This window comes from Pleurodeles waltl, chromosome 5 (assembly GCF_031143425.1).
Source record: "Pleurodeles waltl isolate 20211129_DDA chromosome 5, aPleWal1.hap1.20221129, whole genome shotgun sequence".
Lineage (NCBI taxonomy): Eukaryota > Metazoa > Chordata > Amphibia > Caudata > Salamandridae > Pleurodeles > Pleurodeles waltl.
In genome coordinates, this window is record NC_090444.1 from 6,207,507 (window position 1) to 6,279,595 (window position 72,089).

The 72,089-nt window shown below is 47.1% G+C and overlaps 1 protein-coding gene across 1 annotated transcript; it reads right to left on the bottom strand.

Annotated features, from left to right (window-relative positions):
* Positions 1-368: 368 nt before the first annotated feature.
* LOC138297188 (WAP four-disulfide core domain protein 18-like) lies at positions 369-23,668 on the bottom strand. The gene is made up of 3 exons (XM_069236680.1): positions 23,495-23,668; positions 11,264-11,401; positions 369-522 (listed from the first exon to the last, which is right to left on the bottom strand). The coding sequence occupies exons 1-3, from the start codon at positions 23,580-23,582 to the stop codon at positions 446-448; spliced, it is 303 nt and encodes a 100-aa protein (XP_069092781.1). The 5' UTR covers positions 23,583-23,668; the 3' UTR covers positions 369-445.
* Between the last annotated feature and the right edge of the window lie 48,421 nt (positions 23,669-72,089).

Here is a 72,089-nt window from a genome sequence, read left to right on the forward strand (position 1 = left end):
CTGTGCTGAGGGGGCCCATTAGAGCTCAGAGCCCCGGCCACACCAGAGGGTTTGCGGGGCCTTTATTACGCCACTGGAAGAGGCTCTTAGAGAGTGATATGCAGCACACCTCAATGTTATGCCCTGGAATGGAACGTATATTCAAAGGTGTTATGTAATGTAAGCATTCTTTAAAAAAACTTCAGTAGGTGATATTTCTGTAAACAATATTCAGGCTCTAATATTTTTGATATATCATATTTAAGCCATGATATTCTGGTATCATGCTGTCCTTCTTTTACCAATCATGACAGAGTGCAGGATCACAGAAGAGTTTCTCTTCCTTGCCTAATACTTTCCATTGAGAAAAAGTAGAACTTTGTAAAAAAACAAACAGTATATGAAGATGCTGCTTCATCTCAACTCTGTGGCGGCCATGATGTCTGCAGAGGGTGTCTTCTCCAGGTCACTTTCCATGACCACCACCTTCCTCTTCCAAGCTGATGATTTTAGCAGCCAGTGGGTCCTTTAGGTTAGGAATTTCTGCAAACAAAAAACATAGGTAGAGCTGTTTTACTTCACACTAACATGTGGCTTTATGAGTGTGCCTCACTGATTACTATTCTAAGTGATTTCAAAACAAATCAGGAAAAACTGTGGTGACTACCATGCGGATCAGAAACATATATTTGGTAATCTAATGCCGATCACTGTGTTAAGAAAATGGTGTATTCTTAAAATGAAAACCAACAAACATAAATTAGAAAAAAATACCAGAAAAAAATAAAGTGGATGAAAAATGCATATAAAAAAGAGAATTAGATTATTTAGTTACACTCCATACACAATAAGTGATCGAAAAATCAAACTTAAAAAGGCCTAAAAGATAATGTGGTTCAAATTGTGGTGTACTAGTATTTTAACAGGAATTAGAGGGAACAATATGAACTCAACCTGTTAGAGATATGTGGAAAGAGGCAACTGAGCAGGGAGGCAGTAGCTGAAAGAGAACAAGGGTTGGGTTGAGGAACGTGAAGAAGAGGTGAGTTGTAATTATGTTGTGGGCAGCGGTATGTCTGAGCAGTGGAGGAGAAGGGAGTGACATAGGAAGGATAGCTAGAGGAAATGAAGTAGACAAAGATGGTGGACAGGTGTGCTGTGAGGGAGGTAAGAAAGGTTTCTCAGGTTTGGTGGGACTGAGATGGAGAAAGTGGGACAACATCCAGGTTTAAACCGATGCCAGTAAGTGATCAGTAATGTCACTGAGAGATGAATCATGGGAAGAGGATTTTCTGAGAATCAACAGCAGAGGAGCGGCAGGCAGTCAAAAGAAAGATACAATAGAAACAAGGAGAGTATTTTCAGATGGAGGAAAGAAGAGGAGAATACTGAAGGAAAGAGTTATGGGCCTGAGTATTGCCCTTCCCAAGATAAAGGAGAAAAGTGTCCATGAAAGGTTTGCTGGGAAAGTTGCTGAAAAGAAACACAAAGCAGTGTTTCGTGCTGCTTTGCATGACCGTGCACCAGGGCAGCATCTCGTGGGTGGTACTTGCGTGTTCCCATACAACTTCTCATTAGTTTTGAGGCAAAGCCCTATCTACAGAGATATAGACAGGGATTGGTGGTAACTTGAAGCAATGCTTTTATCTCTCCCAACATTTACAACTTTGCTTGTGTGCTTCACTGTACAGCACACATCCAAAGTGGGACAAGTTTCAAAGCTTGTCTAGGCGTACTATTTGATTCTACGTGGGTAGCCTTTCAGTACGAAACATATGCTAGCTGTGATGTAGGCACCTTGGCACTATAGTGTGGTGCTCAGCAGCCTGGTTGTGCACCGGCGCTAGGGAGAGAGCAGGGCAGTGGGTATCTTACTAGATATAGCACTCTCTTGTTCTCTGCCTCTCGTGTTGGTCGCTGAGTTGCCTTGTGTTGCATTGCATGGGTTTTTGGTAAATAGACCCTTTGAGTTGGAGCCTGGCAGGCGCAGGAAAAGAAAAGAGTAAACACCTACCCATGTGCACTACTTACAGTCGCGACTGATGGGGCGAGCGACTTACTCCTGAGTCGTTCTCGGTCATTACAAACAATAACTCATTCAACCCGGTATCACATGGAGGGAAGTGAGCAAGAACTTGAGAGAAGTTATGTCAGTGCGGCTGCTGAAAATGAGGCAGCTTTCTCTTTTATGGGCCATTGGATCAAACTTGAGGTGTACAGGCAGAGAGCAGAGGAAGATCTGTGGGGCAAAAGACAGACTGCAGTCTTGGAGTGGAGGCAACACCACAATCTGAAATGGCACTGGAGATCAGTTTAGATTGCTACCAGACTGCAGCCCCTTGGCAAGCTTCATTGCCATGAAGTCAGTGTGTCCTTAGCCAGCTTCTGCTGTACCGTCAGTTTCTCGAAAGGTGAGGGCTACACTCTTTGAGGAGTAGGAGGACATTTTGTTCTATGAGTTTGGAGTCTGCATTGAAGGAAGTCAGGGCTGGTGCTCGAAAGAGAGACAGGCAGGTTCTTACTGAGGGAAACCGAATATTGACTAAGAGTGATCTTGCTGGAGGGAGTAAGGACTCGTAGAATTGTACTTGTATAAAAATACTTAAATGTAGGTTTGCTTTAGTTAAGATGACTAGGCTGCAGAAGGCGGCATTGTCAAGTAGTGCGTGTTTATTTTGGTGTAGAGGCCACACACCTTCAAGCTTTCCCTCTCGTCTAGAAGATCCTCGAGCTTGAAATGCAGGTTATGCTCATATGTGGAAGTAGCCACTGTGCCCTGCTTCATCCCATGTTTATTTACTCACTGTGGCTAAATCTTGTAGCTATTTCATTTACCCACTCATCATCACGTGGAAGCAGGGATGTCTGGGTCTTTTGCAAACTAACAGTTTGATTGGTTGCTCTACAAAAATAACATTTAAGTACAACCCATTTAGTAGTCCAATGCTTTTGAATTTGTATGCTTCTGTTGTTCAAGAGTATTATGAGAGACAGACTTTTCTAGAATTTCCTAGCAGAGAAAATCCTCTGCTTCACTTTGCTATGTACCTTATGGCGGTTCGACAAAATATGATGTCAACATTATCGAGGACAAGAATATTGTGACGTTTCCAAGGATCTGTAAAGGTATACTTAGTTCCACATATAAGGAACTTCACAATATATATATATATATAAAATAAGGGTGTAAAATAAGGGCATTGATTTGGTGATGATAGATGCACACATTGTGAAGACTACATATCCCAGAATGCCACATAAGGGCATGGCTTAGAGGATTAGTATAAATAGGGCACGTAATGGATTATGTAATTACCGTGATCAAGACCGTGAAGGTCGAAACGCGTTGGTGTTAGTTTGTTTGGGGTCATTTCATGCATTAAAAGAAGATTGATGCAATCTTGTGAGTGCCGCGTCCTTGACATAATTGTCAAACTGGTGTGAAGATTATTGATGGGAATAGGTCCTTCCCTGGCGTAGGCACCGACATAAAGTGAGCGCGCCTTTTCTGGACCTTTTGGATTTGATATATATATATATATATGTATTTTACCTATGTGCACTTCTCAATATTTTGACCCTTGATATTTGAGACACGATATCCTGTTCCCACAATATGTTTTTCTTCACATTCCGTCAGTGGTCCGTTCCTTTTGACTTTCCATTATGGTAAATCCACTAATAACCTACACTTACTTCCTGTATGGATTACTTTGTCTACTGAACACATCTTGTTGAGGCTAACGTCTCAAGCATTTCTTTATTGTTAATGGTTAATTGCAAATTACATTTATGTGAGAATCAACCACCCAGGATTAATTACGTGTATACCACACTCAAACCTAGATAACAAGAGAGCACTGAACAGCGTGAGAGAGCTAAGTGGGAGGTACATGTATACCACACTCCTAGCAGGAGAACAACAGAGCACTGAACAGCGACAGAGAGCTCAGTGAGAGGTACGTGTATACCACACTCCTAGCTAGAGAACAACAGAGCGCTGAACAGCAGGAGAGAGCTCAGTTAGAGGTACATGTATGCCACACTCCTAGCTAGAGAACAACAGAGCACTGAGCAGCAGGAGATAGCTCAGTGAGAGGTACGTGTATACCACACTCCTAGCTAGAGAACAAGAGAGCACTGAACAGTATGAGAGGTCAGTGAGAGGCACGTGTATACCACACTCCTAGCTAGAGAACAAGAGAGCGCTGAACAGCGGGAGAGAGCTCAGTGAGAGGTACGTGTATACCACACTCCTAGCTAGAGAACAAGAGAGCGCTGAACAGCGGGAGAGAGCTCGGTGAGAGATATGTGTATACCACACTCCTAGCTAGAGAACTAGAGAACACTGAACAGCAGGAGAGAGCTCTGCGAGAGGTACGTGTAAACCACACTCCTAGCTAGGGAACAAGAGAGCGCTGAACTGCAGGACAGAGCTCAGTGAGAGGTACATGTATACCACACTCCTAGCTAGAGAACAAGAGAGCACTGAACAGCAGGAGAGAGCGTGGTGAGAGGTACGTGTATACCACACTCCTAGCAGGAGAACAACAGAGCACTGAACAGCGACAGAGAGCTCAGTGAGAGGTATGTGTATACCACACTCCTAGCTAGAGAACAAAAGAGCGCTGAATAGAGGGAGAGAGCGTGGTGAGAGGTACGTGTATACCACACTCCTAGCTAGAGAACAACAGAGCGCTGAACAGCAGGAGAGAGCTCAGTGAGAGGTACGTGTATACCACACTCCTAGCTAGAGAACAACAGAGTGCTGAACAGCAGGAGAGAGCTCAGTGAGAGGTACATGTATGCCACACTCCTAGCTAGAGAACAACAGAGCACTGAGCAGCAGGAGATAGCTCAGTGAGAGGTACGTGTATACCACACTCCTAGCTAGAGAACAAGAGAGCACTGAACAGCAGGAGAGAGGTCAGTGGGAGGTATGTGTATACCACACTCCTAACTAGAGAAAAACAGAGCACTGAACAGCTGGTGAGAGCTCAGTGAGAGGTACGTGTGTAGCACACTCCTAGCTAGGGAACAACAGAGCACTGAACTGCAGGAGAGAGCTCAATGAGAGGTACATGTATACTACACTGCTAGCTAGAGAACTAGAGAGCACTGAACAGCGGGAGAGAGCTCAGTGAGAGGTACTTGTATACCACACTCCTAGCTAGAGAACAACAGAGCACTGAACAGCAGGAGAGAACTCAGTGAGAGGTACGTGTATACCACACTCCTAGCTAGAGAACAAGAGAGCACTGAACAGCAGGAGAGAGGTCAGTGGGAGGTATGTGTATACCACACTCCTAGCTAGAGAACTAGAGAGCACTAAACAGCAGGATAGAGGTCAGTGGGAGGTATGTGTATACCACACTCCTAGCTAGAGAACAAGAGAGCACTGAACAGCAGGAGAGACCTCAGTGAGAGGTATGTGTAAACCACACTCCTAGCTAGAGAACAAGACAGCTCCAAAGAGCAGGAGACAGCTTGGTGACAGGTGTGTGTATATCACACTCCTAGCTAGAGAACAAGAGAGCGCTGTACAGCAGGAGAGAGCTCGGTGAGGAGTATGTCTATACCACACTCCTAGCTAGATAACAACAGAGCACTGAACAGTTGGAGAGAGCTTGGTGAGAGGTAGGTGTATACCACACTCTTAGCTAGATAACAAGAGAGCGCTGAACAGTTGGAGAGAGCTTGGTGAGAGGTACGTGTATACCTCACTCCTAGCTAGAGAGCAAAAGATCGCTGAACAGTTGGAGAGAGCTCGGTGATAGGTACATGTATACCACACTCCTAGCTAGAGAACAACAGAGCATGGAACAGCGAGAGAGAGCTCATCGAGAGGTACGTGTAAACCACACCCCTAGCTAGAGAACAAGAGACCGCTCAACAGAGGGAGGGAGCTCGGTGAGAGGTATGTGTAAACCACACCCCTAGCTAGAGAACAAGAGAGCGCTGAACAGTTGGAGAGAGCATGGTGAGAGGAATGTGTATGCCACACTCCTAGCTTGAGAACAAGAGAGCACTGAACACCAGGAGAGAGCTCAGGGAGAGGTACGTGTATACCACACTCCTATCTAGAGAACAACAGAGCACTGTACAGCGTGAGAGAGCTCAGTGACAGGTATGTGTAAACCACACTCCTAGCTAGATAACCACAGAGCACTGAACAGTTGGAGAGAGCTTAGTGAGAGGTATGTGTAAACCACACTCCTAGCTGGAGAACATCAGAGCACTGAACAGCAGATGAGAGCTCAGTGAGAGGTATTTGTCAACTACACTCCTAGCTAGAGAACAACAGAGTACTGAACAGCGGGAGATAGCTCAATGAGAGGTAAATGTATACCACACTCCTAGCTAGAGAACAAGGGAGCACTGAGCAGCAGGAGAGAACTTGGTGAGAGGTACGTGTATACCACACTCCTAGCCAGAGAACAACAGAGCACTGAACAGCAGGAGAGAGCTCAGTGAGAGGTACATGTATACCACACTCCTAGCTAGAGAACAAGAGAGCACTGAGCAGCACGGGAGAGCTCTGCGAGAGGTACAGATGTACCACACTCCTAGCTAGAGAACAACAGAGCACTGAACAGCAGGAGAGAGCTCACAGAGAGGTACATGTATAACACACTCCTAGCTAGAGAACAACAGAGTGCTGAACAGCAGGAGAGAGCTCAGTGAGAGGTACGTGTATACCACACTCCTAGCTAGAGAACAAGAGAGCACTGAACAGCAGGAGAGAGCTCGGTGAGAGGTATGTGTAAACCACACTCCTAGCTAGATAACAACAGAGTGCTGAAAAGCAGGAGAGAGCTCAGTGAGAGGTACATGTATGCCACACTCCTAGCTAGAGAACAAGAGAGCACTGAACAGCAGGAGAGAGCTTGCTGAGAGGTACATGTGTGCCACACTCCTAGCGAGAGAACAAGAAAGCACTGAACAGCAGGAGAGACCTCAGTGAGAGGTATGTGTAAACCACACTCCTAGCTAGAGAACAAGAGAGCTCCAAAGAGCAGGAGACAGCTTGGTGACAGGTGTGTGTATACCACACTCCTAGCTAGAGAAGAAGAGAGCGCTGTACAGCAAGAGAGAGCTCGGTGAGGGGTATGTGTATACCACACTCTTAGCTAGAGAGCATGAGAGCACTGAACAGCTCGCCAGAGCTTGTGAGAGGTACATGTATACCACACTCCTAGCTAGATAACAACAGAGTGCTGAACAGCAGGAGAGATCTCAGTGAGAGGTACATGTATGCCACACTCCTAGCTAGAGAACAACAGAACACTGAACAGCGGGAGAGAGCTCAGTGAGGCGTACGTGTAAACCACACCCCTAGCTAGAGAACAAGAGACCGCTGAACAGAGGGAGAGAGCTCGGTGAGAGATACATGTATACCGCACTCCTAGCTAGAGAACAACAGAGCACTGAACAGCAGAAGAGAGCTCAGTGAGAGGTACGTGTATACCACACTCCTAGCTAGAGAACAAGAGAGCACTGAGCAGCACGGGAGAGCTCTGCGAGAGGTACAGATGTACCACACTCCTAGCTAGAGAACAACAGAGCACTGAACAGCAGGAGAGAGCTCACAGAGAGGTACATGTATATCACACTCCTAGCTAGAAAACAAGAGAGCGCTGAGGAGAGGGAGAGAGCTCTGCGAGAGGTACAGATGTGCCACACTCCTAGCTACAGAACAACAGAGCACTGAACAGCAGGAGAGAGCTCAGTGAGAGGTATGTGTATACCACAATCCTAGCCAGAGAACAACAGAGCAATGAACAGTTGGAGAGACCTTGGTGAGAGGTACTCGTACAACACTCTTCTAACTAGAGAACAAGAGAGCGCTGAACAGCAGGAGAGAGCTCAGTGAGAGGTACATGTATACCACAATCCTACCTAGAGAACAAGAGATTGCTGAGCAGCAGGAGAAAGCTTGGTGAGAGGTACGTCTATACCACTCTCCTAGCTAGAGAACAAGAGAGAGCTGGATAGTTGGAGAGAGCTCAGTGAGAGGTATGTGTATACCACACTCCTAGCCAGAGAACAAGAGAGCGCTGAATAGTTGGAGAGACCTTGGTGAGAGGTACGTGTATACCACACTCCTAGCCAGAGAACAAGAGAGCGCTGAATAGTTGGAGAGAGTTTGGTGAGAAGTACTCGTACAACACTCTTCTAACTAGATAACAAGAGAGCACTGAACAGCAGGAGAGAACTCAGTGGGAGGTATGTGTATACCACACTCCTAGCTAGAGAACAAGAGAGTGCTGAGCAGAGGGAGATAGCTCTGCGAGAGGTACGTGTATACCACAATCCTAGCTAGAGAACAACAGAGCAGTGAACAGTTGGAGAGACCTTGTACTCGTACAACACTCTTCTAGCTAGATAACTACAGAGCGCTGAACAGCAGGAGAGAGCTCAGTGAGAGGTACGTGTATACCACACTCCTGGCTAGATAACAAGAGAGCACTGAACAGCAGGAGAGAGCTTTGAGGCTGCTCTTCAGGCATCGCGTTTGTGGAAGGTAATGATTCTCACAGCACGTAGCAGTGGGGCGGCCCCAAGCAGCAGTGCCCAAAGTAAGAGCACAGTGTGGTGTGGGAGCTCCTCACCTGGCTGTCACCAGCCTCCCTAAAGCAGAAATCAAGGACAGACCAAATGACCTGCCCATCTACAAACGTCTTCACCTTGGACCATAGAAACTGCAGCCTCACTCTTTATCCCTAACATCGGCCAAAAACTAGTGCTCGGGAAGAACTAATCGAAAGCTTTTTGCCATTAAGGACCTCATTGGATTTTTAAGAGGGCTGTCTCCATCCTCCTCACTTCAGTGTCTTGGTCTCCACCATTCTGACACAGGAATGCAGGCAATACACTTCCACTGTCTGGGTAAGCTATTATCATCCTCCATCGTGTGCAATGCGGAACAAAGGACATCCCACTGATCAGACTCATATCACACAAACCCACTACCATACTTGTGCCACAAACTCACTGCACATACATGCATTTGACATCCACATGGATTGTTAGCAAAACAGTGCTGGTGGGTTTCACATAACAGTGGAGCTTTACATGAGAGGGGCCAATAGGCTCTCCTTTCCCTGGGCATAGAGAAGAAGGTCGTGTCACACTACTGATTCACAAAACACTGTGGTGCTGCCACCACCGCTATAGAAGATACACTAAGGGCATGGACTGTAGTTCACTGACCACTATGAGGGCATGCTTGGTGCACTCCTTTGGGTCACCAAACACGTTCTGGATCTTGCATTTCAAGGGGCAGGCCTAGTCCTCTGTGCACACACTAGATTGGTGTGACACAAGGGTCACAATAAGTCAGGATATCAGTTTCAAGGGCAGCCAGGAACATGACTGTTTACCATGCACGAACATTCCTGTCCCAACAATAGGCATTACTGAAGACAGGTGTCCAGGGAAAAAGTGAGGCATTCGAGCATGATCAACAGTGGATGGTGGATACCTTGTTTAAGAAGGGGTAGAACTGTGAAGGGTACGGGAGTGGGAGTAGGAATGAATGGGTCAACTAACCTGGTATCATCAACTTACTTCATGTTGGTGGATATTTTGTTGTGGCACGATGGCAATATCAGCATCCACCATGAGGTGGTGGATGGAATGCTTGAATGAATCCACTGGTAAAACTCTCAGGGCCACATTCCAGGCCCTTGTTTTTCAACCACCATGCCACTCTAGACAAAGGCCCGCCTCACGCAAATCAGTACTGACCATGCACCTCATGGGAACAGTCCATCCTAACCTGCCAGGCGAGACCCCCGTCAGTAGAGACCACGAGTATCCCCAGACCAGATACGACCTCCGAAGGTCTCATCAGTGAGAACAGCTTGAGTCTTGTGGCACGGTGAGCACAGGACCTATTTTTGGGCTTACCCGTCACACTTAGAGCTTAAACAACAACAAGGTGAAGAATGGATTGTTTGAGTTAATGGCAGCCACCGGTAGTGAGACGGGTATGTCCAGTCGTGGGTCTTGTGCTCACTGTGCCAAAGGACTCAAGCTAGACCTCACTGATGAAACCTAAGTGTGTGTGGGGTTGCTTGTGGTACCTTCTGGAGGGGGCCTCACCTGGCAGTTTGTGACACACTGCTTCCATGAGGAGCTAGGTCAGTACTGATTTGCATAACGCAGGCCTTTGTCTAGTGGCTGAGATAAATTCAGGCCTTCTATCCATCACCTTGTTGTTCTTGCAGTTGACACCCAGCTATATGGCCATTTCATTTTGCGAGTCTCTAATTGCAATTCATTGCGAATCGCAAATAGAGACTCGCAAAATTAAATGTACAAATGTGTCTCAGACACATTTAGCGATTCCCAATGGGGTGGCAAATTACCTACCTCATTAATATTCATAAGGTAGATCAAAATTTGCGACCCCATTGGGAGTGGCCATGCTCACAGGGATGGTGTGCTCCTGGGGACAGCAGGCCATCATGTCTGTGGCTGCTTTTCAATAAAACAGTTTTTTTTTAATGCAGCCCATTTTCCTTCAAGAAAAACGGGCTGCATTTGAAAAACAAAAATGAAAAGTTTTCTTTTCATTTTATCAGAGTAGGCAGTGGTCCGTGGGACCACTTTCTGCTCTGAAAAAATATTTCCCATGGAGACCGCTTCCCGTTTGCGAATGGGTTAGCACCAATTTGAAATTGGTGCTAACAGCGATTGTTTTGTGACAGCATTGACGGTCACAAAACAATCATACATCCCACTGCAGCTCGCAGATAGTAAAGGATGCCCTGGGGACGCACCTTCCTAATTGCGAGTCGCAAGCCATATTTTGCGAGTTGGTAACTGCGTACTGACTTGAAAAATAGGGATGGTACATCGTACCTGGCCTTTTTGCGGTCACCAAAGGTGTCGTACATCATGCCCCCTAAGTGTTATGCATATGGCCAGACCTAGGTCCCTTTCTCACTGTGCCATATGGCTTTATCATACCACACCAGGTGGGTTCACATCAGGCTTGGAATCTCCCTGGTTTGTCCTAATTATAGTCAAAGTGTGAGTCAAAATAGCCCTGGCAAACTCCATAATACCCTTTGGGGATTTATAGATCTGGCCCTGGCTAACATCAAGGAATTCTGGATTACTAGTGCATGTGATAATTTAGGGTTAGAAATTGTAAATTTACATATAGGGAACTGCTAAACTGTAGCAATTACATTTCCTATATTTTATTATTTACGTTTTTTTATTTTATTTTATTCTTTGTTCGAACTAAAAAATGTAGAGCACTCTTATGTACCAAAGACTGGTTTGATGCACTTTCTTCCACACGCAACGCAGCACTTAAGACCACCGTTGCAGGTCGCGTCAGTGGAACACTGATTCAGGTCCCGTTTGCCAACACAATCAGGAGCGTCTGGGCACCACCCGGGCTTTTCTGTAACAGAGAAGGAGACAGGAATTTAAACATTCTCTCTGGTCACCCACTGAAGATGCAAACAGCACAATGTGAAACAGTGATCCTCAGCCTCTTGCAGGTGCAGCTCCTCTGCTAGGGCGGAGGAACATCGCCCTCCCCTCCTCCCCTGCCAGCAGCTGCAAACCTTGTTTATTATCGTTTTTTTTGGTAAAAGGGGTGGGCCACAGACTGTGACGAGCACTGAGGGGGAGTGCACAAAACTCCCCCCCTCACTGCGCATGTATGTTTGGCCAGCCGTCTTGGGCCTACTGAATATCAACCCCCAGAAATATGTGGTACAAAATATCGAACAGTAAGTGCCTGTTGGGAAGTATGGGCTTACTATTCATAATTCCAAATCTACGTACCTTGGAGATCTCTATACATCTCGTCAAGGTACAAATATGTGGAGTTATGCATGGGAAATCTAGACTTACCCTTCAATATTTCATTTTCAATATTTTGAACTCAATATTTTGTCACATTAATACTCTGATGTTGATAATCAATGTGCACATAGTGTAACAGGTGTTACCTGTTTTTAAAGGTAATTTCCCATTACCGGCTCGATTTCTTGGAAAACAGTCCTCCTCGTTTGTACGTGGGGACCACGTCTCTGGAACCACCACAGGTAATTATGCATGCAGGGAAGCCACAAGCAGAGTTACTGCCTCACTCAAAAATCCAGAGCGAAAGTTCTCCTTTGTGCCCAAATCAGCAATTCTGGGAAACTAAAGTGAGAGTCTGAATTTATATTTGAGGCTACAGTGATGGGGTGAATGATTGTAGCCCTGATGTTAAAACTGAACTTTTGAATGAGTTTACACTTTTTAATCAAGTTTACTACTTTTTAGTAGTCAAAAACTGCACTTTTGTGGTACCTTACACATTTGCAGTAAGTCCAGCACTACAAATGGCCAACCAGTGGTATGGTTTCTCCATTATTTTCCTAGTGGTTGGCCATGTGTAGTGCTAGACTTACTACTGTTTTTTGGTAGTAATGTACTCTCAGAGTTTGTGAAAACTGAAAAGTAGTTCACTTACTCAAAAGAGTAAGCTACCTTTTTAAATCAGGTCCTATATTTTCACAGGCGAATACCGCAGGCAAGTTTGAAACAAGCCACATGGGACAGGCCGGTACACAAAAGGCCTGAAACAGAAGCTTTCACTGCCTACGACCCTCTCCTGAATGCGCTTGATCTCGGAAGCGCTAAGCAGGGTTGATCCTGACTGACCAGGCCCAACCCTGCTTAGCGTTCCTAAGATCAGGTGCCTTCAGGACTCGGTGGGTCATGGAACCCCGCTTCCAGTTTTTTTCAACTCCACGGAATTCTACAGTCGGACACTGGTGGAGAAGTGTGGCTCAATGGTTAGAGCGGCAGACCCTGAAGCAGAGATCTGGCTCAAGACCAGGGTTCAAGTCCCGCTTCGGCAGGTCTTGGGCTCAATTCCCCTTGACCAGATAATTCTCGCCTCGGTGCCTAATCTAATTCATGGGTCCCACTCTGCAACTCTGGGCAATAGCTTGCTTAATCTCCACAACAGCCCCAACAGCGCTTGGATGCCTGGCTTCACCCTGGGGGTGCTCAGGAGTGGTGCCTCACAGGGAAAAGCCAGGAGGGGTTTCATAGCGGTATGAGTACAGCGCCTTGAGACCCTAACGGGTGAGTAGTGCGCTATACAAGTGCTAATTTACATTTTTTACATTACTCCGAGAACTCTGTCCAGGCCTAGTTGTAACTGTACAATGCGAGGGGAGTTGACTCTGCTGTTCACAGTGTTGTAACTGTGACAAATGAGGGGAGCTGAGACGACCTCTGACAGTGTTGTAACTGTGCTATGTGAGGAGCTGACACTACTGCTGACAGTGTTGTAACTGTGCTATGTGAGGAGAGCTGATACTACGGCTGACAGTGTTGTAACTGTGTAATGTGAGGGGAGGTGACACTACTGCTGATGGTATTGTAACTGTGCTATGCGAGGGGAGTTGACTCTACTGTTCACAGTGTTGTAACTGTGACATATGAGGGGAGCTGAGACGACCTCTGACAGTGTTGTAACTGTGCTATGTGAGGAGCTGACACTACTGCTGACAGTGTTGTAACTGTGCTATGTGAGGAGAGCTGATACTACGGCTGACAGTGTTGTAACTGTGTAATGTGAGGGGAGGTGACACTACTGCTGATGGTATTGTAACTGTGCTATGCGAGGGGAGTTGACTCTACTGTTCACAGTGTTGTAACTGTGACATATGAGGGGAGCTGAGACAACCTCTGACAGTGTTGTAACTGTGCTATGTGAGGAGCTGACACTACTGCTGACGGTGTTGTAACTGTGCTATATGAGGAGCTGACACTACGGCTGACAGTGTTGTAACTGTGCTATGGGAGGGGAGCTGACACTACTGCTGATGGTATTGTAACTGTGCTATGCGAGGGGAGTTGACTCTACTGTTCACAGTGTTGTAACTGTGACATATGAGGGGAGCTGAGACAACCTCTGACAGTGTTGTAACTGTGCTATGTGAGGAGCTGACACTACTGCTGACGGTGTTGTAACTGTGCTATGTGAGGGAGCTGACACTACTGCTAACAGTGTTGTAACTGTGCTGTGCGAGGAGACCTGACACTACTGCTGACAGTGTTGTAACTGTGCTGTGCGAGGAGACCTGACACTACTGTTCACAGTGTTGTAACTGTGCTATGTGAGGGACGCTGACACTACTGTTCACAGTGTTGTAACTGTGCTATATGAGGGAGCTGACACTACTGTTCACAGTGTTGTAACTGTGCTATGTGAGGGGCGCTGACACTACTGCTGACGGTGTTGTAACTGTGCTGTGCGAGTAGACCTGACACTAATGCTGACAGTGTTGTAACTGTGCTATATGAGCGGAGCTGACACTACTGCTGACAGTGCTGTAACTGTGAATGTTAGGGGAGCTGACACTACTGCTGAGAGTGTTGTAACTGCGCTATGTAAAGGGAGCAGACACTACTGCTGACGGTGTTGTAATTCTGAATGTGAGGAGAGCTGACACTTCCACTCACAGTGTTCTAATTGTCCTTTGTGAGGAAGCAGACACTACCGCTGACAGTGTTGTAACTGTGTAATGTGAGGGGAGGTGACGCTACTGCTGACAGTGTTGTAACTGTGTAATGTGAGGGGAGGTGACGCTACTGCTGACAGTACTGTAACTGTGCTTTGCAAGGGGAGCCGACACTACTGCTGACAGTACTGTAACTGTGTTCTGTGAGGAGCTGACACTACTGCTGACGGTGTTGTAACTGGGCTATGGGAGGGGAACTGATGCTACTGCTGACAGTAATGTAACTGTGCTGTGCTAGGAGACCCGACACTACTGTTGACAGTGTTGTAACTGTGCTATGTGAGGGGTGCTGATACTACTGCTGACAGTACTGTAACTGTGCTATGGGAGGGTAGCTGACACTACTGCTGACAGTGTTATAACTGTGGTATATGTGGGGAGCTGACACTACTGCTGACAGTGCTGTAACTGTGCTATGAGAGGGGAGCTGACACTACCACTGACAGTGTTGTAACTGTGCTATGCAAAGAGAGCTGAGACTACTGCTGAAAGTACTGTAACTGTGCTATGGGAAAGGTGCTGACACTACTGCTGACGGTGTTGTAACTCTGCTATGGGAGGGGTGCTGACACTGCTGCTGACAGTGTTGTAACTGTGCAATGTGAGGGGAGCTGACACTACAGCTGACAGTGTTGTAACTGTGCTATGGGAGAGGCGCTGACACTACTGCTGACGGTGTTGTAACTCTGCTATGGGAGGGGTGCTGACACTACTGCTGACAGTGTTGTCAGCTCCCCTCTTATGTCACAGTTACACTACTGCTGACAGTGTTGTAACTGTGCTATGTAAGGGGAGCTGACAATACAGCTGACAGTGTTGTAACTGTGCTATGCAAGTGGAGCTGACACTACTGCTGACACTGTTCTAACTGTGCTGTGCGAGAGACCTGACACTACTGCTGACAGTACTGTAACTGTGCTATGCGAAGGGAGCTGACACTACTGCTGACACATTTGTAACTGTGCTATGGGAGGGGAGCTGACACTACTGCTGACGGTGTTGTAACTGTGCTATGGGAGGGGAGCTGACACACCTGCTGACGGTGTTGTAACTGTGCTATGGGAGGGGAGCTGACACTACTGCTGACAGTGTTGTAACTGTGCTATGCAAGGGGAGCTGACACTACTGTTCACAGTGTTGTAACTGTGCTATGGGAGGGGAGCTGACACTAACGCTGACGGTGTTGTAACTGTGCTATGGGAGGGGAGCTGACACTACCGCTGACAGCGTTGTAACTGTGTAGTGTGAGGGGAGCTGACACTACTGCTGACAGTGTTGTAACTGTGTAATGTGAGGGGAGGTGACACTACTGCTGACAGTGTTGTAACTGTGTAATGTGAGGTGACACTACTGCTGACAGTGTTGTAACTGTTCTATAGGAGGAGATCTGACAGTGTTGTAACTGTGCAATACTGTGACATCAAATAGAATACTGTGTCGTGTGACTGCTCAGTAATCTTACACTCCTTCCAGGTACCAAAATCTCAGTGTTATCAGGGTTTGGTTTAAACCAGTGCGTCCCATCCAGCAGCTGAAGTCCAATTAAAATGCTAGAGAGCAGATGAATCAGCCGATTATCTACTAGGATGAACAATCAAGAACGGCATAAGTAATAAATTGAAATCTGTATTAAAACTTTGGAATGTTGGGCGCTCCATTGAAAATAATGAAGTAGCTCCGGGCTTCTAATGGCTGGTAAAAGCCCGGAGCGCAAGTATTCCCATGTTTTAGTTCACAGTTGATGCTGTAAACAAAGGCTTCAAGGAGCCCGAGGGGATTTTAATCCCTGTGGCCTCCGAGAGGCCTTTGTTTTACTAATCAGAAAATTCTGCCCTCTAGCGGTGGGATGTTCTAATACACTTTTAGCCCGCTGTAGCTGGGCTATACCTGGCATTAAAGGCCCACTCACTTGTTAAAGGCCCTCGCTATCGCGGTCTATAAGGCTATAGTAGTTGTTGTGCTGGTGGTGTGAAAGTTCTTTCCTAGCCGGGAGTTAGCTTTGAATGAATCAATCACTGAACTACCTCCAACGGGCACTAAAGTCACTGTGTCTGGTGGCATCAACTCTGGCTGCAGTGGAGCTGGCAGCATGCCCGCCCCTTGGGTACACCTAGGGTACACCGAACAGGGCAGGCACACCACTGCAGTTGTTGTGAAAACATAAGCATGTATTCCTGTTGCTTCAACAATGATGTCCTCCTGCACCTGTAACCACGTGCCCTGATCATGAATCTGAGGTCCTGGAGCGCCTCTCCACCTCAATGTGCTGCTTCCGTTCATGCTTTCCTTTGCCAGTAGGCCCAGAAGCCATTTTATATGAGGTAGTACATCTGCACATTTCCTGCATCTCGTAGCAAAACGCGATTTTAATGTTGGCTGCCAGAAGCATGAATTTTGGAAAGACTGCAGCAGGTTCAAGCATTGGTAATGTGCCCCTGCTCATTACATCTGCTTAGCTGAAGTAGCCCTTGGTCCACTGCAGCACTGGGCTGCTGTTTACTCCATTCAGCTCTAACATTAAAAAGATGTGAAATAAACCGGTTATTCGAAGTTAAGGAAATGACACCACCTAACTTCAGAAAGTCCTGCCGCTTTTAAGAAACCTTTGCAGCAAAAGTGTAAAGCTGTCATAATCTCTTCAAAATTCAAAAAGTGTATTTCATTAAAATGCAGAACTGTTTTACCTTAGTGCATAAAAATGTATCAGTGCAATGAGAAGTATTATTTTAAAAGTGATAGTGTTTTTTAAATGAATTTTGAGACATTCCTTCTCCCCTCCGCCCCACCACCCTGACAACAACGCCAAGTCAGGTGTGTGCGCTCTCTGGGTGGCCTGGGTTTCTCTTATACATGAACAGCATTATAGTTCAGTAAATCAAAACAGCGGAAGGTTTTGTACAGCACACATCCTGAAGTCATGTATTTTTTTTTATTTTCACGGTCCTCAAATGTGAGAAGGAAAAAAGGAGGGAAAGTGAAATAAACAATTGCCTAGGATCACACAGTTTCGTTAAGTAGAGAAGCCAGGATTAATCGCAATTTTTTGGTTTCACATTGTGCCATTCAGACACTGGATATACATGCTTTGTTTCCCCAATACCCACCTTACCGCCAATCCCCCCTCCCCAGTCCATGACCCCCACCCTGCTGGCATCAATGCCGCCCTCGGTCACATCACAGAACAACGCTTGTGGCCCTTGGGAAAATGTTTGTGAGCACCCATGATCTGGACGTTTCTCTCCCTGGGTGTTGGTCCAGCACTCTTTCCTGTTATGCCACAGCCCCCTCCAGGCCCCTCCCTCCCTGCCCCCTCCCTCATCCATCCTGGTCCTGATTTACACCAGGGTGTGAGTGGAAACAGACCAACGTGATCAGGATCACACCCGAGCACTTCCTCCAGAAATCAAACAATTTTCATTAATAACAAACTATAGGGCGTATTTAAGAGCCCCTAGCGCTACCGTAAAGTCACTTTTCGTGACACTGCAGTGGCGCAATGACCTGTGCCTTATTTACAAGGTGCCGTTAGGCCACTTTTTGTGGCTTAAGTCCACCTTCTAAATACGGGCCCTTCACACGCAGCACTGATGTTGGCGTGCCACAGCAACACCCATTGCATTTTGATGCTGCCTCAGATTTACGAGTTTTGTAAATCTTACTCCACCCAAGGGGTGGTGTTAGCATGGCGCAACGAGGAGAAATGCTTTAAGTTCTCCTCATTTTTTGCTCTTTCTATGTGTGCTGCATTCTGCAGCACACACAGAAAGAGCAAATCGCCATTTAAGATTGTCTTTGTGCAGGAAGGTGTTGCTTCCTGCACAGAAACAATCTCACCCTCAATGCAACCATCCTTTTACTATGGTGCAAGGGTTCCTGTGTTGATACACTGCAGAAAATGTAGCGCCGGTGCAGGGGGAAGCACGGGGTGCGCCGTATTCTAGTTAGTACAGCACATCCCTGAGTTTTGAAAATGACGGTGCGTGACGCTGCCAAATATGGTGCAGCACCGCGCACAGTCATTTTCTGTTAAATCAGGCCCTATAAGTTGTCTGTCTGTCCCTTACCGTCTCTCCGTTTCCCTCTCTGTTTGTCTCTCTGTGTATGTCTCTCTGTCGCTCTCTCTCCCCTGCTCACTGTGAACCCCTCTCACAAGTTCTCTCTATCTTTGTGTGTTCATGTCTCTCTCTCTCTGTCTCTCACTCTGTGTGTCTCTCTCTGTATTTGTCTGTCTCTCTGTCGCCCTTTCTAAATTGTGATCTTTGTGTGTTTATGTTTACGTCTCTCTTTCTCTCTCTCTGTCTCTCACTCTGTTTCTATTTTTCTTTATGTCTCTCTCACTATATTTCTCTCTCTTTTTGTTTCTCTGTCTCTCTGTGTATCCTTACTCTCTTGCAGCAGCTCTTTTCCTCATCTCCTTTTTCTCTCGCCATCTCTTTCTTCTGCCTCTCTCACTCTCTACCTCCCTTTTTCTCTTTTTGTGTTTCTCCATCGCCCTCTCTCCTCCCTCTCTTTGCGTCCTTTCTCTCTCTCTCTATCTTTTTAGTATTTTTTTTACAATCTAAGTAGAATCTATGTGTGTATCTATGGTGTGTGCCTGTCAATGGGGTTCAAACCCTGTGATCTTTGGCAGATTCTGTGGCTGGGGGTGCTGGCACTGGCAGTCTGCACCAAGGCGCTACTCCTGGTGGGGCGACTGGATATGTACCTTAAGAGTAAAGGTGACAAAACAAATTATTCTTGTACCTGACTGTGTCCTGCCATCACTCACAATTACTGCAAAACGTATGTGTGGCAATGTCCACAATGTGGCACCATGCCCGCTCTCTGCAACAATAGACAATGTTTTTAGGCACGGTCCACAGTGTGCCAGAAGTAACACAATTACTGACTCCTTCTTTTTTGACAAATTTACCATGAATCTCTGAATAAGGAACGGAGACATCAGGGGCCAGATTTATCAAGGTTTTGTGTCACCCGTGCACCAGGGGGTGCAAGACCTAATGAGATTCATGAAGCCACGCAAGGCCCCGCTGCATGTCCCCGTGTGACTTGGTAAATCTGGAGTAACGCAGTGCAAATCTTTGCCTTGCATCACTCCGCCACAAGGAGGTGTTCCGTGGGTGAAGTGTGGCTGTTCCCACGCGTCCACCCATGATTTTTGGCTCATTCCCAGATTTACCATTAGCGGTAGACATGGAAATCAGTCAAAAAGCTTTGGCTCCTCAGAAGAGGCATAACGAGGAGAAATTCCTTTATTTCTCCTCAATGCTTCCTATTTGTGCGTGTGCTGCATTCTGCAGCTCACATGGAAAGAGGAAGATGCTTCTGAGGATTGTTTTTGTGCAGGAAGTGCCCCTTCCTGCTTACACTGCAGGAACCCTGGCACCATGACACAAGGACGCCTGCGTTGGCGCCAGGCAGCCAAGAGTGCTCCAGCGCAAGGACCAGACAAGCATGCACCGTGTAATGTCTAAGATGGTGCAGTCCTGCCCTTTCGCGCAGGAAGGTGGCGTGCTGCATTGCGCTGCATGAAAAAATGATAACTGGTGGCCCAGATCTCAGATTCCTTTACTTGTCAGCTGGGCTACAATCTTCCCTGCTCTGCCATCTGTACAAAAAGGCACAATGTTCATCAGTTGCCCTATTATCAGGGTCGGAGGAAACCACTATTTTTGCGGATGTACGTTTTATCCATATTTATGGATTTACCATACTTGCCATGTAGTCCCATGACGTGCAGGTTCCAAGAAAGATGTTTTTAGCCGAACACAGCTAAAGTTACCGCGTCAGAGACCTTGTAAATGTGGTCCCGTCCCCTCTCGGCTGCTGGTGGCTGTATTTAAGTGCAGAGGTTGTTCTAACAAGGTGAGACGTTTACTCAGACAGTATTAATGCCCTCAGTTATTGCACTGAGGATTGAAGGTTTACTGCAGCATAATAAACTATCCTGACATATTCAAATGTAATTCAGACAGGGCGGGGTGCCTTCTTAGGCATTAACATGGTTTGCATGGACGTTCATTCACCGAAATGACAGGAGCAACAGGAATAACACTGCATGCCCTTTGACCTTAATGATATCACAGAAAGTGACATCATGTGACCTATGATCCCTGGATATTGCCAGGAAGTGATGTCACATTACCTAAACACTCAAGAAATTACAATAATTGACACTGATGAAATTCCATAATGACTGCATGATTAATAGAACAACATTGACAAATGTTTATTTAAGGTACCACTTAAATTCGGGAGCTGGCATGGTCTTTGCAAGGGGTGAGATGGAATGAGTGCCCGGATTGTAGGGCACAGGCTTCCCAAACTCCAGTAAAACATGGGATGAAATGTTGCATTTTAAACCTCAAATGTCAGATAAATGTGCCAAGTATTCTAGTCCGACATGTGTTCCACACACTCGTCGGGCGTTGAGAACATTGTTTCCACACTGTGCCATAGGTGCCCCATATGACAAACTACCTGTGTTCTGCAGGGCAGCATCTTGTCATGGGTGCGCTTCATATGACATGGCTGTCATGCCAAAAACGACACACGACATGTGTTAATGCCGTGCATATCCCACGAGGGACCCTCCGGTGAAAACGTGCACCTAGTGTGTCAAAGCGGCCATTGTGCCAGGGCCGCTAGTATGTTGATGCCAGGATTGTGTTTGTCTCTATAAACCACAGTTTACCTTCAGCATATCAGGGCCAATGCCAGACCCGCAAGCGTCACTTTCATATTATTCACCTCGTTCTTACCACGCTCACTTATATTCGCCCACTCATACTCATTCTCACTTACTCACCCACACCTATTCTCCCTCATTCACTCACCTTCACTTGCAGTCCTTCATTCTCACTCACTCTTTTGCACTGACTTACTCTCACTCATTCTTACTCTTACTCATCCATACTAATTCACTCACATTTACTCTTACTCTCAGTCCTTATTGTCGCTCTCACTTATTCTTCCTCATTCACTTACATTCATTCGCTCTCACTTGCACTCACTCAGTCACTGTTACTCTCCCTCACTCAGTTTTTCACTCATACTCCTTTGCGCTCTCTTTAAGTAATTCTAACGCATTCTCACTCACCCTGACTCATTCTGACTGACACAATTACGCTCACACACTGACAATCTCATCCTCATTCACACTCATTCTCACTCACACACTCCAACACACCCTCACAATCAGTAGTACTCATTCATCCTCACTCATACACTCGCATTCTCTCCTTTTCACTCACTCATTCGCACACACTGAGACTCATACTCACTTACTCACACCAAATCTCACTCATTCGCACAAACTACCTGTCACACACTTTCACTCACACATGCTCTCACATACACAGACTCTCACCCGCAAGCATGCACACAACATACATGTAATAACATTGTTTACTCACTGTAGCTGCCAGCAATGGTCTCATTACAGGACCAGGCGATTCATTTCTATTACACCAATGGTGAATAATAAACTTGTGTGCTGATGCTTCAAAGCATGTCTAAATACTTATTTGCTGGTGAATAATATTTCAATAAGAGCTGATTAATGCATATACTTTCCTTTCTTCAGAAAGTATTGCATTTTCCTCAGTGTTGAGATCTCTTCTGTAACAATGTCAGCTAGAATGAAACACATAGTAAGACACCATTGCTACAGATCGAGCTGCAGTATGCACCATACATCTTTTACCACTTAATGTTGTGAGCTGTGCCACATAATTTGGTCCTATCCTGCCACATATTCCAGTGGCCCTGCTTACGATCTGCATCAGATGGATCTGCGATCCCATGATCAGGGTGTTGAACCCTGGATGGCCGACTCAGCCTTTCAACCTCCCATGGTCGATAAGATGAGTATCATTTAGTTGGGTAACAATAAACATCGGCCCATATTTATGGAAAATTACACACAACTGCGCTAGCGCAGTTGTGCGTCAAAAAATTTAATGCAAGCTACCGTAATTCCTTAGCGCCATCCGTGCACCATATTGACAAAATGACACATGATGGCGCTAACGAGTGGTTAGCGTCATAGAAAATGACGCTAGCCGGTGATGGCTGGCCTTAGAAAAAATGGTGCTAGAGGACCAAAAATTACGCCAGAGTGATTAGTGGCAAAAAATCTGTCGCTAGTTAGCCTACCATCATTTTTTGGTCGCACAAGCAGCCAAATAATGATTCCTGCCTAAGAATAGACAGGAGACATTACCACAACCACAATGTCTACCACAGGGGACCAGTGCCTCCAGGACAACCCCAACAGAACCAGTGCCAGCCTGGGGCCCCCATGTAAGAAGCCTCCAGTGGCACGTAACAGACATGCGCGTATACTTACGTCGGATGGGCTCCCTCCACTTGCAGTGTCCCTGTGGTGTGGGTGGTGCTGATGCTGGGGGCTGGGGTGGGCATCTCTGTGCCCAAAATAGTGACACCATGGTGGACTCCAGGGTGTTTCCCATAGAAATGTGCCTCACAGCCCGTTAACGCCTGGTCTGACCAGGTGTTACATTTTGACGCTAATCGGCCTTAGCGTCATTTTTTGGGCCTGCCTCCTTAGTGTGCATCGTTTAACATCTGAAGGTAAATATGGCACTGGAAGGTTAGCATCGTTTTTCGGAAGGGAACACCTGCCTTGCATATCATTGTCACAATACGATGCAAGGTGGGTAGGAGCTTACAAAAAAATGACGCTAACTCGGATGTGTTGATGCTAGATGGGTCTAGCGTCAAAGTAGAAATGTGGAGTTAAGTTAGCACGCTTTAACGTAAAAAAGAAAATGACACTAAGGCATCGCAAACTTTCCATAAATAAGGGCCTGAAGGGACTGAAGATATGCTTTACAAATCCACATCATGGTATCCGCATAAAGCGATTGGCACGGTGCAGACCACCTTAGAATCCACCACTGCCTGTGGCTGCCCCAGACCACCTGGCACCCAGTGCTCACCTGCTGCATTCCAGATCCCAGCCCAGGACAGCTGCAGGCAGAGGGCTAGCACTGTCAGTGGAAGGAAGATGTGATGGTCACTCCGCATGGTGATGTCCAGGCAGTGCCTCGGTGACACCCACCTTTAAAGACTTCTGCAGCCAAGGCGATGACTGGAGAGGGAGGGCAGACTGAAGAGCCCTTCCCTGGCAGGACTGTGCCTGGGCTTCTGCTGAACTCCCTTCTGCAAACATGCCCTGTGCCACCTGGAGCACACCACCTCTCTCCACGTCCAACATTAGGTTGAGGTGACCTGGAACCCTCTCAGCAGAGCCATTATGGAGCTGTGTTGGGAACACCAGCTGCGGACAGCATGTACTCTACTGGCAGGGGTTGGAAGTCATCGGCTGTGCTCCTTCGCTGGCACACCTCGCTACCCACGGGGGTTCACGCTGGACCTACAGCGTCTGTCCGACAGCGACTATGTCCAGGGCCCCAGGAACAATGCATCAGGAGGGAACCATATTATGCGACATGCTTGAGTAAATTGTGCAGCAAGAAAAGGCAAATTATGCGGCACATTTTGTAATAGTATTCATTAGTTCGTCATTGTAAACTTAGTAACACTCTCTGGGCATCGCTGCACCTCATTATGGCCAGTTTAACACCCAAATGTAGGAATAAGCAGCAGAAAGGCGGCCAGTTCAGCTTTGCAAAGGGCCTTCCACAGCGCGGCAACTACTGCTGACGCATGTTCTGAAAATGTTGAACCGTTGAAGCTAGAAGGTAATGTTTGGCCAAAATCTGTAGATTATGCAGCAGATGATGGATTATGTGGCAAATGCAGCCGATCTATAATCATGCAAACACCGCCGCAGCCGCACAATCGCATAATTGCAGCGGCGCCGTCTATGTCCCAGATGTCTGAAGATAGGAGTTATAACAGTTCCTATTGAGACTTTTACCACATAATTGATACAGAAATCCTGGGCAGGTGTGGACGGTGTTACTATCGACTATCTGCGTCATTGGTACTGCCAAGGATGCCCTCATCAGTATGCATGGGTGGCATCGCTAAGGGTTGTATGGATGGTAGAACTGTCGGCTATCTGCATCATTGGCACTGCCAGGGATACCCACATCAGTATGCATGGGTGGCATCCCTAAGGGTTGTATGGATGGTAGAACTGTCGGCTATCTGCATCATTGGCACTGCCAGGGATAACCACATCAGTATGCATGGACGGAGTCACTAAGGGTTGTATGTATGGATGGTAGAACTATCGTCTATCTGCATCATTGGCACTGCCAGGGATAACCACATCAGTATGCATGGACGGAGTCACTAAGGGTTGTATGGATGGTAGAACTGTCGGCTATCTGCATCATTGGCACTGCCAGGGATACCCACATCAGTATGCATGGGTGGCATCCCTAAGGGTTGTATGGATGGTAGAACTGTCGGCTATCTGCATCATTGGCACTGCCAGGGATAACCACATCAGTATATGCATGGACAAAGTCACTAAGGTTTGTATGTATGGATGGTAGAACTATCGTCTATCTGCATCATTGGCACTGCCAGGGATACCCTCCTCAGTGTGCCATGGTTTGACATGTTGTTCTTGCAGAACTCGCTGCAGGAACCCTTTTGCTATTTTCCAAGGCCCTTCCTGCTAACACACTGCATGGCATTCATTCACAATTGTTTTCTGTTGTTCATGTAGCCAGCTTGTTCTGACACCTCCGGATGACATTAGACCAGAAGGGGTGAATCAATATTCATGTAGTGGGTTAGTGCCATGCTGGTAAGGCTGTTTGATGTTATAGATATATGAAAAATAACTTGCTGTAATATTGTTTACACCATGCTGACTTTGGAGTTTTGATGATTTCCTGTGCTGAAAGTGGTTCAATTAACTCCTGAATGTGATGGTAAACCAGGCTCTTTTCCAAGCTTCTAGGGATGCTGTCAAGTTTAATATTAATTTGCTGCACATTTGAGATTTGGGGCCTGGTTTATTTATAAGCAGAGAGCCCATTTCTCTGCAGGGTGACGGATATGCCAGGCTCCTCATCTATAAAGGTGGTCATTTCTAAAGCACTGGCAGGAGCTGCCATTTCAGTCAATGTTTTTTGCAGTTTGGTGCAAGGCTCCACCAAACTGGTTTAATTTTTGTTTTAAAAAAGAATATTCCAACACGAGATTTCCTTTTTTTAAAATAAGGAAGAAAATGCCCCCCTTGCCATGAGAATCACTTCCTGTGGTAAGGGGTAGGGGGTGGGGGAGGCAATTTGCTTTTTTACTGTCCCTTACCCCCAGGGTTTTTCCAGTAGTGATGGACAGGACAAAACAGGAATATGTCTGTCCATCCCAATTGAGCAGACAGACGCATAGCCGATTGTCCGACGGGCATTACTCCATTGGCCTGTCGGAGACGTTTGGCTATGGCAGTAACAGAGTAGTCACTACCGTACCCAAGCTAAAGGTCTACCCACATATAAATCAGGCAAGTGGACCATTGTGTTGGTGGGGAGGGAATTCGCTCGCCGTCGCCACAGAGTTCACACTCCACCAACATATTAATAAGGCCCTCAGTCTATTTGCCTGATTTTTGTGCATGGCTGCATTATTCTTATGACAGAGAACAGATGTTTGATGCAATTGGCTTTATGTATTTTTATTAATTCAATGCTGCATTTGCATTTATTTTAAATTCTTTGTTGCACTTTAAATATTTTACTAAACCTTCATGGGTTTCTTAATAATTCTGATCTCAAATTCCCTTTTAAGTCACTGTGTTTTGAAAAGCTGTTTTGAATCTTGCCTCTGGGACACATGGACTCTTACACCCTTACTTACAAGAAATGATGCATTGCTGCATTGCGGCAGTGATGCGTCAAGAAAGTTGCACCTTGATATGACATAATCCTACACCATGGATGCATCGTATTTACATTGCAGTACACCATGGTATAAGGACCCTGCCTGCACCAAAAAAAATTACGCATCCCAGTGCGCCATGTTGTAAACAATTCCGGCGCTTCTGCTGCAAAAGTGGCATAGGCTCGTCATGCGGCACGTAAAGTGACGGAAATCGACCCTGCATCACTTTTGTCTTTTGAATGCTCTGAAAAAGTATAAAACTGATGCATTCATGAATTCAGCTTTCCAAAACTAATTCAGAAGACAGCAATAGAGCAGGCAGTAGCAGTAGAGACACCAGCCAGGATGTCCAGGCAGTGTCTCAGGGGGAGCAGAAGAGGAAGTGTGACTTCAGTGATGAGGAGAATGAAGTCTTGATCACGGAGGTCACACAGCACCAACACCAGCTATATGTCACCCCCAAATTGCCACTGGGGAGAACAGAGACCATTTGGCAGGCCATTGTTGTGAAGGTCAACAGTGTGGGACAAGAGAGAAGGACCGTCATTGATTGTAAAAAGCTCTGGCATAACTATAAGCGCAGGACAAAGAAAAAACTGGCAAAGAACTTGAAGGCAGCAATGCAGACCGGGGGAGGGAGCCCTGTACCCCAGGAGGAGCTGGATGTCTTTGAGGAGCACGTGACACCTCTCATCCCAGATGAGATGTGCAGGAGTCCCAGGACAAGACAGTGCAGCACACGACGAACAGACACCAGCACAGGGTAAGTAACAATAAGAGGTACTGCGTGTCACAAATGAAAAGTATGCACAGCTGCTGTCTGCAGGGCGTAGGGCAGGAATCTGTTTTATGCACTTTAATAAACAAATTAAGGGTCACTCACACTGCCCAGTAAGATGTTGCACAGCTCAGGGAGGCACCGTCACAGGCAATGTTCCCTGAAAGGCACGTGCGCGAGCGCGCGCGCACCTTTCCTTCCCCCATCGCACAGGCCCCTTTGGCAAGCGCGCACGTTGTTCCACCATTCCTGTACTTTGTGGTAGTTTATATGTGTTATCACTTTCTAAGCCTAAATAAGCCTTTTAGAGCGATATACGTGCTCCCCTAAGCCAGATAATGCTCATATTTGAATCTGGATTTAAGTAAATGAAAACAGCGTTTAAAGGCCGCAGGGAGTGTTTTGAACATCATTTGGCGTACTTTAGCATACAAGCGAGCAAGTGATATCTATGTTGAAAATGAATGGTTAATGAGCTAGGAAATGATTCAGAACAGTAGAAAATGTGCTGTTATCAACTTTTCCATCATTGTCATATTTCATAGTTGTTTATATGCATTATCACTTTCTCAGCTCAAATAAGCCTTTTAGAGCGATAGCCGTGCTCTCCTATTGCAGAAAAATGCTCATATTTGAATCTGGATTGAAGTCAATGAAAACAGCGTTTAAAGGCCGCGGGGAGTGTTTTAAACATCATTTGGCGTACTTTAGCATACAAGCGAGCAAGTGATATTTATGTTGAAAATTAATGGTTAATGAGCTAGGAAATGCTTCAGAACAGTAGAAAATGTGCTGTTATCAACTTTTCCATCATTGTCATACTTCATAGTTGTTTATATGCATTATCACTTTCTCAGCTCAAATAAGCCTTTTAGAGCGATAGTCGTGCTCTCCTATTGCAGAAAATGCTCATATTTGAATCTGGATTGAAGTCAATGAAAACAGCGTTTAAAGGCCGCTGGCAATGTTCCCTGTAAGGCGCGCGCGCACCTTTCCTGCCCCCGTCGCGCAGGCCCCTTTGGCAAGCGCGCACGTTGCAACGTTCTTGCAACGTCGCTCCCTGCATCATGCACAGTAAATGTGACAAGACAACAACAAGACGTAAAGGCACCTTCATTGCTCATTTACCGTCTGAATGGACAGAACACTTTTTTTTGTCCGCTTGCCAGAATGAGCCAGTAGGCCTAAAAATGGCTCACCCTTATAAATCCGATTAGTCATAGCGAGTGGCTGAGCAGATAACTTGAGGCCTCTACTTCAAGTTCCGATCTGTAACATCAACAGAGCACAAAACAGTGTTTGGGGGAATTGTAACTCTGAGTGCATGCAATGCGGAGGCTATCACTACAGCTGTAAAAGAGTTCTACACTGCCAATAAGCTGGACCTTATGAAAATGGTCATGTTTACATCAGATGGTGCATCAGTGATGCTGGGAAAGAACAATGGTGTTGCTACCCGCCTCAAACAATCCATTCCTCAACTAGTTGAGCAGCACTGTGTTGCGCACAGAGAAGATTTGGGAGTTGATGATGCCTGGAAAAAAGTGCCGATGATGTTGATATCTGTGCAACTTTCCAGGCTTCAAGTGCAGACCGCGAACGAGGATTCAGCCTCATGAACTCAATCAAGTCCAAATTAAGAAACAGACTAGAGGAGAGTCACCTAGATATGCTGATGAGGACAAAGGCTTATCTCTCAAATGGGAAAATTGATTTAGACCGAGTTTATTAGCACTGGGAAAATGGCAAGGACCGGCGAGAAAAACAAACATGTCACACATCTAACGTTGGCACCTGACTTGTCTAAACTCTGATGCGGCTTCTCCTACAGTCCGTGTGTGGGTGGGGTAGGAACATTTCTCAGCCTGTATCTTGGCAGGGGCATCATGGCATTCATCAGCAGTGTGTTCATCAAACTGTAAATGTTAACCAATTGTACAACTGGCTGTATTTGATGTGCGGGGTCCTCTGCAGCACTCTGAGAGTATTCATTAAAGTTTCACAATGGTTCAACCTCCTGATTTCTGTTTTCTCTAACTGGGGTGTAGGTGGCAATTAACAGGTCATGTCCTTGGGGTGTGCAACCAGGTCACAAAACTGCCTTGATGCCCTATTGCATGGAGCAATGATATCCCTTTTTTGCTTTAGTGGTATGGAGAGGCTAATGCCAAAGATCTTGGCTAGTTATGCTCTGCGCGCACGTGAATGGTCAATTTCTTGGCGCACGTATCCTTGGCTGCAGCGCACAGAGACCGCACAGTGCCGCACACAGTGGAAAACAATTAGAGGGAACATTGGTCACAGGTACCCAGAATGACTTGAATGTACAACAATAGCCCATCCTAACATGTGAATTGGGGGACATGTAGTGCAATGCAAAAAATGAGAGCCAAAGTAAGCAACTCATGACAAATGACAGTGATGCAAGTGTTGTCGCTGTGCTGCCTTGTATCCAAACAAAAGGGCAGCAATGGGCAGTATCTGCAAGATATGGTGCATTCCTGTCCTCTCCCCTGCACTGGTGCACAGTGGGCTGACGTGCCCCAACTTAGGCATCCATGCATCATGGTGCAAGGATGCCTGTGTGGGTGCATGGCTGCAATATTTGCACCAGCGCAGGGGAAAAGCACAGGAATGCACTGTATCATGTTGATACTGCACATTGCTGCCCCTTTGTACTGACGTCCACCAGCGCAGCAAGGTTTATGGAGCTGCCTGTAGGAGGCTGGCTTATAGTGGGTACCTGATGGTACTTACACCTTGTGCCAGGTTTAGTGACAATGTGCCAAAAATATCTCAGAGGATATACTCCCTTAGGAGGTAAGTAAAATACTCAAAATATACACACAAACCAAAATCAGGTAAGTTAACAGTTGGAAAAGTAGTGCAAACAATGTAGAATACAACAGGATGCAATAGGCCTAGAGGCAACACAAACCATATACTCTGAAAGTGGAATGCCAACCAGGAATGGACCCCAGGCCTAGTGTAGTGTGTAGAGGGTCGCTGGGAGTGTAAGAAAACACTAAGGGTGTCCAAGATACCCCACCCCAAGACCCTGAAAAGTACGAGTAAAGTGACCCTACTTCCCCAGAAACACACTAAAGTTGTGATAGAAGATTCTGCAAGGACAACAACTGACTGCAAAGCACTGAAGACAGATTCCTGGACCTGAGGAACTGCAAAGGAAGGAGACCAAGTCCAAGAGTCACAAAAGTGTCCAGGGGGGCAGGAGCCCACTAAACCCCGGATGAAGGTGCAAAATGGCTGCCTCCGGGTGGACGAAGCTGAAGATTCTGCAACAACGGAAGATGCCAGGAACTTGTGCTTTGCACAGAAGATGTCCCATGGTGTGTTGGAGGATGCAGAGTTGCTTCCACGCAAACATACCGCAAACAAGCCTTGCTAGCTGCAAAGGTTGCAGTTGAAGAAAATGGGCGTTGCCTGGGCCCAGGAAGGACCAGGAGGTCATCCCTTGGAGGAGGAGAAGACAGAGGGGGCACTCAGCAATACAGAGAGCCCACACAGAAGCACTTGAACAGGGGTTCAAAAAATCTGAGCACAGCGGTCGTCTCAACACTACAAAGGAGGGTCATATGAAGCCGGTGGTCAACTCAGAGAGTTGAGCAATGTAGGACGGAGTGCTGGGGACCTGGGCTGTGCTGTGCATAAAGGATTCCTTGCAAAAGTGCACAGAAGCCCTAGCAGCTGCAGTTTACGCAGTACAGAGGATTACTGCCTGGCGTGGGGAGGCAATGACTTACCTCCATCAAATTCAGATGGATGGACCACTGGACTAACAGGGTCACTTGGATCCATCTCCTGTGTTCCAGGAACCACGCTCGTCAAGATGAGAGGGGACCCAGAGGACCGGTGAAGCAGACGTTTGGTGCCTGCGGTAGCAGGGGGAAGATTCCGTCAACCCACAGGAGATTTCTTCTTGACTTCCTGTGCAGGGTGAAGGCAGACAGACTTCAGAGCATGCACCACCAGGAAGCAGTCGAGAAAGTGGCAGGATTAGGTGCTACAATGTTGCTGGTAGTCGTCTTTCTACTTTGTTGTGGTTTTGCAGGCGTCCTGGAGCAGTCAGCGGTCGATCCTTGGCAGAAGTCGAAGACGGAGATGCAGAGGAACTCTGGTGAGCTCTTGCATTTGTTATCTGACAAGAAACCCAAAGGAGAGACCCTAAATAGCCCTCAGAGGAGGATTGGCTACCTAACCAGGTAAGCACCTATCAGGAGGAGTCTCTGACGTCACCTGCTGGCACTGGCCACTCAGAGGCCTCCATTGTGCCCTCACACCTCTGCATTCAAGATGGCAGAGGTCTGGGACACACTGGAGGAGCTCCGGGCACCACCCCTGGGGTGGTGATGGACAGGGGAGTGGTCACTCCCCTTTCCTTTGTCCAGTTTTGCACCAGAGCAGAGGCTGGGGGATCCCTGAACTGGTGTAGACTGGTTTATGCAAGGAGGGCACCATCTGTGCCCTGCAAAGCATTCCCAGAGGCCAGGAGAGGCTACTCCTCTCAGGCTCTTAACACCTATTTCCAAAGGGAGAGGGTGTAACACCCTCTCTCAGAGGAAATCCTTTGTTCTGCCGTCCTGGGACTGGGCTTCCCAGACCCCAGGAGGGCAGAAGCCTGTCTGTGGGTTGGCAGCAGCAGTAGCTGCAGTGAAAACCCCAGAGAGCTAGTTTGGCAGTACCCGGGCTCCATGCTGGAGCCCCCAAGATGCATGGGGTTGGCACCCCAATACCAGATTTGGCATTGGGGGACTATTCCATGATCTTAGACATGTTATAAGGCCATATTCGGAGTTACCATTGTGAAACTAAATATAGGTAGTGACCTATATGTAGTGCACACGTGTAATGGTATCCCCGCATTCACAAAGTTTGGGGAAATTGCCCTGAACAATGTGGGGCACCTTGGCTAGTTCCAGGGTGCCTTCACATTTAGTACCTTTGCACCTAACCTTCACTAAGTGAGGGTTAGACATATAGGTGACTTATAAGTTACTTAAGTGCAGTGTAAAATGGCTGTGAAATAACGTGGATGTTATTTCACTCAGGCTGCAGTGGCAGTCCTGTGTAAGAATTGTCTGAGCTCCCTATGGGTGGCAAAAGAAATGCTGCAGCCCATAGGGATCTCCTGGAACCCCAATACCCTGGGTACCAAGGTACCATATACTAGGGAATTATAAGGGTGTTCCAGTGTGCCAATCAGAATTGGTAAAAATTGTCACTAGCCTGCAGTGATAATTTTAAAAGACAGAGAGAGCATAAGCACTGAGGTTCTGGTTAGCAGGGCCTCAGTGACACAGTTATTCACTACACAGGGAACACATTTAGGCCACAAACTATGAGCACTGGGGTCCTGGCTAGCAGGATCCCAGTGAGACAGGCAAAAACAAACAGACACACAAGCAAAAATTAGGGGTAACATGCCAGGCAAGATGGTACTTTCCTACACTGCCCTGTCCCAACACATTGCAAATATGCCCCTGGATAGCAAGTATGACTGAATGAATATGTGTCCTGAAAGGTACGTCAAACAATTAACATGTACTGCTGTGTCACACAGTATCACACTCTTGTTGCAGATGGGAAAGGATGACACAGAATAGGCCTCTGGGGTATGACCGCCTACATGTGACGTTGTCCTGGGTGAAGACTAAGCAACATGCAGGAGGCAGTCTGAAGGGAAATAGGGGCATTCTTGCTGCGCTGCCCTGTGTCAAAACAAAAGGGCAGGAATACTACGTATCTACAAGATACAGTGCATTCCTGTCCTTTTCACCTGCGCTGGTGCACAAATTGCTGCCATGCGGCAACACAGGCACCCTTGCACCTTCGTTGTGGGAATTAATCATATTTGTGCAGGACGGGGCAACTTCCTGCACAAAAACAATCAAGAGAGGAGTTTTCCTCTGTCCATGTGTGCTGCAAAATGCAGCATACATAGAAAGATGACAAAAACGGGAAGAAATAAAGATATTTCTCCCTGTTGTGTCATCACTTCTACGCCACCCCCAGTAGGGTGTAGGGTTTGGACACATTCCCATGTCTCCAAAACCTCTTAAATCTGGGCATGTATCAAAATCCATGCGTGTTGCTTGGGAACACCCAGGGAAACGCCTCCCCAACACAAAGTAAGGCAACGCAGTGACTAACACGTAGCCTTACCCCATATCTACAAGGCTGTGTAAAGCCATGCAAATTGCATTAGTGTTGCCTTGTAATATAGGTCAGCAGCCTGCCCTGCCGAAGCATCAAAAATAAGTGACGCATCGGTGGCGCAGGCCACTTGTACATCCAGGCCATGATGTGAATGTGGACCAGCTCTACACAGGAGATTCTCATATTGTACAGTGTAAAACTCAAATTGGTAGAACAACATCATGATCAGAGCCACATAACATGCACAGGAGCAGTGGGATGAATACTGGCGCAGGGAATGTAGACAGCCTGGAAAATAGGTGGAATCAGAAAAGTAGTCTGGCCGTCATGTCAAAACACAAACACTACAGGCATCATTTCAACCAATGCAAATCACCGTGACAGATGTGGACAAGCAGACGTAACATATGTCCAGGACTGGTAGGCCTAGTGACCTATGTAACAACTAAGCAAACTGTTATAGGAGCATTAAAGTTTGTCTGGTCATACACTGGTTGCAGTGAGAAAGCAGACATAGGCCCTCATTCTGACCTTGGCGGGCGGCGGAGGCCGCCCGCCAAAGTCCCGCCGTCAGGTTACCGTTCCGCGGTCGAAAGACCGCGGCGGTAATTCTGACTTTCCCGCTGGGCTGGCGGGCGGTCGCCTTCAGACCGCCAGCCAGCCCAGCGGGAAAGAGGCTTCCACGAGGAAGCCGGCTCGGAATCGAGCCGGCGGAGTGGAAGCTGTGCGACGGGTGCAGTTGCACCCGTCGCGTATTTCACTGTCTGCGCAGCAGACAGTGAAATACTTGTAGGGGCCCTCTTACGGGGGCCCCTGCAATGCCCATGCCAGTGGCATGGGCACTGCAGGGGCCCCCAGGGGCCCCGCGACCCCCCCTACCGCCATCCGGATCTCGGCGGTCCGACCGCCGGGATCTGGATGGCGGTAGGGGGGGTCGGAATCCCCGCGGCGGTGCAGCAAGCTGCGCCGCCGCAGAGGATTCAATGGGGCCGCGGTACACTGGCGGGACCCCGCCAGTGGTGCCGGTCCGACCGCGGCTTTACCGCCGCGGTCGGAATCCCCATTGGAGCACCGCCGGCCTGTCGGCGGTGCTCCCGCGGTCCTCCGCCCTGGCGGTCAAAGACCGCCAGGGTCAGAATGACCACCATACTGTCATGATAAAGCCAATAACAGTGTAACTAGCACTCTAAGACTCTGTACAATGAACAACCTGGAATAAAATTTAATTACAAAGTCAAATAATACCAAGGCTGATAGTCAAACAGTTTATCATGCCAACATCTCACAAATGACACCCTTAATATTGCTCTCTCTCACTGCAGAGGATGTACCCACACCTCCTGAGCAGCTGCCTGCCCAGGATGACGATCAGTCTGAGGATGACAGCTTGGCCACCCTTGGTCAGGACATCCTCCCGGAAATCCTGAGTTCCCTTGGCACACCTCTTGTTTATGGGAAGAGCCAACAGCCTTCCTGGGTTTTCAGAGGATCCACCCAGCACACAACGACCACAATCTGCTACAGCGGCCACAGCTGTGGACTCTGAGCGCCCCCGAGTAGTGTTTCAGTGTAGGGTGGTAGGAGTTCAGCAGGAGATGCTAAATGTGGTGCAGGGAGATGGAGACCATAGAGGGCACCCTAGAGGCTTTCTGCAGGTGCCTCCGTGCAAATAAGGACCCCCTCAGACGCAAGGCGAAGTACCCACTCTCTGCCCAGTGACTACAGCAGTCCTTGGTGTCATGAGGCAGAGGCATGAGCGACTGTCCTACCAAAGTGGGACGAGAGAGTTAGATAAAAGAGATGGGGGCTATTTGTAGCATCCTGCAGTCCATGAGTGGAAGCAGGGCAGATACATTGCCACTATGGGTGCTTACCACCGTGACATTGGAACTCTGTTGGTAAGCCAGAAGGATAGTCTCATTGCCTTGCTGCATCAATGTGTGGCAGGGAGCAATGCTGCTGTGGACTTTGGAGCCACTTCTTATGCCCCTGATGTGTCTGTGCCTCCTCTGCTGTTACCCCCAGCACTTAAAACACCATATTCCCAGGAAGCAACAAACACATCCGAGGATGAAGATATGGGCTTCACCACTTTTGTTTTGTTTTGGCATTGTTATAGTTGTGCTGTGCTGGGGATGTGAATGAAAGGTCATGACCCATGGCTGCAGCCCGTATCCTCGGTCAGATGTGAAGACATAAGGGGAACAATGAGTTTATGTCCATGAAGTGTGCTGTGCCTACAATCATTCACATACTTCCTTAGTTCATGATGGACTCATCAGCTCCTCACAGAGTAACGGAGCTGTTGTTACATTGTCATACAAGCACTTTTACACCTCGTTGCACTGACACTGTATGACACATACATTTGCTGTGGTATTAGTGTTACATTTGCCATATTTTGGCGATTCTGCATTCTCATGTATGTCAATTTGGCAAGGGGGCAGACACTTATCTCACATTAAAATGGGTGATTTTTATTAAGTTAGTTATGTTGGCGTATCATGGACTCATACAAGTTGTTAGTAGGGGATTTTGACAATTGCTGTTGTTGTTGTCCCATTCCTCATAATAGAAATGTGGATGTGACAGTGGTACTCACTGCTACACACTGGCTCCTGCCATGGTTTCTTCCTAAGTGCATGGCATCATGCTACATGATTGTCTACACAGGGCAGTGCACTGTGTCTGCTGTGTTGACAGTACCACGTAGGTAGCATTGCTTTGATATTAGCCTTGTGCAATGTATACGTGTGACTCAAAAGACTACCCGGCCTCAATTATGCAGTACAGTGCTGCCCATTGTGTTTTACAAGATGCATAGTTCTGGGTTTTGACATTGTTAGTCGCTGACACTATACATCAATGCCCTAGACAGGCAATATCTAGACATGGTCCATGCATGGCTACCTGGTGTATGGCCTGAACCTTGTCCAAGGGGCTTTCTTGCTGCACCTGGTGAGGCCTAGTTTGACATTTGGCATTGGGATTTGACTCACAATATTCAACAGATTTTGGATTTTTAAACTGTTTCCTGTGTTTTTTTTAATTATTGTTTTGTGATATTTGGATGCTTTATGCTTTGTCTCCCAGGTTAAGCCTTGTCGCTCGTTGCCAAGCTACCAAGGGTTGACCTATTTTTAATTTACTGAGACCTAACTGGACCTAAGTGTAGGTTAGTGGCCTATTGCTAAGTGTAGGTACTTACCTGCCCTTACCAATAACCCATGTTCCAACAAGAGGGGACCCACACCACCAGTCGTCGCTGCAGAGAGGTGCCTGCTGAAGAAAGGAAGTGACTCAGTCACTCCACAAGAGATTGCAGACTGAAGACAGGCTGTCCTCGGAGGATGCATGACCTGGAAACTGTTGCAGTTGCTGGCAGGAGCTGAAGTTACAATGTTGCAGAATTCATCTTTGCTTCTTTGTTGCAGTTTGTAGAGTTCCTGGAGGATTCAGCTGCGGTTCAATCGGTAGAAGATGAAGTAAAGGATGCAGAGGATTCCTGCTGGAGTTTTATAATCCAAATCTGAGGAAACACCCAGAGTAGAGACCCTGTATAGCCCTGAAAGGGGGATTGGTCACCTAACCAGGTAAGCACCTATCATGAGGGGTCTCTGACGTCACCTGCTGGCACTTGTCATTCAGATGCTCCCAGAGTGCCCTACCACCTTGTAATCCAAAATGGCAAAACACAGGGACACTCTGGAGGAGCCCTGGGCACCACCCCTGGGTGGTGATGGACAGGGGAGTGGTCACTCTTTGTATGGGCTCCCTATGGGTGGCAAAAGAAATGCTGGAGCCCATAGGGATCCCCTGGAATCTCACTAACACAGCTGCCCAAGACCTCATCAACTGGATCCCAGACTGCGCCAACACCTTAGCCCCGATCAACAAACCCTCCAACAGGCGCACATCAATGAAAGCCAATTGGTTCACCTCAGCCCTCAAGGAGTCCAAACAAAATTGCAGACGCCTCGAAAGAAAATAGTGCACCAACAAGACCCCCACCAACCACGAAGCCTTCACAAAAGCCATAAACACACACCACCAACTCATCAGGACCACCAATAGAAATGCCTTCCAGGAACGCATCCACAACAAGGCACACAACAGCAAGGAACTCTTTGTGATCATCAGCGAACTGACCAACCCCAGAGCGAACTCCACGGATATCCCCCCCTCATAAGAGGTCTGCAATAACCTCTCCACCTACTTCCACCGCAAGATATCAGACATCTACGGCAGCTTCCCGACTCAGGACCTTCCCACACTCACCATCAAAGCTCCCCCAAACCCACACCACCTACTCTGTTGGGCCAAAATCTCTGACGAAGAAACCCTCAACATCATGAACTCCATCCACTCAGGCTCTCCCTCCGATCCATGCCCCCACTACATCTTCACCAAAGCAAGCAACACCATCAAACCCAAACTCCGGCACATCATCAGCTCCTTCGAAACTACCACCTTCCCAGAAATCTGGAAACACACTGAAATCAAGCCCTTGCTGAAGAAACCCACTGCAGACCCAGACGAACTCAAGAACTTCCAGGCCATATCTCTCTTCCCCTGCCCAGCTAAGGTCAACGAAAAGGCTGTCAACAGACAACTCACCAGACACATCGAACTCAACAACATCCTGGACTCCTCACAGTCAGGCTTCTGGAGCAACCATAGCACCGAGACGGACCTCCTTGCCGCCACAGATGACATCCGCATCCTCCTAGACAGGGGTGAGACCGCAGCTCTCATCCTCCTGGACCTGCCCACCACCTTCAACACCATCTCCCACTGCACACTATAGACTCGTCTTCATGATGCCGGAATCTGAGACAAAGCACTAGAATGGAGCACCTCCTTCCTCTCTGACAGGACCCAAAGAGTCCTACTCTCCCTTCTACTCAGAGGCCACCAAGATCTTCTGCGGCATCCCGCAAGGCTCCTCTCTGAGTCCCACTCTCTTCAACCTCTACATGGCCCCACTAGCCACCATCGCCAGACACCACGCACTCAACATGATCTCATACGCTGATGACACTCAGCTAATCATCTCCCTCACCAACGACACACACACAGCCAAAACCAACTTCCACAATGGAATGAGGGCAGTCATCGCCTGGATGAAGGAGAGCTGCCTCAAGCTGAATACGAAAAAACAGAAGTCCTTGTCATCGGCAACAACCCCTCAGCCTGGGATATCTCCTGTTGGCCCACTGCCCTCAGAAGCGCTCCGGCCCCCACCGACCACGGCTTCATCCTGGACTCAGCACTCTCAATGAACCGCCAATACAGTGCAGTCTCCTCTGCCTGTTTCAACACCATGCGCATTCTCCGGAAGATCTTAAAATGGACCCCAACTGAATCCAAAAGAACAGTCACCCAGGACTTCGTCAGCAGCCGCCTAGGCTATGACAATGCACTTTCCTCCGGAACCACCACCAAGGCACAGAAAAGACACACATCCAGAACGCCTCTGCCCGTCTCACCATGAACACCCCCAAACACAGCCACACCTCCGCGCTACTGAGAGACCTGCACTGGCTCCCAATAGCCAAGAGAATCACATTCAAGCTTCTCACGCACACCTACAGAGCCCTCCACAACACCGGACCAGAATACCTCAACCAAATACCCACTTCTACACACCCACCAGACAGCTCCGCACCGCCGACCTTGCACTCGCCGCTGTCTCACGCTTCCGGAAGGCCACATCAGGAGGAAGATCCTTCTCCCACCACGCCACCAAGACCTAGAACTCCCTTCCCATCCACCTTAGAAGATCTCACACTCTATCGCAATTCAGAAAGGACCTCAAAAGTTGGCTCTTCACCTGATCCCCTCTGTTCTTCGATAACCTCTCACTTACAGCCCTCCCCCTCAGCGGCTTCAGACCCTAGCAGGTGACTAGTCGAACTTTACAAGTATTATGATTGATTGATTGATGGAACCCCAGTGCCCTGGGTACCTAGGTACCATATACTAGGGACATATAAGAGGGGACCAGTGTGCTAATTGGAGTGAAATATGGAGTCACTAAACTGTAGTGACAAATTTAGAAACAGAGAGAGCTGAGCACTGGAGTTCTGGTTAGAAGCACTCCAGGGCCAATTTAGAAAAGCAGGCCATAAACTATAAGCATTTGGGTCCTGACTAGCAGGTTCTCAGTAACACAGTCAAAAACACACTGACATCAGGCAGACATTGGGGGTAACATGCCAAAAAGAGGGTACTTTCCTAGATCCATATACTCCCCTGCCCTGCTTCTGTTTCTACCTCACCTCTGTCTCTAGTTCTATCTCTACTTCCCATCTCTTTCTTCCACTTCAAGTGCTGTGTGTCTTATTTTGATATTAACCATGAGCCCATCATACATCAGTCAATTCATCTTGCAGTGTCTCTCCTACAGTGTGAGGAACAAGCTAATTAGGCTTTCAATTCCATATAAAATGCTGTGTTGCACGTTAAAAAAACTCTAGAGCCATGGCTTTACCAATGCTTGTTGAAGCTTTAATTTGGTACAATGTGTCTGGCGACCTGACTTTTGGCCGCTTATGCTTCCCACTTTTTTGAAAGTTTAATATATATGTATATACATTTTCATCACAAGACCTTGAATTAGCTGAAAATTGGCAATAAATGCGAAGTTGTTCCTAACCGGACGTGGGTCCAAAGGGCCCCAAACATCCTCCAGGAGTCTCTGCTCTCCACCTCTGAGGGCTACAAACCTCCTGCCAGGCGAGCCTCCCCTGATCAGGGAGCAGTTTGTGGAGCTGATGATGCTTGCATTGACTTTGTTCTTGCCGATTATCTTACATCAGTTTGTAAAGGTCGCTCCATTCTGCATCCTTTCTCTTTGTGTTGTTTTAACTTTTCTGAAGTGCGCTTTCTCCACTGTAATACTTTCCGTGGCCCCTGGGTGGCGCTGGCACTTTATAAAGCTGCATAAAATTGATGATTACAAAGGAATGATTGGATCTTTCTGCGTCTAAGGGGTGACTGTGTCAGTGGCACAGACAGGAACATTACTCACAAGGGTAACCCACTGGTTTTTCAGTGTGCCATAAATAATGTTCTTGTGGTGAAACTATCTCCAGTTTTTGTTGTAGCCTGAGATGTGTGTGCTGCACAGGATTTAAGATTAACATTGCACACTCTCGTCCCGTGAACTGAGGGCGGTTTATCCCCTTACTAAGTTAATACATTTAAATATGTAACATGTAGGACCGTGTGAATGTAAGCTCAGTACACTAGGATGCAGGCGCATCACGGTACACCTAGGGAAAGGGCACTTCCTGCCGGACGGGTACAATTATTTCAGCCGAAGACCCAGCATTAACCCAGGAGCGATCTGATCCAGCCCAGAGGCTCCTGTGAGGGATATTTGTTGGTGGTTTTCAGGCATCATATGTGTAACATTCCCTTTGGTATATTACATGTTGTATCCTCATGTCCTTTGGTCTGTTTACTGGTGGTTCCATGATATGTGCGGCTTACCCTTTGGCACGTTTCCTGGTGGGTGCATGATGTGTGTCACACACACTGGTATATTTCCTGTACATTTCCTGGTGGGTGCATGATGTGTGTGGCACCCACTGGTACATTTCCTGGTGGGTCCATGATGTGTGTCACACACACTTTGGTACATTTCCTGGTGGGTGCATGATGTATATGACACACTCTTTGGTACATTGCCTGGTGGGTGCATGATGTGTATGACACTCTTTGGTACATTTCCTGGTGGGTGCATGATGTGTGTGACACACTCTTTGGTACATTTCCTGGTGGGTGCATGATGTGTGTGACAAACACTTTGGTACATTTCCTTGTGGGCCCATGATGTGTGTGACACACACTTTGGTACATTTCCTGGTGGGTGCATGATGTGTGTGACACACACACTGGTACATTTCCTGGTGGGTCCATGATGTGTGTCACACACACTTTGGTACATTTCCTGGTGGGTGCATGATGTGTGTGTCTTACACACTCGTACATTTCCTGGTGGGTCCACAATGTGTGTCACACACACTTTGGTACATTTCCTGGTGGGTGCATGATGAGTATGACACACACTTTGGTACATTTCCTTGTGGGCCCATGATGTGTGTGACACACACTTTGGTACATTTCCTGGTGGGTGCATGATGTGTGTGACACACACACTGGTACATTTCCTGGTGGGTCCATGATTTGTGTCACACACACTTTGGTACATTTCCTGGTGGGTGCATGATGTGTGTGTCATACACACTCGTACATTTCCTGGTGGGTCCACGATGTGTGTCACACACACTGTGGTACATTTCCTGGTGGGTGCATTATGAGTATGACACACTCTTTGGTACATTTCCTGGTGGGTGCATGATGTGTATGACACTCTTTGGTACATTTCCTGGTGGGTGCATGATGTGTGTGACGCACTCTTTGGTACATTTCCTTGTGGGCCCATGATGTGTGTGACACACACTTTGGTACATTTCCTTGTGGGCCCATGATGTGTGTGACACACACTTTGGTACATTTCCTGGTGGGTGCATGATGTGTGTGACACACACTTTGGTACATTTCCTTGTGGGCCCCTGATGTGTGTGACACACACTTTGGTACATTTCCTAGTGGGTGCATGATTTGTGTGACACACACACTGGTACATTTCCTGGTGGGTCCACGATGTGTGTCACACACACGTTGCTACATTTCCTGGTGGGTGCATGATGTGTATGACACACTCTTTGGTACATTTCCTGGTGGGTGCATGATGTGTATGACACTTTTTGGTACATTTCCTGGTGGGTGCATGATGTGTGTGACACACTCTTTGGTACATTTCCTGGTGGGTGCATGATGTGTGTGACACACTTTGGTACATTAACTTGTGGGCCCATGATGTGTGTGACACACACTTTGGTACATTTCCTGGTGGGTGCATGATGTGTGTGACATACACTTTGGTACAATTCCTGGTGGGTGCATGATGTGTGACACACACTTTGGTACATTTCCTGGTGGGTGCCTCTTATTTCGCACTTTTTACATTACCTGATGGGTGAATGTATGTGAAAGACTCTTTTGTACATCCCCTAGCAGGTCTACATGTCCTTTGTCACTTGTCTTATTGGGGTCATAATGTGTATGACACATCCTTTTGTACATTTCCTTGGTCGTTGTAGACAAATACCCTGTTCCTTGGCATGTTTACCCCCTTTTCTGCCTGATGTCAGTGTGTTTGACTGTGTTCACTGCGATCCTGCTAACCAGGACCCCAGTGATTATGCCCTCTCTCCCAAAACTCTCTGTCATCCCACAATTGGCATACTGGTGCCCCCATATAAGCCACTAGTGTAGGAAAGTAGCCTCTTTCTAGCATGGTTACCCCCACTTTTGGCCTGTTTGTGAGTGTGTCAGTGTGTTTTTACTGTGTCACTGCTCATAGATAAAAACCTATATGTCAGTGTGTTTTGCCTGTCTCACTGGGATCCTGCTAGCCAGAACCTCCAGTGCTCATAGTTTGTGGCCTAATGTGTATGCCTGTGTAGTGCCTAACTGTGTCACTGAGGCTCTGCGAATCAGAACCTCAGTGCTTATGCTCTCTCTGCTTTTAAATTTGTCACTGCAGGCTAGTGGCTTCATTTACCAATTTCAATTTGCACACTGGATCCCCCCTTATAAGTCCCTAATATATGGTACCTAGGTACCCAGAGCATTGGGGTTCCATGAGATCCTTATGGGCTGCAGCATTTATTTTGCCACCCATAGGGAGATCAGACAAACCCTTACACAGGACTGCCATTGCAGCCTGTGTGAAATAGTGCACACACCATTTCACATCCATTTTCACTGCACTTAAGTAACTTATAGGTCACCTATATGTCTAACCTTCACTTGCTGAAGGTTAGGTGCAAAGTCACTTAGTGTGAGGGCACCCTTGCACTAGCAAATGTGCCCCCACATAGTTCAGGGCCATTCCCCCGGACTTTGTGAGTGCGGAGACACCATTACACGCGTGCACTACATATAGGTCAATACCTATATGTAGCTTCACAATGGTAACTCCAAATATGGCCATGCAACATGTCTAAGATCATGGAATTGACCCCCCATTCCAAATCTGGTATTGGGTAGCCAATTCCATGCACCCTGGGGGCTCCACCATGGACCCCCAGTATTGCCAATCCAGCTCTCTGAGGCTTGCACTGCAGCTACAGCAGCTGCCACCTCACAGACTAGGTTCTGCCCTCCTGGGGTCTGGGCAGCTCAGTCCCAGGAAGGCAGAACAAAGCATTTCCTCTGAGAGCAGGGTGTTACACCCTCTCCCTTTGGAAATAGGTGTTACAGGCTGGGGATGGGTATCCTTTCCCAGCCTCTGGAAATGCTTTGAAGGGTGCAGATGGAGCCCTCCTTGCATAAACCAGTCAACACCAGTTCAGGGACCCTTTCACCCCTGCTCTGGTGTGAAACTGGACAAAGGAAAAGGGAGTGACCACTTCCCTGTCCATCACCACCCCAGGGGTAGTGCCCAGAGCTCCTCCAGTGTGTCCCAGACTTCATCCATCTTGCTTTGCAAGGTGTGGGGGCACTCTGGAGGGCTCTGAGTGGCCAGTGCCAACAGGTGACGTCAGAGACCCTCCCTGATAGGTCCATATCTGATAAGGTAGCCAATTCCCCTGTCAGGGCTATTTAAGGTCTCTCCTGTGGGTTCTTTTCAGATTCTGCTTGCACGTTTTCTTCAGGAATCCTCTTATCCTGTTCTGAACTCAGATCAACTGCAGCCTGCTCCAAGAAACACTGTAACTGCAACAAAGTGTCTACAAGAGATACTTTTCTTCAGCAACCTCAGCTCCAAGTCAGCAATAACAACAATTTCCATGGTGTGCGCACTCTGGGAACTCCCTGTCTTCATCCTGCGCCAGGAGGACCGAAGAAATCTCCCGTGGAGTGACAGAGTCACTCCCCTGTTCCAAGCAGGCACCTTCCAAGACAACTACCGGTACCCTGGGACTCCTCTCACAGCGACGAGCGTGCTCCTAAGGACACAGAGGGCGGGCATCATTGACATAGATTGTCCTGAGGTCCTTCTGATGCAATTCGGAGGAGGTAAGACCTTGCCTTCCCCGAGAGCGATGGTACCCCTGTGTAATGCATCTTCTTCACCTCCTGAGGCCTCTGTGCCCTCTGCAAAATTCCTTCGTGCACAGCCTGGCCCACGTCCCCAGCGCTCCATCCTGAGATGCACAACTTGCTGAGTTGTTCTCCGGCGGTGTGGGACCTTCTTTTTTTGTGCTGCATCAACTGCGTTTTGCACCTCCTTTAAACCTGTATCCTGCGACTCCTGGGGGTGCTGGCTGGTATCCTCAGGGCTCTCCAAAGTGCTGAGGGCCCCCGCTTCCTCCTCACACAGGGTAGAGGCCCCAGATCCCTCCTGGGTCCATCTAGCGCTATTTTGATGCAAAATGCACTTTTGGCGTAGCCAAGGCTTGTTGGCGACTTCCAACACGAAATCTCATCTGCAACGATCTTCACGCCGTGGGACATCTTTTGCATTATGCAAGAACTCACTGGCATCTTCCTAGTGTGCATTCCTGCAGTCTTCGACTAACTGGGGACTCTTCTTTTGCACCCTCTTCTGGGTTGGTAGGGGCTCCTGTCCTTCCTGGAACTTCTTTCGACTTCTGGACTTGGTCCCCTTCCTTTTCACGTCTTCAGGTCCAATAATCCAGCAGTTGTTTTTTGCAGATTTGGGTGGCTGCTGCAAAGTCCCAAAAACGAGGTGCAGTGTGTCCTAAGGAAACATGCAGTGCTTTACTCCTGCTTTTCTGGGCTCTGGGGTGGGGTTATTTACTTACCTTTACTGTATTTTTACTCTCTCAACGATTCTGCACACACTACACTTGTCTAGGGGGGAATTCGTGATTCACATTCCACTTTCTTAGTATATGGTTTGTGTTGCCCCTAGACCTATTTTCTTCCATTGCATTCTGTAGGATTTCCTACTGTTTGCATTGTTCTATGACTATTTACTTGTCTAATTTTGGTGCCTAGTGTATATATTCTGTATAATACTTACCTCCAGAGGGAGTATTGTCTCTAAGATATTTTTGGTACTGTGTCACCCAAATAAATAGCTTTATTTTTGGTAACGCTGACTATTGTCTTTACTTGTGTATAAGTACTGTGTAACTATAAGTGGTATTGCATGAGCTTTGCATGTCTCCTAGTTCTGCCTAAGCTGCTCTGGTATAGCTGCCTCTATCAGCCTAAGCTGCTAGAACACTACTAATCTACTAATAAGGGATAACTGGACCTGGTATAAGGTGTAATGTACCCAAGGTACCCACTACAAACCAGGCCAGCCTCCTACACCTAGTATATGGTACCAAGGTATTCAGGGCATTGGGGTACCAGGGGATCCCCATGGGCTGCAGCAGTTACTCTGCCACCCATCGGAAGCACATGCAATGGGTTCTGCAGGCTTGCCATACGTAAACCGGATGCATGCACCCATTTTCACTATAGGTCACTGCACCAGGTCACTAGAAGTCTCCCCTATGGTAGGCCCTCTCAGCCCAGAGGGCAGGGTGCAGGTACTTGTGTGTGAGGGCACCTCTGCACTTAAAGAGGTGCCCCCACAAACTCCAGACCCACTTTACTGGCCTTTCTGAGTGTGGGGATGCCATTTTACATGTGTACTAGACATAGACCACTACCTATGTCCAGCTACATAATGGTAGCACTGAACCTAGGCATGTTTGGTATCAAACATGTTGGAATCATACCCAATACATTTGCAAGTGTAGGTTGTATGATTCCATGCACTCTTGGTGCTCCTCAGAGGACCCCCAGCATTGTTTTCACAGCCTTGGGAGATTTCCCAGGCAGCCTCAGCTGCTGCCACATCACAGACAGGTTTCTGCCCTCCTGTTGCTTAAGCAGCTCAAGCCAAGGAAGGCAGAACAAAGGATTTCTTTTGGGAGAGGGGTGTTACTCCCTCTCCCTTTGGAAATAGATTACATGGCTTGTCAGGGGTAGCCTCCCCAAGCCACTGGTATGCTTTGAAAGGCACATTTGGTCCATGCATAAACCAGTCTACACCAGTTCAGGGACCTCCAGTCCCTGCTCTCGCATGAAACTGGACAATGTCAAGGGGAGTGACCACTCCCCTGTCTATCACCACCAGAGGGGTGGTGCCCAGAGCTCCTCCAGGAGGCCCCTGGGTTTTGCCATCTTGAATCAAAGGTTGGCAGGGAACTTTGGGAGCATCTGAGTGTCCAGGCAGGTGACGTCAGAGCCACCTCCTGATAGGTGGTCACCCAATTCCCCTTTCAGGGCTATTTAGGGTCTTCTCCTGATAGGTGGTCACCCAATTCCCCTTTCAGGGCTATTTAGGGTCTCTCCTTTGGGTGGTTCCTCAGATTCAGCTTGCAAGATTCCAGCAGGATTCCTCTGCATGCCTTACTTCGACTTCTGACTAAAGAAACTGCATCTGGATTCTCAAGGACCTGACAATCTGCAACAAAGACGATGATTTCACCTGCAACATTGTTTCCACAGCTCTTTCCAGCTTCTGCAACATTTCCCTCTTCGTGCATCCTCTGAGGACCGCCCGTCTTCACTCTGCACAGGAAAGAAGAAAGAATCTCCCTTGGTGTGAAGGAGTCACTCCACTGCATCTGTAGACACCAACAGCAACGAGGACCAGCTGTGTGGATCCCTTCTCCTGCTGAGCTGCATGGATCCTGCAACACAGGTGCTGGTTGGAAGTGGTGCAGACAGCCCTCTCTACCAGCTGTCCAATTTGGGTGGAGGTAAGCCCCTGCCTTCCCATGCAGGACAGTACCCCCATGCACTGCATCCTTTGCAGCTGCCAAGGCTTGTTGGCACTTTCTCCAATGGGTCTACAGTCTTCAAGTAGATCCAGCCCCCAACACTCCTTCCTGCAACGCACAGCTCCCTGAGTGACTCTCCTGCAACATGGGATTCCTTTTCATAGTGCTGCGTGGGCTCCATTTGCTCCTTCTGTGCCCCAGTCCTATGGGACACCTGTGTGTGCTGCCTGAGCTTCTGTGGGTTCTCTGCAACGCCGAGGGCCCCCTCTGACTCCACCTCCTGGGTTGAGTCATCCTGGGCCTTGCTGGTCCCCAGCAACACCACTTCCCACCAACGATACGTTTTGCCTGTGCCAAGGCTTGTTGGTGGAATCCAGACATGCAAACCCAACTGCAATTTTCCTTCCAGCGTGGGACATCACCTGCATCCTCCAGGAACTCGACTCCAACTCCTGCTATCCTCAGCTTGGTGGGTACGGGCTCCTGCCCCCGCTGGACTCTGCTGTGTCTTCCTCTCCAGGAATCCACTGTTAGTTTCTTGCAGTCATCTCTGGGTTTTGCAATTCTCTTCTTTTCTTCTAAATGGGTGTTTTGGGGAAATTCTAGTAATTTACTCCTGCTTTCCTGGTTGCTGAAGGGTGTTGTGGTACTTACGTTTGTGCTTTCCACATACACCCAGGAACCATCTCCACACTCCACTTACCTGGGTGGGGAAGACACTCTTGCATTCCATTTTTTTAGTATATGGTTTGTGCTCCCCCTAGGTCTACTATTCTCTATTGTGTTTTACACTATTTGCACTGTTTTCTAACTATTCTTATGCCTATTTCTGACTGCTAGTGTATATATCCCTCCTAAGGGAGTATTGCCTCTATAGTGTTTTTGGTGCTGTGTTACCATAATAAAGTACCTTTATTTTTGTAACACTGAGTGTATTCTTTCAAGTGTGTGAGTGCTGTGTGACTACAGTGGTATTGCATGAGCTGTGCATGTCTCTTAGATAAGCTTTGGCTGCTAATCCACAGCTACCTCTAGAGAGCGTGGCTTCTAGACACTGACTACACAAGACTAATAAGGGATAGTTGGACCTGGTATAATGTGTAAGTACCTTAGGTACCCACTACACACCAGGCTAGCTTTCTACAGCAGTCCACGTATCCTTCACCACTTTTCCTTGTGGGTCCTTGTGGGTCCATTATGTTTGTCCTGAACGCTCTGGCCTTTTCCTGCAGTGGCGTAGCAAAACTGAAGGGTGACCACCTGCATAGAATGTGGAGGGGAGGCTCCAGACTCACTCAGGCCATGTGCTGCACTGAGGGGACCGTCTGGAGCTCGGGCCTCCCCCACTCCACAGGGGTTGCGGAGGCCTTTGTTACACCACTGTTTTCCTAGTGGGTCCATGATGCTTGTGCGGAACCGTCTGACACCTTTCCTAGTGGGTCCATGAGGTGTGTGGAGAACTTACTCTTTGGCACATTTCCTTGTGGGTTCCGGTGTTCTTTCGTACTTTTTCTGGTGGGTCCATGTTGTGTGCGACACACCCTTTGGTACATTTCCTAGTGGGTTAATGATTTGTGTGGCACAGACTTTTGTACATTTCCTGGTGGGTGCATGTATGTGAAAGAGCCTTTTGTACATCTCCTAGTAGATCCACATGTCCTCTGTCAGTTTTTCTGGTGGGTCAATGATGTGTGTGCAGAACCCTTTGGCACATTTCCCAGTGGGTTAATGATTTGTGGTGCACAGACCTTTGTACATTTCCTGGTGGGTGCATGTATGTGAAAGAGCCTTTTGTACATCTCCTAGCAGATGCACATGTCCTCTGTTAGTTTGTCTGGTGGGTTAATGATGTGTGTGCAGAACCCTTTGGCACATTTCCTGGCGTGTTCATGATATGTGTGACACACCCTCTGCTAAACTTCCCAGTGGATCAGTATTATTGCAGATCTGGTGTTACCTCACCAAGAGTTTAAAGATGTGCCTCAAGGTTTGTTTCCAGCACAAGGAGAGTTACTGGACCACAGAAGCAGACTCTCTGGGTCTGTCATGGTCCTCAGATTGTCAGTCCTGCAGCAGCACAGAGTAGCTTCAGATCTTTGCTCTTATTGCGTTTTTAGGATATTTCTATTTAATGCTGCCAACAGACAATGTATGAATATTGAACCCTACTAAAAGAGGAAATGATCCAGAAACGAAAAATAAATGTATTTAAATATTGTATCTGCCCAACCAGTGAGGCAGAAGTTCAGCAAAAAGCACCAACATGGATCCACTGATGCTGAACGTCACTACCTCGCAGATGGGGTGAGGCAAGGCGGCTCGTGGGGTCCTCTTCTCAAGAATCAGTCTATGAACAATCACCATTGAAATTTGAAAACACTGCAACTCTTGGAGAAGACTATCATCTACTCTGAAAGGGTTAGCCCACCATTGAGCAAGTTTAACTGAAGAAGGCTTGGCACAACACATAAGAGGAATTAACTGCCCTTCCACACACCACAAAATATGTGTGCAAAACAGGACAAGCATATGGCACTCTGCCACAAAATGGCTTCAGTGGAATCACTCCACACCTGAGTCAACAGACAGATCAGCATCCGGGAAGTGACTGTGATCCTTTCATGCTAAGACCTGAGCAGATAAGGCAAAGAGCATAAGACTCTTGGGGGCTGTCTTATGACATGGGTCAACAAATCTCGTCAGCAGCCTCGTAGAGAGGGAAACACTAACACTGAAGAGTTACTTTCAGCCTCGGAAGGTCCTTGCAACAAACCACTCCTGGTTTCCTCCTGTGAGCTACACTTACAAGCTTCTGTCCTCCACAGCCCATGAGCTGCACTGTGTTCCCAACCTCAGGTTCATGGTCTTCGGTGTAATCTACCATCAGGACATTTGGATATTATGCACCTCAGCCAATCAGATAAGAGAAGAAAGGCTCTTGCTGTGCACCCGGCTGCCTCAAGGCATGTCTGTGCACACAGAAACCGTGGAGGAGGGGGCTCAGGTAGGGCTAGCTGCTCACAGAATCTTCTACTCTCTAAGGAAATGCACTAGTGGATTCTTCTCTCACTGGTGAATTCTCTTGTGGATTTTATTACAAGACAGGAGGCTCATATTATGCAATCTCTTTTCTTGCTGTTTATTGAAAAGCGTCTTCAAAGCACTACATGCACTATGACCCTGCTCCTCTAGGCAGGAGGTACCAACAGAAAGGAAACATATCACATCATACCACTACATATAGGGCCCTCCAACCAGCAAGCCCTCCTTTCTGTTGCTTCGGTAAAGTACACGCTGCCCCTGTGTAATGGATGACATGAAAGCGAGGTGTGATGTGATCTGTCTGTGAAAATGGTTTATTGAAGACTTTACAAAGCCTTGCTTTACATCAATGGACCTTCTTTCCCAGTCTATTTGCTGTAAGGGGCGTATAATTAAGGGAACTAATAAGGTCGGTTAGTTCAGCTCCAGTAACGGGCACGTTCACTGTTTTGAAAGTTTGTGTCTTGACCCAGTAGGATGCATGTCAAGGGTTTGTTGGTTTTTGGCTCTGGGCAGCTGTTAACTGGCTGGTTAGTTACACTCAGAACTTGTGTTTGTTTTGCCTCTTGAGAAAGCGGAATCTCTTCTGCCTGAATGTTTAACTCTTGCTTGGAGCAACAATGTCATCCTAGCAGCTTAGACTCCCACTATCAAGATTGAAGGTTCGAGCCCGGGTTCCACAATATAGCCTTATAGCCTGCTGTCGAGGGGTATATGGTTGTTAAAGGTCCTTAACCCAAGTTATAGGCCCAAGCTGCAGGCTCTTTCCATTGAGGGATGAATGTTCTAAATTACGAAGGGAGAAACTTAAATGCAAACATTGGAATGTTGGAGCTTTGGGCTTCTACCGGCCATTAGAAGCCCGAAGCTACCCCATTGTCTCCAATGGAGCTCTCAACATTCCAATGTTCTAATCCATTGTTTTCAATGGAGCTCCCGACATTCTAATTGTCTAATTGTTATTCAAGTGTTATATACGCTGCTGCATTTACTGAAATGTCAAACATTCATTTTGTCTGATAAACGTTTCATTTAAATGTAAATGTGAAAGCCTGCATTGCTTGTTATACAAAAACCTCTCAGAAAAGGCTGGTGTAAACAAAGTAGAACTGTTTATCATGTGCAAAGTTATTGCAGAGGTTCAATTCCCTGTTTTGTAGTAACAGTCATTATGAATGAAAGGGTAACAGTGATTCTACTAAAGAGTTTGAGGAGGATCCGTCTGTATAAAAGACTGTGCTTCTCCTTAAAAAAAAAGCATTATTATATGGGGAGTCCAGCGGCAGCAGCCATATTCTTGTCCTCGACTATGCCTGCTGGGGGCAGGAGGCGAATGAAGTACACATGGAAGGATGGAAGAGAATCCCCAGGGGATTCAGCGGTATGGAAGGACCTTTCTCCCCATGGCAAGACCCTATCATGGATTCATTGAATGGGCCATATCTAAGGTCACGTACGAAGTAAATGATTGGTTCACAGATGCTTTGTATAACTGTGATTCATACTTTGATGATGATGAGGCCACCTGCTCCCTTCATTTGAAGTGAATGATCAAACTCAAACAGTGGTTGTGGATGCCGAAGGTAACCCCAAGTTTAACCCAGGTTTCTTACAGGAAACAAATTCCAAATGGTTCCTCTACCTTTTGTGAATGAATATGTAAAACAAAGTCTCAGAATCCGGTTAAAAAAGACACAAGGGCTAAAAGGAGGCCAGGATGTCCCAGACTGGTTATTCTGGATAAAGCAACTGTGACCCCGGTCTTAGACAGATAAATTGCCACTTTAAGTGGGGGTAGGAAAGATCCCAGAAGGGGTTTGCATAGAGCCTGGTCATCATGCCAGGATACAAAGTTGGACACCTTGGGTCCATTAAGAAATATTTTGTGCCTGGCTGAATAAGCTGAAAATACAGGCAAGAAACTGGACCCGGAAGTAGTATCCAGATGAGAAGTATGGTTTTTGGGTAATGCAAAGACTAGTCTGTTTTATGAGAGACACAAATAACTTTTGCTTAGAATTGAACAAAAGTTGGAGGAATTGGTTAATTTGGAATTTAGATTAAACAGGCTAGGTTATTTATTTAGTGAAAACTTTTCTAAAGGTACTGGTAGTTATGGGTATGTATTCACTGAATAAGGGTCACTCCTTACTATGAGGGTGTCTGGGCAGGCCTCTTCCAGGGCCGACGGATACAGGTTTCACTTTGCTGTCCGTTCTAATTCTTCAGATGCTATTTCAACTACCAGCTCTGAGGAAACACCAGACTGATGTTCTTTCCACAGAAAAGAAGGGGAGGAAGCTTCGCTGTCACTGCAGGATAAGCAAGTGGAGGGGAGTTCAAGGTAGGGGTACTAGGGACAGGCTAGTGCTCTTTGCATGAACTTTGGGTGTTGGCTTCAAGTGATCCTTTGGATTCTGTCAACAATCCAAAGGTTTCATATAGAGCTTTATGCCACTCCAGTTAAGTCTGTGCTTCTGATGCTAATTCACTTTTCCTATGAGGGGATAGAGTTAGTTTCTTTGAAGCTACAGGAGTTGCTCTGGAAAGAGGCTACAGAGACTTGTTTGTTACAACCAGAGGGGCCTGTAAGCAAACTTTTCATGGTTCAAAGGAAAAACAGGATGTTCTGAACAGTAATACAACTAAAAGGCCTCAACTAGTTTGTTTTTTATTGCTATTGAGATGATAGTCAATCCCAGAGATATTCTGTTGTAAAGTGCCCTTTTTGGATGGTCACCCCCCATTTTTTGCTGCTTGAGGCTGTCGATTTTGATCTGAAAGTGCCCTGGGACCTGCATACCAAGCCCCAGAGCCAGTGATGATTCCCTTAAAGTGTAACTGCAAATTGGATAACTCAGTTGGCAAGTACTTTACCACCCCTGTAAGGCCCTAGTAAGTGGTACCAGGGCAGGGATGGTAAAGGGGTCACCAGGCCTGCCACACTGACTGTGCCACCGTGGACGACCCGAGCACAAGCAAGGTCTGCAGGGTTGCCATGTCAGCCCTGCTCGAGCAGCTCGCCTGCTCAAGGTCGACTCTGCCCATACCATGTGCAGGCAGAGTCCCCTCACTACCATAACATGAGTCAGTCACCCCTAAGGAAGGCCTACTGTATCCCAGGAGGGAGGATACGTTGAGTTATGAGTTTGCACAAGCATATATGACCCGGTGGTAGCATTTAAAGCTTAATACTACCACAAGTGACTGGCTGTTCATAGGAAAACATGGACTGGCACCCGGGGAGACTCCAGATGTCCAGCTCCATAATGGCCCGACTGAATTCTATCCTGTTTGGTATCAAACACTGTACATTTTAACCCTGGACATGATTTTTGTTCCCAGGTTTACCTAGCATGTACCCAGGTGGCATTCTTAGAAGATGCCTGCCAAGATGCCAGCTCTACTGTGTTTTGGCGGGTTTCCCACCTCATGCTGGGGAGTGGGTGCTACTCTCAGAGGTCAGAACAAAGACCTGTGCAGGTTAGAGGTAACACCTCTTCCTTGCCAGGATGAGTAATGAAAGGACCCATCATGGTGGTGAGCTTCAAAGGCTGCACCGTCGCTGCTGGACAAAGGAATATGTCCCCCACTCGAGGACAAAGCCTCCCCCTGCCCCAGGCACCTTCCCAAGGTGGGCAGGTGGGAAAATTAGCTAGGCAGGAGGCGGGCATTTCCTAAGGCTGACCACACCTTAAGGGTGGGCCAGCTAAGTGTACCATGGAGGATGATCCATGCCATCTTGGAAAGACTTAAAAATAGTTAATTCTGGGTAGTTTAGTGACATACACCCACTGGATGTAGTCACCTCCGGGGCGGATTAGCCACAGGACTAGATGTCCATTATCCTCTAGTCTTCACACCCCTTAACAACCCCTAAATCTAGGATTTCAAGGGCACCCCTGACACCAGAACCTTAGATCTGCTATGAAGCAAGAAGAGGCCTGACTCCAGAACAAGGTAGGATTCCACAAAGAGAGGTGCAAATCTGCACCTATGGTAGTCACTCTGTACACTGCTGGACTGCAACTCACCCTGGACCAGAGACCTGTTTCAAAAGGAAGGCAAACCCCTCTGCAACCAAACCCCTTCACCAGGACTCCCTATGAATAGTGGCACTAGTCCCTTGATGATGGCAGGTCCAGACTGCACTTCCACAACCACTGAAGAACTGTCCATCCGGCTCCAAAAAGTTGCTGCTTTGAAGTAAATGGTCAGGAGCATTCAGAGTATTGTAACCCTGATCCTCAGCGAGGCTCAACTTTCTGCATTGGTCTGCTGGTCCTCAGGAAGAAGATTTCTCAAACCGCTGTGCTTGCCAGCACCAAGGCTTGCTGGTGGTCAGTACAACTAGTACCTGCTTTACTCGATACTCCAGGCCCAAGGATCCATTGTTCAGCACCACGGCTAGCCAGGAGCACCTCTGCACCCAAGTCGCCCTAGTGTCACCAAGCTGTTCTGCCTGGTGATTCCTGGTCAAAGAGCTTCACTGAACTCGACCTGCAAGTCACCTTTTGCTAAGGTGTCCACTCCAAGACTGCAAGTTCCACGCAGCACCAAGGACAGTCAGCACCCTTTGAGCCAGGTAAAATTGTACTGACTGTTGAAGCCTGGTCTGTGGGCCAGCAAAACCTTAACTCCTGGTGGGTTGCACAGAACTCACACCACAAGTTACCGATTGCATTCTGTGTTTTCTCCCATTGACTGCACTGCTAGAATGTGACAGCTCTGCAAAGTACTGATTTCTTTAATGATCTAAAATTGATACCAGCTGGTTATGCCTTGTGTATTGACTTAGTTTTGGTGTCTAAAATGATATAAAAATCAGCTTTATTTGTATAAATTAGTGTTGGATTTCTCTCAAGTTGTGACAATTAGTTATCGTCCATGTTGGTGCTGTAAAATGCTTAACACATGTTCCTCTAAGTAGCCTGACTGCCACTCTACCAAGACTGAGCTAAGGTTTACTAGTGTGAATCCAAGGTCTACTTTTGGGTAGTGTGTTAGTCTAACATGGTAAGGCTCCCCACTCATACCGCACAATACTGGCACCTTGCTACATTGGTTTTCAGCTGTGGGATCTAGAACCTGTGTTTTGCATTATCACTTACACTTAAGTATATTTTGTGTGCACAGGAAATCCTCAATTGTCTTTAGACAAAAAATATTTTTTTCAGAATTTTTTTCAAATCAAGTTTTAATTGGAATTGCTAGGTCCCTGCGTTACATCCACATTCCAATAATTTACGAAAGTTGCAAAGTATTCAAAAGAATCTAGAGCATTTGTAATAAGTACCGAAACTCCTAGATAAAGTAAGCACAATGGAGCATGGACAGAACCTCATTTGTCCATCATCCCAGCTCTTATGATGGATGATCTCAGAGCCCTGTGCAAAGGTAGAGGCATTAGCTTTAGAGCTACTGACAAAAGAGACGACCTTGAGAAGGCCCTCACCTCTTATGAGGAAGGCAAGGATCGGGAGGAAGAACACTCCACAAGTGAACCTGAAGGGGAAAGGGATGTTGTATTCACCCTGGCGAAGAAGGTGAAAATGCTAACCTTTTACCCTTCCCCCGACCACCCTCACCTGTGGGAAGTGGCAAGAGTTACTCTAGTAACTCCCCTGGTTGAAGGTTGGTAGGGAACTTTGAGGACAAGCTTGCCCAAATCTCCCTGGAAGAGAGAAAGCTTGAAGACAGGAGACTAGCCCTTGAAGAGAAGAGGGTTACATTGGGCTTAGTTCTCAAGGATGGTGGCAGAAAAATAAATCGGGAAAGAGAGGAGTCGTTTGACACTAAGATCCGCAAAGGGACTGTCCCCAAGTATAGTAATGGTGATGACCTTGATAAATGGTTTGCAGCCTTTGAGAGGGCTTGCAACATGAGGAAGATGGTTTGCCAACAGTGGGGCTCTCTGCTATGGGAGTTATTCTCAGTAAAGGTCAGAGATAGACTTCTTTCTCTTAATGAGGATGTGCCTGAGTCATATTAGATCCAAGATACAGAAACATCTCTCTCCAACATCCTATCATACACAGAAAACTTCTTCAAAAAAATAATATACTATCTCAAACATCAAAATGTATTTATGATAATTACAAAAACATCAAAACGTATATATAAAAATAAAAATTGTTCTAATATACAAACCCCCCATCCATACATGAAACAAACACACATAGGACTCAGACAAAAAAGATCTATCATAAACAGAGACTACAAGAACCACAAATATCTATAACATGGAATTACAAAATAACAAACATAAGAACACTCAAGGAACAAAAATCATGCCTATCCCATAACAATCATATAATCATTTCAACCATACAACATATTTCAAACATTGTAAGAAAGTCATATTAGCACACGAAGGAGACTCTCAGACCACAGAGGAGTGCAGAGTCAAATTTAGGGATATCCATAAAGGCCAAAGCCAAACTTGGGTAGACTTGACTGACGCCTCTGTCAAGGCAATAAAAGGCTGAATAAAGGGCAACAATGTGGACACATGTAAAGGGCCGTATAATCTGTTGATGAAAGAGCACATTCTAATAAATTGTTCCCCAGAGAAAAGCCACTTTGTGAGGGTAGCTGTTCACCAACAATGTACTCAGTGCCGCCGCGGAGCAACACATATGTTAAATAGTGCACCTGTCAGGGGACTTGTGGCAAAGGTCACCAGAGCTGCAAAACTGTCACTAAGATGAAATGACGAGTAGTGTGGCACGTGGCCGTGTGTGCCAGTGACTTCCCGCCCCACAGGCAGCCAATCGTTCACGCCTTCACATCACTGGTGGAAGAGACTCCGCCTGCCTTCCACTCTCCCCCCCCCATCTTCTACTTGCAGCCTAGACTTTCATAATTGATACTGACTCTTAGGGCCAGATGTAGGAAGCCGTTTGCATAGTGCAAACTGCAAAAATCGCAGTTTGCGTCATGCAAACAGCCTTCCGCGATGCACATTCACAATTTGCGAGTCGGCACCGACTCGCAAATTGTGAATGCGACTCGCAAATAGGAAGGGGTGTTCCCTTCCTATTTGCGACTCGCATCGCAATGAAGAATTGCTTTGCGACCGCAAATGCGGTCGCAAAGCAATTCACAGTTACCACCAGTGTCACACTGGTGGTAACTCATTCGCAAAAGGGAAGGGGTCCCATTTGTGAATGTGGGCAAAAAGGTTTTTTCAGAGTAGGCAGTAGTCCAATGGACCACTGCCTACACTGAAAAAACGAAACCAAATGGTTTCGTTATTTTTTTGATTTTCCTTTAAGGAAAACGGGCTGCAAAATGAAAAATAAAACTGCTTTATTTAAAAAGCAGTCACAGACACGGAGTTCTGCTGTCTCCAGCAGGCCACCATCCCTGTGAGTGCAGGGACTCGCTATGGGGTCGCAAAATGCGACCCACCTCATTAATATTAATGAGGTGGGTCTTTGCGACCCCAAAGCGACTCGCAGACAATATCTGAGACACCGTACTGCATCCGAGATTGCGACTCGGAAATTGCGAGTCGCACCGACTCTCAATTTCCGAATCGCAAATGCGGAAATTGCTACATCTGGCCCCTGATGTGGAAACTTTTGATCGTTGTGATGACAAATAACCTTGTGGATGTATTATAATAAATCCAATTAATGTATTTACTATGATTTAATTGCGGTGCTTAAAATAAATCATTTGAAATATTTATCAAGATTTCAGAGAGATGTTTACAGCAGTTGCTGTGTTCTAACCGAGATATTTACCAAAATGTAATCGTGACATCTGCGTATTGAGGTAGTTTTATGACGTAATTGATGCACCTGTCATAAATTCAGTGCCTTTTTAATATAAATGTTTGTGACGTACTTAAAGCGATTGGATTGAAGTATCCTTGTGATTAAATACAAATAACTACAATGATGAAAGACAGGCATTTCTGAAAGTTTAGTGAAACATCTATAGTGTTCTTTAATTGCAGTAGGTACAGTGACTTCACTGAGGTTTGTAATTATATTCCAATGACGTTGTTTCTAGGATTCTTGGACAGCCGCCTCTGGAGGCAGCCCGGCCAGGAAAGTCGGGAGACTTACAGCCGAAGCTGCTAAGGACACCCTGTTTTATCCAGAAGGACTCGGGGTACTTTCCTCAGGCCATGGATCCAGCAAGCCACTTTATTGATCCTCGGTGCACCCAGGCCCCCCACTGCCCAGAATGTGTTTTTTTAGTTTAGTAAATACAGATGACATCACGGGTACTGGCCGCCACTCAGAGCATTAAATACAGATGATGCAACGGGAACTGGCTGTCACTCAAAGTATTAAATACGGATGATGTCACGGGTACAGGCCACCACTCAGAGCATTAAATACAGATGACGTCACGGGTACAGGCCGCAGCTCAGAGCATTAAATACATATGATGTCACGGGTACAGGCCACCACTCAGAGCATTAAATACAGATGACGTCACGGGTACTGGGCGCCACTCAGAGCATTAAAAACAGATGATGCAACGGGTAATGGCTGTCACTCAGAGCATTAAATACAGATGATGCAACCGGTACTGGCAGCCACTCAAACCATTAAATGCAAATGATGTCATGGGTACAGGCTGTCACTCAGAGCATTAAATATAGATGATGTCACGGGTACTGGCCGCCACTCAAAGCATTAAATACAGATGATGTCCCGGGCACAGGCCGCCACTCAGAGCATTAAATACAGATGATGCAACGGGTACTGGCTGTCACTCAAAGTATTAAATACAGATGATGTCACGGGTACTGGCCGCCACTCAGAGCATTAAAAATAGATGATGCAACGGGTAATGGCTGTCACTCAGAGCATTAAATACAGATGACATCACGGGTACACGCCCCCACTCTGAGCATTAAATACAGATGATGTCAAGGGTACTGGCAGCCACTCAAACCATTAAATGCAAATGATGTCATGGGTACAGGCTGTCACTCAGAGCATTAAATATAGATGATGTCACGGGTACTGGCCGCCACTCAAAGCATTAAATACAGATGATGTCCCGGGAAAAGGCTGCCACTCCGAGCATTAAATACAGATGATGTCACAGGTAAGGCTGCCACTCAGAGCATTAAATACAGATGATGTCATGAGTACAGGCTGTCACTCAGAGCATTAAATACAGATTATGTCACGGGTATAGGCCACCACTCAAAGCATTAAATACAGATTATGTCACAGGTACAAGCTGCTACCCAGACCATTAAATACAGATGATGTCACAGGTACTGGCTGCCACTCAGAGCATTAAATACAGATGATGTTACAGGTACAGGCCACCACTCAGAGCATTAAATACAGATGATGTCACAGGTACTATTTGCCACTCAAAGCATTAAATACTGATGATGTCACTGGTACAGGCTGCCACTCAGAGCATTAAATACAGATGATGTCACGGGTTCAGGTCGCCACTCAGAGCACTAAATACAGATGATGCAACGGGTACTGGCTGTCACTCAGAGCATTAAGTACAGATGACATCACAGGTACAGGCCGCCACTCATAGCATTAAATACATATGATGTCACAGGTATTGGCCGCGACTCAGAGCATAAAATACAGATGATGTCACTGGTACAGGCCGCCACTCAGAGCATTAAATACAGATGATGTCACAGGTACAGGCCGCCACTCAGAGCATTAAATACAGATGATGTCACGGGTACTGGCCGCCACTCAGAGCATTAAATTGAGATGATGTCACGGGTACAGGCCACCACTCAGAGCATTAAGTACAGATGATGTCACGGGTACTGGCCGCCACTCAGAGCATTAAATACAGATGATGTCATGGGTACAGGCTGCCACTCAGAGCATTAAATGCAGATGATGTCATGGTTACAGGCTGTCACTCAGAGCATTAAATACAGATGATGTCACAGGTACTGGCCGCCACTCAGAGCATTAAATACAGATGATGTCATGGGTACAGGCCCCCATGCAAAGCATTAAATACAGATGATGTCACAGGTATAGGCCCCCACTCAAAGGATTAAATACAGATGATGTCACAGGTACAGGCTGTCACTCAGAGCATTAAATACAGATGATGTCACGGGTACACGCCCCCACTCCGAGCATTAAATACAGATGATGTCACAGGTACACGACCCCACTCCGAGCATTAAATACAGATTATGTCACTGGTACTGACCGCCACTCAAAGCATTAAATGCAAATGATGTCATGGGTACAGGCTGTCACTCAGAGCATTAAATATAGATGATGTCACGGGTACTGGCCGCCACTGAAAGCATTAAATACAGATGATATCACGGGTACAGGCTGCCACTCCGAGCATTAAATACAGATGATGTCACAGGTAAGGCCGCCACTCAGTGCATTAAATACAGATGATGATGTCATGGGTACAGGCTTTCACTCGGAGCATTAAATACAGATTATGTCACGGGTACAGTCCCACACTCAAAGCATTAAATACAGATTATGTCACAGGTACAAGCCGCCACCCAGACCATTAAATACAGATGATGTCACGGGTACCAGCTGCCACTCAGAGCATTAAATACAGATGATGTCACAGGTACAGGCCACCACTCAGAGTATTAAATACGGATGATGTCACGGGTACTGGCTGCCACTCAAAGCATTAAATACAGATGATGTCACAGGTACAGGCCGCCACTCAGAGCAATAAATACCGATGATGTCACGGCTACAGGCCGCCACTCAGAGCATTAAATACAGATGATACAACAGGAGCTGGCTATCACTCAGAGCATTAAATACAGATGACATCACGGGTACAGACCGCCACTCAGAGCATTAAACACAGATGATGTCACAGGTACTGACCGCCACTCAGAGCACAAAATATAGATGATGTCACGGGTACAGGCTGCCACTCAGAACATTAAATACAGATGATGTCACAGGTACAGGCCGCCACTCAGAGCATTAAATACAGATGATATCACGGGTACTGGGCGCCACTCAGAGCATTAAATACAGATGATATCACGGGTACTGGGCGCCACTCAGAGCATTAAATACAGATGATGTCACAGGTACAGGCCGCCACTCAGAGCATTAAATACAGATGATGTCACGGGTACTGACCGCCACTCAAAGCATTAAATGCAAATGATGTCATGGGTACAGGCTGTCACTCAGAGCATTAAATAAAGATGATGTCACGGGTACTGGCCCCCACTCAAAGCATTAAATACAGATAATGTCACGGGTACAGGCCCCCATTCAAAGCATTAAATACAGATGACATAATGGGTACTGGCCGCCCCTCAAAGCATTAAATATAGATGATGTCACGTGTACAGTCTGTCACTCCGAGCATTAAATACAAATGATGTCACAGGTACTGGCCGCCACTCAGAGCATTAAATACAGATGATGTCACGGGTACAGGCCCCCACTCAAAGCATAAAATACAGATGACATAACGGGTACTGGCCGCCCCTCAAAGCATTAAATACAGATGATGTCACGGTTACAGGCCGCCACTCAGAGCATTAAATACAGATGATGTCACGGGTACAGGCTGTCACTCAGAGCATTAAACACAGATGACATCACAGGTACACGCCCCCACTCAGAGCATTAAATACAGATGATGTCACGGGTACTGGCCGCCACTCAAAGCATTAAATGCAAATGATGTCATGGGTACAGGCTGTCACTCAGCGCATTAAATACAGATGATGTCATGGGTACAGGCCACCACTCAAAGTATTAAATACAGATTATGTCACAGGTACAGGCTGCTACCCAGACCATTAAATACAGATGATGTCACGGGTACTGGCTGCCACTCAGAGCATTAAATACAGATGATGTCACGGGTACAGGCCACCACTCAAAGCATTAAATACAGATTATGTCACAGGTACAAGCTGCCACCCAGACCATTAAATACAGATGATGTCACGGATACTGGCTGCCACTCAGAGCATTAAATACAGATGATGTCACAGGTACAGGCCACCACTCAGAGCATTAAATACAGATGATGTCACAGGTACTATTTGCCACTCAAAGCATTAAATACTGATGATGTCACTGGTACAGGCTGCCACTCAGAGCATTAAATACAGATGATGTCACGGGTTCAGGTCGCCACTCAGAGCACTAAATACAGATGATGTCACTGGTACAGGCCGCCACTCAGAGCATTAAATACAGATGATGTCACAGGTACAGGCCGCCACTCAGAGCATTAAATACAGATGATGTCACGGGTACTGGCCGCCACTCAGAGCATTAAATTGAGATGATGTCACGGGTACAGGCCACCACTCAGAGCATTAAGTACAGATGATGTCACGGGTACTGGCCGCCACTCAGAGCATTAAATACAGATGATGTCATGGGTACAGGCTGCCACTCAGAGCAATAAATGCAGATGATGTCATGGTTACAGGCTGTCACTCAGAGCATTAAATACAGATGATGTCACAGGTACTGGCCGCCACTCAGAGCATTAAATACAGATGATGTCATGGGTACAGGCCCCCATGCAAAGCATTAAATACAGATGATGTCACAGGTATAGGCCCCCACTCAAAGGATTAAATACAGATGACATAACAGGTACTGTCCGCCCCTCAAAGCATTAAATACAGATGATGTCACAGTTACAGGCCGCCACTCAGAGCATTAAATACAGATGATGTCACAGGTACAGGCTGTCACTCAGAGCATTAAATACAGATGATGTCACGGGTACACGCCCCCACTCCGAGCATTAAATACACATGATGTCACAGGTACACGACCCCACTCCGAGCATTAAATACAGATTATGTCACTGGTACTGACCGCCACTCAAAGCATTAAATGCAAATGATGTCATGGGTACAGGCTGTCACTCAGAGCATTAAATATAGATGATGTCACGGGTACTGGCCGCCACTGAAAGCATTAAATACAGATGATATCACGGGTACAGGCTGCCACTCCGAGCATTAAATACAGATGATGTCACAGGTAAGGCCGCCACTCAGTGCATTAAATACAGATGATGATGTCATGGGTACAGGCTTTCACTCGGAGCATTAAATACAGATTATGTCACGGGTACAGTCCCACACTCAAAGCATTAAATACAGATTATGTCACAGGTACAAGCCGCCACCCAGACCATTAAATACAGATGATGTCACGGGTACCAGCTGCCACTCAGAGCATTAAATACAGATGATGTCACAGGTACAGGCCACCACTCAGAGTATTAAATACGGATGATGTCACGGGTACTGGCTGCCACTCAAAGCATTAAATACAGATGATGTCACAGGTACAGGCCGCCACTCAGAGCAATAAATACCGATGATGTCACGGCTACAGGCCGCCACTCAGAGCATTAAATACAGATGATACAACAGGAGCTGGCTATCACTCAGAGCATTAAATACAGATGACATCACGGGTACAGACCGCCACTCAGAGCATTAAACACAGATGATGTCACAGGTACTGACCGCCACTCAGAGCACAAAATATAGATGATGTCACGGGTACAGGCTGCCACTCAGAACATTAAATACAGATGATGTCACAGGTACAGGCCGCCACTCAGAGCATTAAATACAGATGATATCACGGGTACTGGGCGCCACTCAGAGCATTAAATACAGATGATATCACGGGTACTGGGCGCCACTCAGAGCATTAAATACAGATGATGTCACAGGTACAGGCCGCCACTCAGAGCATTAAATACAGATGATGTCACGGGTACTGACCGCCACTCAAAGCATTAAATGCAAATGATGTCATGGGTACAGGCTGTCACTCAGAGCATTAAATAAAGATGATGTCACGGGTACTGGCCCCCACTCAAAGCATTAAATACAGATAATGTCACGGGTACAGGCCCCCATTCAAAGCATTAAATACAGATGACATAATGGGTACTGGCCGCCCCTCAAAGCATTAAATATAGATGATGTCACGTGTACAGTCTGTCACTCCGAGCATTAAATACAAATGATGTCACAGGTACTGGCCGCCACTCAGAGCATTAAATACAGATGATGTCACGGGTACAGGCCCCCACTCAAAGCATAAAATACAGATGACATAACGGGTACTGGCCGCCCCTCAAAGCATTAAATACAGATGATGTCACGGTTACAGGCTGCCACTCAGAGCATTAAATACAGATGATGTCACGGGTACAGGCTGTCACTCAGAGCATTAAACACAGATGACATCACAGGTACACGCCCCCACTCCGAGCATTAAATACAGATGATGTCACGGGTACTGGCCGCCACTCAAAGCATTAAATGCAAATGATGTCATGGGTACAGGCTGTCACTCAGAGCATTAAATATATATGATGTCACGGGTACTGGCCCCCACTCAAAGAATTAAATACAGATGATGTCATGGGTGCAGGCTGTCACTCAGCGCATTAAATACAGATGATGTCATGGGTACAGGCCACCACTCAAAGTATTAAATACAGATTATGTCACAGGTACAGGCTGCTACCCAGACCATTAAATACAGATGATGTCACGGGTACTGGCTGCCACTCAGAGCATTAAATACAGATGATGTCACGGGTACAGGCCACCACTCGAAACATTAAATGCAGATGATGTCACGGGTACCGGCTGCCACTCAGAGCATTAAATACAGATGATGTCACAGGTACAGGCCACCACTCAGAGCATTAAATACAGATGATGTCACGGGTACAGGCTGTCACTCAGAGCATTAAGTACAGATGATGTCACGGGTACTGGCTGCCACTCAGATCATTAAATACAGATGATGTCACGGGTACAGGCCATCACTCAGAGCACAAAAGACCTGCGAGCCGAACTGTCATTCATCTGAGAGTGAACTTAGTGGATTGCCTTAAGACTGAACCTGTGCGTGACTTCAGGTCCCTCCAGCACTGAAGGGCAGGGCTGGCTTTTGGCTGGGAGGGCTTGGTCCAGGATGCCAATCTTCAGAGTGGCTTTTGTAGAGTGACCAGATTTTGAAATATTAAAACAGGACAATTTAGACATAAAAGAAGGTCTAAAGCCATTAGTCTCACTTTTATATCTGGCCTGTCTTGTAAACGTGTGTGTGTCTATATATATATATATATATATATATATATAGACACACACACACATGCACACAGATAAGGGAGCAGGCAGCATCAGTCAGGCAGAAATCAATAAATTACTTCTTCAATTATTTAAGACTCTAGAGCTGCATACAAAAGCAGAGCATACCTTAAACATCTGACTTGCTGGTAGACCTGACCTTTGTCCCAAAAATTGAGACATTTATTTAAAATTAACAAAAGTGTTCCCAGCTTGACCTGACCTTTGTCCCAAAAACCAGGACATTTATGTAAAATGAACAATAGCGTCAGGACATGGGACAGTTCTCTGAAAACCAGGACTGTTTGGGTAAATCCGGGACGTCTGGTCACTGGAGGCATATGGAGCTGTCTGCCTTGAAGTCGAACAGACAGCAGGCCCCCTCTTACCTGCTTTCAGTGATTCAGATTAAACTGCTTTTATTTTACATGATGCAGGTGCAGTTTCACACCCTATTAGCCCTCTCCCATCTGCCCCCAAACCCTGTCGCCACAAAACAGCTCACCCTCTGCAGCACCAACAACTTGTGTGATCGAGCTACCATCACTGCTTTGATGATTGACCAGTCACTGCACTAAATTTAGAAGGGAGAGTGGGCGGACGCAACATACATGAACACATGCACACTCTCTCACACTAATGCATTTGCACATGTGCGCACACACACACACACACATCTATTCACAACAATCTCAAATATTCATACACACATACACACCAAACATTAAAAAGAATCACACTTGCCTGCTGCAGCACTGCCTTGGAGGTCCCAGGAGGGCTGGGACTACTGCCTTCCCCATTGGCTGACCTTAGGTTAGCCATTGAAAAGAGGCAGCAGTCCCTACCTCGTCACAGAGTGGAGTGGGCTCAGTGAGACTTGCTAACACTATCCCACTCTGTGACGAGATGTCAGTGATTGACACCTAGTCCTGCACACTTCAGGCCTTAAAACCGAAGCACCCGGGTTCAAGTCACTCAATGACGCTCCCACTCATCATGAAGGGGAGTGCCTCAAGTTGCTTTGCCAGGCTGTGGACGTCACACAGGACCTATGACATCCTCGGCCCAGCAAAGTTCAGGTCAGGCAGGCATGAGCCTGCATACTTAGTGTATGTCTAACTCTTGGCTGCCTGACCTGAACAAAAAGAGTGTCAGGCTGACCTTTGCTCAGCCTGATTGACATTCTTCTTGTTGGGCAAAACGTGAGGGGGCTTGGCCCATCCATCCATTAGGACAGGCCGCAGATGTGTGTGCCTGACCTGCGAACACGAAATGGGCACCCTGTTTTATTCACTAGCTGCAGGGAGGGCATCAAATTTCTTTCCACCCAGGGTGCTATTCAAGTAATGGTCGCCTCTCTCTCCGGCTCCCAGCACCTCTCCAGAAGGTAAATTATTGGACGTAATCTTAGACCCAGATTTCAGATTCACAGGGCAACAAAACCTACTGCTAAACAATGCACTTAATTCACTGTCTGAACAACACCTCCAGCCGTGGCAGCACTGATTACTAGAATGGACTCTGCAGTCTTCTTGACTGTGCAGTGACTACACTTCAGTGAATTCTGATGAGTGAGTTACCACCTGATGGATCGCGATCATGTCTGGCCTCCTTGAAGAGATGTGCCCTGGTCAACAGCTCACCAGAGGATCTATTCTGGAGCCCCTGTTGGGTTCATAAGTCCTTTGTGAACCTGCTACCACTGAGTGAGAAAAATGTGGTGGTAAGCAGGAGTGTAACATAAGCCCCTGCAGCCCCTGTGGAGCAGGGGGACCTTAAAGGCACCCAAACCCTTTACAGGTGCCCCAATCCACCCAAGACCAATGAATATTTGTGAGAAGTGGGACACAGGGGGAGCACCTTTTTGCATTGTATGGGAGGGGAGGCATAATTTTAGGTTAGCCACTAATAGTAAGTTCTTCAGAGCATTAGACCCTTGGACTTAGAAAACCTACCACACTTTCTTCATGCTTTCAGGGAGGCACCAGAAATGTTTCTATTATATTCCTTCTTCCTGGTATCACATGTCTGTGCCTTTAGCACCAAGAAACCCGTTGGTAATCACTTACTTTATCAAAGCCCCAAAATCATATCACACCAAATCACTGGTGAAACAGAAATAGTCAACTTGTGAGAACTTAGGTTGTGGCTTCCAAAAGCCTCAAACCTCAGCTCATTTCCAACCACTCGTAACACCTAGGCCAGTGGTTCCCAACCTCTGACTTTGTGGACCCCCACTTTATCATTGCTGGAACATGGGGACCCCCACAGATTCATTATTGCAAACCAGGGACCCCCCCACTGGGTCATTACTGGAAGGCGGGGATCCAGGCCCAAACACTGTCGATGATTTGAACCACAATAAAATACACAAAAAATACAGAAAGAAGCATTCCACTTTTTATTTAGTTTGCAAATAAATATAAATAAAAAAAGCAAAAATAAAAAATTGGAGCCACACATCGTCCATACTGTATTCTGTTTGATGCATGTGCACTGCTCTCAGAAATAAATCTGAGGATAGCAATTCAATTTTTAGCCTCCAATTTCATATTCCTTGACATTTACAATATGTTTTTAAAATTTCAAATGTACATTTAGTCACATTATTTATATACATTTTATTAATCTGTTAATAATAATGAACTTTCTAGGCAGTCACGGACCCCCTGAGGAGGCATCAAGAACCCCCAGGGGTCCTCTGAACACAAGTTGGGAACCACTGACCGAGACCTTACTGAGACTCAGGCTTCAGCACGGATGTGCAAGGCTAACATGACAAGGCGAGCAGGAATGATGTCCCCCACCCTTTGACTCTCAATGACATCACCAGGTTCTCCATTATTTTAAGCCTCTCCTTCATCTCCTACTTGCTGCAGGTCTTGGTTAAGAATACAGGGTAGAAACTACAGGTGTTGTGGCCCCTGAGACCAGAAGTGGAAAGAGCGAAACAGGTATCAGCTTCCCCACCCGCTGCTGCCCACGGTCCTGGGGCTTTTTCACAGCCCGACTGCCCTTAGTGACTCGTCATCTATGTGAAGTTTTCTTTTTTGCTTCCTCCACTTTAACTTAATCTATATTTCCATTTCTAATACTTGTGGTTCTTCCTCCTCATGAAAATGTCAGGGGCCCAATTTATACGGGACAGGGAGCAGTTGGAATTTCAGCTCTATGCATACCAATACTGTGGGAATCAGTAACTTTGGGGTAGAATTACTCTTAGTTACAAGATTTCCTGTCAGAAATTGCCAAGGATTTTCAGCACTATTGCCTGGAAAAGGAGATTGCAGTGTCAGCTATCCATCAACTCAGTAGCAGACTGGAATTCACGATTTCTTGGAGATTCCAGTGATTAGAGACTACGGCCCTCATTATGATATTGGCGGCAAATGCTGCATACCTCCACGGCAATGGCAGTCAAGATACCGTTGCCGTGGCTACCGACAGTCCTCCTAATTATGATCGTGGGTGGAATTCCGCCAACCGTCATGGCGGCGGAGGGCGGTAAGGTGGCACTGCTACCAGCAGCAGCACCGCGCCTGCAGAACGCCGCCGACCGTATCATGAGCCTTGATACTGCCTGGCCGTGTTTTGCTGGCAGACGCTGCTGCTGGCAGCAGCACCGCGTCCCGTCTCAAGCTGGAGGACCCCTGCAAGCAGCTAAGTTGCGTTCTCCAACAGGAAAGGGGGGTGGGGAGTGTTGTGTGCGTGTGTGTGTGTGACTGTGTTTGTATGCGTTCATGCATGTGTTATGCATGTGTGCATGAATGGGTCTGTGTGTTCGTGCATGTTGTTTTGTGTGATTGCGTGTGTCCCTGAAGGTATGTTAGTGAGTTTTGCTGTGAGTGATTATGAATGTATGCATGCATGGGTGAATGTGGGTATGCGTGTGTGTATGGGTGTGTAGGAGGCTGGCCTGGCTTATAGTGGGTACCTGATGGTACTTACACCTTGTGCCAGGTCCAGTTATCCCTTATTGGTAGATTAGTAGTGTTCTAGCAGCTTAGGCTGGTAGAGGTAGCTATAGCAGAGCAGCTTAGGCTGAACTAGGAGACATGCAAAGTGTAGGAGGCTGGACTGGCTTGTAGTGAGTACCAAGGGGTACTTGCACCTTGCACCAGGCCCAGTTATCCCTTATTAGTGTATAGGGTGTCTAGCAGCTTAGGCTGATAGATAATGGTAGCTTAGCAGAGCAGCTTAGGCTGAACTAGGAGACATGTGAAGCTACTACAGTACCACTTAGTGTCATATGCACAATATCATAAGAAAACACAATACACAGTTATACTAAAAATAAAGGTACTTTATTTTTATGACAATATGCCAAAGTATCTCAGAGTGTACCCTCAGTGAGAGGATAGGAAATATACACAAGATATATATACACAATAGCAAAAATATGCAGTATAGTCTAGAAAACAGTGCAAACAATGTATAGTTACAATAGGATGCAATGGGGACACATAGGGATAGGGGCAACACAAACCATATACTCCAAAAGTGGAATGCGAACCACGAATGGACCCCAAACCTATGTGACCTTGTAGAGGGTCGCTGGGACTATTAGAAAATAGTGAGAGTTAGAAAATTAGCCCTCCCCAAGACCCTGAAAAGTGAGTGCAAAGTGCACTAAAGTTCCCCTAAAGACAAAGAAGTCGTGTTAGAGGAATAATGCAGGAAAGACACAAACCAACAATGCAACAACGCTGGATTTCCAATCTGGGGTACCTGTGGAACAAGGAGACCAAGTCCAAAAGTCACAAGCAAGTTGGAGATGGGCAGATGCCCAGGAAATGCCAGCTGCGGGTGCAAAGAAGCTTCCACTGGACTGAAGAAGCTGAGGTTTCTGCAGGAACGCAAAGGGCTAGAGACTTCCCCTTTGGAGGACAGATCCCTCTCGCCTTGTAAAGTCGTGCAGAAGTGTTTTCCCGCCGAAAGAACGCCAACAAGCCTTGCTAGCTGCAAATTGTGCGGTTAGCGTTTTTGGACACTGCTGCGGCCCAGGAGGGACCAGGAGGTCGCAAATTGGACCAGGAGGTAGAGGGGACGTCGAGCAAGACAAGGAGCCCTCTCAGCAGCAGGTAGCACCCGGAGAAGTGCCAGAAACAGGCACTACAAGGATGCGTGAAATGGTGCTCACCCGAAGTTACACAAAGGAGTCCCACGTCGCCGGAGACCAACTTAGAAAGTCGTGCAATGCAGGTTAGAGTGCCATGGACCCAGGCTTGGCTGTGCACGAAGGATTTCCGCCGGAAATGCACAGGGGCCGGAGTAGCTGCAAAAGTCGCGGTTCCCAGCAATGCAGTCTAGCGATGTGAGGCAAGGACTTACCTCCACCAAACTTGGACTGAAGAGTCACTGGACTGTGGGAGTCACTTGGACAGAGTTGCTGGATTCGAGGGACCTCGCTCGTCGTGCTGAGAGGAGACCCAAGGGACCGGTAATGCAGCTTTTTGGTGCCTGCGGTTGCAGGGGGACGATTCCGTCGACCCACTGGAGATTTCTTCGGAGCTTCTAGTGCAGAGAGGAGGCAGACTACCCCCACAGCATGCACCACCAGGAAAACAGTCGAGAAGGCGGCAGGATCAGCGTTACAGAGTTGCAGTAGTCGTCTTTGCTACTATGTTGCAGGTTTGCAGGCTTCCAGCGCGGTCAGCAGTCGATTCCTTGGCAGAAGGTGAAGAGAGAGATGCAGAGGAACTCAGCTGAGCTCTTGCATTCGTTATCTAAGGAATCCCAAGAGACAGAGACCCTAAATAGCCAGAAAAGAGGGTTTGGCTACTTAGGAGAGAGGATAGGCTAGCAACACCTGAAGGAGCCTATCACAAGGAGTCTCTGACGTCACCTGGTGGCACTGGCCACTCAGAGCAGTCCAGTGTGCCAGCAGCACCTCTGTTTCCAAGATGGCAGAGGTCTGGAGCACACTGGAGGAGCTCTGGGCACCTCCCAGGGGAGGTACAGGTCAGGGGAGTGGTCACTCCCCTTTCCTTTGTCCAGTTTTGCGCCAGAGCAGGGCTAAGGGGTCCCTGAACCGGTGTAGACTGGCTTATGCAGAATTGGGCACATCTGTGCCCAAGAAAGCATTTCCAGAGGCTGGGGGAGGCTACTCCTCCCCTGCCTTCACACCATTTTCCAAAGGGAGAGGGTGTCACACCCTCTCTCAGAGGAAGTCCTTTGTTCTGCCATCCTGGACCAGGCCTGGCTGGACCCCAGGAGGGCAGCTGCCTGTCTGAGGGGCTGGCAGCAGCAGCAGCTGCAGTGAAACCCCAGGAAAGGCAGTTTGGCAGTACCAGGGTCTGTGCTACAGACCACTGGGATCATGGGATTGTGCCAACTATGCCAGGATGGTATAGAGGGGGCAATTCCATGATCATAGACATGTTACATGGCCATATTCGGAGTTACCATTGTGAAGCTACATATAGGTAGTGACCTATATGTAGTGCACGCGTGTAATGGTGTCCCCGCACTCACAAAGTTCAGGGAATTGGCTCTGAACAATGTGGGGGCACCTTGGCTAGTGCCAGGGTGCCCTCACACTATGTAACTTTGCACCTAACCTTTACCAGGTAAAGGTTAGACATATAGGTGACTTATAAGTTACTTAAGTGCAGTGTAAAATGGCTGTGAAATAACGTGTGCGTTATTTCACTCAGGCTGCAGTGGCAGGCCTGTGTAAGAATTGTCAGAGCTCCCTATGGGTGGCAAAAGAAATGCTGCAGCCCATAGGGATCTCCTGGAACCCCAATACCCTGGGTACCTCAGTACCATATACTAGGGAATTATAAGGG

Coding starts and splice junctions, on each gene's coding strand:
- LOC138297188 (XM_069236680.1), bottom strand. CDS start 23,582: ATGCGGAGTGACCATCACATCTTCCTTCCACTGACAGTGCTAGCCCTC. Junction 11,402..23,494: donor TGGGATCTGGAATGCAGCAG/GTGAGCACTGGG, acceptor TCTCTGTTACAG/AAAAGCCCGGGTGGTGCCCA. Junction 523..11,263: donor GTGCATCAAACCAGTCTTTG/GTACATAAGAGT, acceptor TTTTGTTTGCAG/AAATTCCTAACCTAAAGGAC.